The following is a 52,355-nucleotide window of genomic DNA, read 5'->3' as shown; positions in this document are numbered from 1 at the left end:
ACCCGTGGCCCCTGAACCGGTTCGTGAACCGAACCGTTTGGAAAGAACCGGTTTGAACCATTATAATTGCCTTCTGGAGCTGAACCGGAACCGAACCCTAATTGCCGAACCTAAACCCGAACCGGACCGTTAAACGTTTCGGTTCGACTCTCTGGCCAGTACAACCCAATCCGTTTGTCACTCGTACAATGTTAGGCTTAGCTCGCGTCCACGTGTGTCTTCACGAAGCCTGTTAAGAAACAGCCATATAAAGCGCTTTCGCTTGCATCAATCTTGCTGATAAATCGGGGACATGATTGCGAGAGCAAATCAAAAGTAGAAACTGAAATCTGATATGCCAAAGTCAACGTTGTCGTCATAGCAGGCCGCACACTGAATGAGGATGTGAACCATATCACATGATATGGACAGGTAATATGGGTATAAGAGGATGCACAGTTTTTTCAAGCCTCTGGCATACATACATATTTTGTCAATACAAAATCGTAATATGCGAAGAGAACAGCCATTAACACATTTTTTTTCCTAGCTACCTACAGTAGTGGAAATTTATCATCTTAAAATAAAGTTGCGTTCCGTGAAATCTGTGTACTTTGCTTATGTCGAAAAGGGAAAAGAAAAAGACACACTGTCAAGGTATCCGCGAAGGGGGAATCACACACGTAACATGAAAAACGGTTAGGAGCAACTAAGATTTATAAATAACTAAGATAACTAAGTGCTCCTAACCATTTTTCATGTTACTTTGCCTAAATGAAACTTCCGATAAATGGAACAAGATTTCCTTTCCCTCGGAATTTCATTGAAGAGGAATCCGCTGTATTCCCCACTCAAAGATAGGCATATTGAAATATAACTTCTTGCAAGACATCTGAAGCGGTGGGAGGCATTCTGACTTGGTCGCGTGCAAGTAAACTCCAACTTTACACACGCACTCATCTACGTGTGCGTCATGTCGGGAATGGTGAAGTCCATTTGTGCCGTAAAAGCAGTACGAAACACCGGTCACATCGGGGGTACATTTTCCTGCCGCATTTCTGGCACTCAGGACATGATAAATCCCAATAACCGTGCAAGTCTCAAGTGAGACCAGTACGAGTACATAATCGAGCAAGTCTACCAAGTAGCGGTCCGAACTATTCACCACGGGAATAGACGTTGGTTCTGTGGGGCGTTTGACAGTGCCAGCAGTTTTGTCCGTAGAGTAGGAAAGAGTCTGAATTATTACTAGGCTGCAGTTCCAAATCCACAAAATAACACTGTAGGTAGAGCCTGAAGTTTTCGGGAAATATTTTTTTTCAAATTCGAGGGGTAAAAATCGGGTAAATAAACACGCGCTCGAAATTCAAGCAAATTGGGGCGGAAAAACAAAAACTTCCTGAGTAGTGTATAGATTAACTCTCCAGCCAGGAAATGACCTCAAACAGGAAATGACGTCATCAAGGACGTATGACGTCACTCCAGGCCGCAGCCGCTCCGCCCTCATATCAGTGAGGTCAGTGGATAAGATAGTTAATCAGTGACGTCACATAGTTAATCTTAGTGACATGATATCAATAAGATTAAGTAACAATAATGACGTCATGGTGAAACACACTAGGAATCGAACTTCGGTCCTTTAGGTTGTCAGACGAGCAGCTTAAGCCACTGGGCCACGGGCTCTACATGTGTATTTGCGTCGCTAATCAGAATAGAATCGTGTGGGGTGGAGAGGTCGTTTGATTTCTTTTACGCCAGGTGGCGTCATGGGGGAGTAGAGTTCGTTCATCTAGAGATGGCAGCACTTCCAGCAAATTTACCGCCGTTCAACAGATGGCGCTACCTGCGCCCCCCCCCCTTCGCGCCTGCAGATTTTTGTGTCATGTTCAACAGCTTACAGCATATTTTAAATTTGCCCGCCTTTTCTGACATTTTAAACAGATGGCGAATTCACTTTTGCCTCAACAGATGAAGCTATGACGAATTTAAAAAATTCCCGCCATTAGTCCATTAGACTCCTCACGATGATTTCGTTCAAAAAAAAAATTACGAAGCACTTCTACGTCAGTTTACTGTCAAACGGCTCGAGTGATGTATTTCTTAGTAACACAAGGAGCAAGTTTAGAATGAAACTCGCTCACTCAGTGCAATTAGATGCAAAGTGGCAGGTTGCTCTGACTGAGATGAATATTCCATTTGCAATTAACAATAACACGAGGAGAGCCCCTCCTCGATACTGTAAGCATGAGAGAGCAAGCAAAATGTGGGAGAAAACATTATTGTAAATTTTTCTCCATCCTTAACGAAACAGTAAAAAATAACGAGTATAAAAAAAAGAACAAATTTTCATGACTTATTTTTATTATAACAGTTAGATCCACAGTTATCTTTCAAGTCTATAGTCATTTCAAAGAATGAGCAAAGCATAGTGCTACTCTAGTTTACAAAACAGTTGAGCTTCGTTGACATTTGGATTTTCATACTCTAATTCACTGTGTTATGCAAAGTAAGTAACGGACATATTGTAAGACAATTACACACATGTCTCGCTGTAGGGATAAATATTCCTTCTATTGACGTTACATGACACAGTCAACCTAACACAGCATCGAATCGACATTTAAATTAAGTCGATCCACATACCGTGTGAGGACGACGATGAGGCAGTGTTGATTTTGTGTTGGTGATATCCAAAGCGAACAGAAAGTCCAACAGATCACTGGTCTCTTTGCGGAGATTTTCCGACAAAAGGAGGTCATCACACTCAAGTCTTGACTGATGAAGTTGTAGGACAACTTTCCCGTTGCATGAGAGAGTCTTAGAAAGGCTGTCTCGCTCCGATGAGGAGCAAAGTCGCTCTACACATGATGCCGACGAGCCGCTGAAGTTTCTACAGTGAGCCAGACGGTATGGGGAAGTGACGGAGACAATCATGAACCGTTTGTACTGCATTTCCGTGAATGCTACAATGAACTCGGATGCTATAAACATTGAGCAAAGCTCAGTCTCACCAGAGAGGGGCTCGCAGTGACGGCGAAAACATAAGGATTTGACAGGCAGGCCACATGACTGCCCCCCTCTCTGGATTCGACGCTGTGCTAGGAGTTCTGTTGAATGTTTCAGCCATCTTTATGTCAAGGTTTTCTTTCCCATACTTTTATTGACAACTTCCACGTGACAACAGCGTGCCTTGTAGACGTCATAGACACTAATCACCTCTTTCCGCAAACTCATCGCTAGCCTAATCTCACTTCGTTCCGCTTGACAACTTTTGCGCATTCGACATCGTGTTACATCTTTTCCTTCCACGTGATCGCTCCATGCATATGGCTTCGTGTTACATCGTTGCAGTCAACATCCTCGTTACTCACGGTCCGCAAACTCTTCGTTAACCTTTTTTTCTTTTTTCCTTTGCAAAGTAGAGCGTGGGTAGCACTTTCGAAATCTGCTTTCGCAAAGGAAGAGATCCAGCGTCGTCTGTTTTTCATCACTTTTCCGAAGAGAGGCGAGCATGGAATGATAGCGACACATGTTAAGAACTAAAACAAAAAAAAAACAAGTTGAAACGAAATAGTAATGTCTTCAAAGAGTGCTTGATTATTACGTACATATTTCTACTCACTTAAAAACAAAATAAAATAAACTAGTGATTCTCCGATTAAATCTTTTTATTGAGATACTTTAACAACAATATAACAGCCCTCTTCGACAGCGTAATTCCATATCCAGAATGATGTTGGCCATGTGTTCGACCGAGTGTGTATACATTTTGTGGGCAGCGGTGAACTTTTAGCTCCCGATCCTCACACAAACAACATACTTCTACACATTCCTGATCGTAAAAGCTATGACTGACATTCACCAATCTCAAGCACATCTGTAGCTGTTGTGTTTCATTGTGTGTGAGAGTAACTCCATAGCGTGTTGGAAGACCAGTCTTGTCCCAAAGTCTTAACGCCAGCAGTGATGCATTAGGAGGACACGTATGGGCATAAACGTATTCTTCCAGCTCAACTTCTTTGCTACAGTTACCTTGTCGAAGTGAAGATGATGACTTCGTTAACTCAAAAGTTACTATGACGAGAAAGAATATGTGACACAGAAGACAAAATAGAAAACACACCCTGTCCATTTCGCTCTTTTATGATGAAGTGAGAAAGTCTTAGTATTGAGGATGAATTTATTTCTTATTGACGATACATTTTTCTTATTCACAAACAAGTCGATTTTCCAAAAGGTCCAGAGTAAATAAAGTTATGTACTTGGCAGTTGAATGGAATCCATGCTTTATGGCAGTGTCGATAAAACACAGACTCTTTGTAGCAAGTTGCATGGCATCGAAACGAGTCGAATAGTCAAATAGCTCACTCATTTGCCGTGACCATTCGGTTAGTAAAACGAAGGATGAACTTGTTAAAAACGAATCGTCTGTATGAAGCATGGAATACATTTCCTTTGCAGTTTCCCAAATGACTTGATTTGGAGGATTATTCGGTAGAGCTCGAAACAGCACAATGTTCGTCACAATTTGAAAAGCTTCCGCTAATGGCGTCCTCTTGACCGTTATTAACCCACAATTTGATAGCTGCTTCCAAGAGGTATGTTTCTCATTACATGGCAGATGGAGTTGAAATATGTGGGACCTCCTATTCCATTTACCGCATTCATCTTCTCCTTTTTCCGATTGCTCTGTTTCGTCGTCTGTGGACCATGAATCGCCAGGCTGGGTTTCAACGTCGGACCATGCTGTACTGGTCATTTTTTTTTTCAACCGAGGTAATTTTCTGCTATCCACTTCTTGTCCGCAGTTCCACTGAATCTAACTAAATACTGGAGCTTTCCATTTCTAACTCGTCTTTTTATAATCTTTTCTACTTTCGGTACTTCTCTCACTCTTACCATTTCACTCTCGTAGAAACTACCAATGATATCTTCATTGTTAAGGTCACGCAGTAGGTATGTATTAGGATAACCTATTTTGATTGCTCTCACCGAAAAAATCTCTTTCGTAAATGACTGTAAATATCTCTTTGTTAACTGGTGTCTATATTTGGCAATTCTAACGAGATTACCAAGATTGTAACGTGGTTTCTTTGGGGCTTCAGTTGGGGTGGGGTAAAGTCTTTCTCGGAAAATGTGCTCGTTTTCTTTGGTTACATCCACAGGTCTCGCAGAGAGAGTCCTGTGCACTCGATTGTTGTACGCTTTGATTACTTGAGGTAGAATCTTCACATAACGTTTATGACCCTGATAGGTAAAGATACGGTAAAGTGTAGACACAATACTTCGCTGACATCTCTCAACGATCGCACATTTACAAATAGACATAGAATGATATAACGTTATGCCGTTTCTTTTCAAAAACTCTCGCACTACCTTGTTCGTAAACTCTGTTCCTCGATCACTATGTATCAGCCGTGGAGTACCGATCCTCTTAAATGCAACTTTAAATGCTCGAAGAATCTCAGGAGATTTTTTATTGCGAATGGGTACAACAGCGAGGAGCCGGGAAAAAGCATCTATACAGAAGAACAAATAGCGAAAACCATCATTTTGCCCTTTTAGAGACTGCATGTCCTTTAGGTCGATTTGGAACATTTCCTGCTTTCCGAGTGCAATTATTTTCCGAAAGGTCTTGGGTCGCTTGTACTCCTTATGTAAGCTGTAAACATCACTTGTCTCCAGATATTTAGCAACTCTGCCCTTCTTTTCACCGATGGCTTGAGCGAGTCTCTGCACTCCACCAAAACTGCCGGCATGTTCTGGGTCGTAATAGGTGGCCATTAGTGCTTTCTTCTGCTGCGAACTCGAAGACCGTCAAGGGATAGATAGGCATTTATTGTAGCTGACACGTCTCCTCTCATCCAGGAAGGTTGTCTGTTGTGAAGTTCATACCTCAGCAATTCGACAATGGACGAGTGTGGCACTACCTTCCCGTGACATATAACTCTTCCGTACTCGTCGTAAGCTAGAACAGTTGTTATCAGTTTGAGTATTGCTAATACCTTTTTATGATGCCTTGGAGGGAAGTGCGACAATATGGTTTCCAGTGATGGCCAGTAGTTAACTACATGTAGTTAAACTACTAGTTAAACTACCTGATTGTAGTTAAAAAGTAGTTATCAACTACTTGCAGAAATGTTGTGGCAACTACTAGTTAAACTACTATTTTAAGTAGTTAACTACAGTAGTTAGGTTACTGAAGGCGCCAACTACTTCCGATTTCGCCGCAACCTTTACGGTACGATTGTGCTTCCGACTTTTACCTTGAGCTACTTGTTTGATGAGAACGGAGGTGCAGAGCAATTGTGTCGTGCATGTGTACTAAATCTTCACTTTTAATGCTTTAAAACAGGTTGCTTTAAAACAATGTTTAAAACAGGTTGTTGAACGTACACCATAGCTGATCTGTTGTGTTTCCCACCACTGTACTACCGCACATGCTTTATCTGTTGTTTTTTGTAACGTCCGCAGTTTGATTCTAAAGCGTAATGATTTGTGTAGTTTGTTGCAATCCTGTGAATGTGACCCTGTTGCACTTACCGAAACGTGGTTATCGCCAGATATAAGAGACAGTGAGCTGTTACCAGAGTATCCTGGCTTTACCTTCTATCGCTGTGATCGCTAAATAGACGAGGAGGTGGTGTTTTACTCGCCGTTAAAAGCTGTTTTAAATCATATGCTGTTCATTTTACACTTCCTATCGAAGTAACGTGGGTATTGATTGACTGCGTCACGTGTAGATTAGTAGTTGGTGCATGCTATCGACCTCCCTCAAGCAATGCATTCATCCCAGAATTACACAAATCACTACATCATATATTTCCCAAATTCCCAAATTCAAAGGTTATTCTTCTTGGTGATTTCAACTACCCCTCAATTAATTTGAGATCCACCTCAGCCTCTGGCAGTGAAGAACGTCCTTTCATTGATTTGTGTCATGTGTTTGACCTTCATCAGGTGGTTCATGAACCCACCCGTGTAACTCCCAACTCATCAAACATCCTAGACCTAACCCTCACTAACGACCCAGATATAGTAGGTCCTGTATTTTTCTCCATGCGCCTTGAGTGACCACAAAGTACTACACTTTACCATACCTGTCCCCAGCGTGCCCCGTCGTTCCTCGTGCAAACGCATAAGATTATACGATAATGGTAACTACGACCAAATAAATTCTGGATTATCCAATTACTTGGCGAACTTTCTCACTAATTTTGAAGTACGGACAGTCGAGGAAAACTGGTATTTATACAAATCCAAGATTAATGCACTTATTGAAGCCTATATACCCTCCATTCTCATCAAGACACATTGTCATGCCCCATGGTACAGTCATGAAATCAAACTGCTCGCCTGTAAAAAGAAACGTCTGTACAGGCTTGCTAAGTGCTCTAAGTCTGCATCATCACTGCTAAAATATCAAGAGTGCGCCCGGAAATACAAATCATGGTGACTTCTTCAAAACGCATGTTCTATAGCGACGGCCTCGTTAACCTCTTGAAGCATCCCAAAGCATTCTACAAAGTTATAAACCCAAAATCTCCATCGGTAAACATCCAACTGAAAGATAGTGATGGTAATTTTGTTAGAGATAACCAATGTTCTCTTATCTTCAATAACGCATTTGCAAGCGTGTTCACCAACGAAGACACAACTCCCCCTGCCGCCACTCCCACATCCATCCTCAATAGCATGTCACCGATAGGGATATCTCCTGCTGGCATGGAAAAGATTATCTCTTCCATCAAGGTTTCCTCCTCTGCTGGTTTCGATGGAATAAACAGCAAAATTCTTAAAAACACAAAGGCTCACTCGAGTAGATTTCTTGCTGCAATATTTCAACAATCACTTAATAGTTCATAGATGGGTAGAAATCCAGCGAACCGGTAGTGGGTCAACAGCCCGGAGGGAAGAAAGGGTCTACGGACCCTTTCTTCCCTCCGGGCTGTTGACCCACAATTCGCATGAACCTTTAAACACGTCACACCTAACCCTTTAAATACCATGCCAATGATGAGGACGGTGCCCAGAAGAAGAACAGTCTCTGTTCGAAATATCGGCAGCTTCTGTCCTGAGGCAACCCCCTTCCTACTTAATAGTTCAGCTCTGCCAGAAGACTGGCGTCGGGGAATGATAATACCAGTGCATAAAAGTAGTGACACTCATTCACCGTTGAACTCTAGAGTATAGACCACTCTCCATTACCAGCGTCCCCTGCAAAATCATGGAACACATTATATATTCGCAGGTAATCAGCTTCCTAAAGTAAAACGTGAATGTTCCCGATAACACCATGGACACTTCGGCACCGCCAGCTCCTCAGCAGACAGATGCGATGAACGATAGCAACCTTGCTACTTCACTTCATGACCCGTTCACCACTGTCACCTACAAGAAGAACCGAGCCGGCGGTATTCCCATACTGTTTCGACCAGCAACTACTGACTACTCCTTCTGGAAGGTGAATCCTAATGCGGTCGCTAGTGAGATACGCCTGCTAACCCAACAACAGGTTATGCACCACCGTTTCCACCGAGATGGTTCTCTCTTCGTCTCCGTACGGTCCGAAGCAGCCGCCCGCAACCTTTTGTCTGCTAAATGCTTAGCTGGCATTCCGGTGATACCATCCATACCCCAATCGTACGCCAGAAATATGGGCAAGATATATGATGTTCCAAGAGAGTATTCGAACGACGACCTCGTGCTCTATCTTAAAGACGCAGGGGTTTTATCAGCACGGCGACAGGTTCGGCATTCCCTAGCAGAAGATGGCAGTGATGTGTTCACCCCGTTACGGAGCGTTATCCTGACTTTTGAACCTACAATCCGTCTTCCTCCCCGAATTGCCCTTGGGTTTCAGACCTTCACAGTCCAAGAGTATATAGAAGGCCCCATACAGTGTTATAACTGCCAACGATTTGGCCATATTGCACGAAATTGCCGAGGTTCTACACGGTGTGGCATCTGCGCCGGACCTCACCGGAGATCAGACTGCAACAATAAAAGAGAGCCAAAGTGTGCTAACTGCCAATCCAGCCATTCCGCATCATTTTCTTTATGTCCTGTCAAGACCGCCGCCACCAAGAGGCACCAAGACCGAACCCTACGACTTCCGTCTGATGCTCCTAGGGATGCTAGTGCCACACTCCCGTCTCGTACAAATGCACAAGAATTTCCTGCACTACCCCCTCGATCTGCACCAGGTAAACGAGGGTCGCTGAACACAGTCGCGGCTACGCCTCTCACAAGCGCACCGCCTCCTCGTCCATCAAGACAGATTACAAACACTTACGCCAGTGTGACGGAACCAGCACCCTCATCAGCCCCCCAATATATGCCTCCTCTGGGACTCTTCTCAGCGGTACTCGCTGCCCTTAAGGCCATTGTCTCTGCTTTTCCTGGTGCGTCGCAACTGCCCGAGGTTCAAGCGCTTCTGGCACTGGAGGCATTATCTTCGCATCAGCATGACGGAATTGTATAAAAAAGCCCTGGCCATGCAGTGGAATCCTCGAAGCCTGCGTAACAAGCTCCCAGATTTTAAATTACATCTCCAACAGTACAAGTTCCCTTTCATAGCTATATGCGAACACGGCATGGATTGTACACATCGTGTTAGTGGATACACAATCTATCGCTCTCATCATTCCCCTGAGAGTAGAGCAGCGCTATACGTTCGCAATGATCTCGTTGCTGCACCCATCGGCTCAGTTTGTCATCGCTCTTATGATTACGTCACATGCAGGATCCGCCTTGGCCCCATGCTGTTAACGGTCGTCAGTATCTATATCCGTCCCGCGGTACAGGTCCCGTGGAGTGACCTTGAACGCTTACTTGGTTCTCTGGAAGCCCCGGCGCTTGTGCTAGGGGACTTCAATGCACATCACTCGGCCTGGGGAAGCCGAAGGACGGACAGTAGGGGAAGGAGGTTGTTAGAGGCAATGGAGAATAATAACATGTGCCTGCTGAACAACCGCGAGCCCACTTACATGCGATCCCCACTGTCACTTGATGTATTGGACCTCTCGTGGTCCTCAACCGACATGATTCGCCACTTGTCGTGCGCTACGGACGTCGACACTAGAGGTAGCGATCATTTTCCTCTATATATTTCGCACGACAGACTGCCCCTCTCAGCCACTGCTGGACTGATTTCTTTCACAAACTGGAGACGTTTTCGTGAGGGCCTCAGAACGTCAGGATGCTGCTCAGGATGCTTCAGCGCCGCAGAAGCAGCACTCTCGTCTCGGAACCGGACCCGTATTGTTCTGCTCAGAGGAGACCGCCGTTCAATTCTGCGACGTCTAGTGACACCCCTGGCTTCCCGCCAACGGACAACCGACATTCTTCCCCCCTCTATGTTGAACAGAGTTGATCCCATGCTCGCTTTCCGCATGCCACGAAACACATCTCGTCAGGATGCTGCATTAATCCACCGCATGCGCCTCGATGTGGCCTTTACAGCTCAGTGGCGTTACCGCTTGAGACAAATTGATTCTCCCACCTGTTGCCACTGTGGTGCTCTTGAGGATCTGGAGCACATTCTTCTTCATTGCCCTCACTACGAACCTTCCCGAATCACACTCTCCGAGTCTCTTCGTCAGCTGGACTCTCGCCCTTTCTCCCTACCGAAATTGCTTGGTCCCTGGCCCAATCCAGCCCAGCAACGCTCTGCGCTCAAAGCTCTTCTGACATTTCTGGACACCATCGGACTTCGATCGTTATTGTAAAGGGGCTCGTTATTTTATTCCCCCCATTCCACCAAGCACTGGGGTAGAGTATCGCCTGTTGCGATGAAACTCCCCACTCTCCAAGGTCGAAAATAAAGTTGTTGTTGTTGCTTACTTTTCCCCCTGCCAGCATGGCTTCCGTAAAAATTTCTAGTGTGAAACACAACTAGCTGTTTTTTTTCCACGACCTCCACTCAAATATGGACAGTTGTACAAACAGATGCCGTGTTCCTGGACTTTGCTAAAGCCTTTGATTCTGTACCGCACGCTAGATTAATGGTAAAACTCTCACAACTAGGCCTTGACGCACATGTTCTCTCCTGGAATCATATGTTCTTAACTGACCGCCTCCAGTCCACTTTCGTCAACAACCATTCCTCGTCCTTTTGTCACATATCATCTGGTGTCCCCCAGGGTACGGCCTTTGGGGTATGTGAATAAATAAATAAATAATGCTTGTCTAGTGAAGCCTCATTTGCTGTGAAATAATTCTGCAATTTAGTTTATCGCGTAGGCACAGAAAGAATTTTGCCGCAAGCTTTGTATTTGACGATCGTAGCAATGACTTGAGCCAAAGTTTATCATTGCTTGTGATTCATATTTAGGTGTCCAAGAACACTACAAGGGATTGGTGTTGATGGACAACGTTAAGTAGTTATAGATGTAGTTAAACTACATTGCAGTAGTTAAAGAAGTAGTTTTAACTACTCCCCTGAAAAGTAGTTGAACTACTAGTTAAACTACTCAATCGCAAAGTAGTTAGTAGTTATAGTTAAACTACTGTAGAAGTAGTTAGTGGCCATCACTGATGGTTTCATCTTGAAAATAGTCTTTCTGTTCCTCCTGCACAGGCTTCAATATGGGCTCCATGTTAGGTTTCGGCGGGCACGCTTTGCAGCACGTGTGATTGCTGGCGAGGCACCTTCAGGTGTGCTTGCTTCACTTGTAACAGGCGATGCTCGACTGCTCGATGCTCCCGTTACTCTGTTTTTTTAAACGATTTGGATGCACAATAAGTGTTGGTAGATTCAGTTTGACCAATAGCGGCAAGATGCGATTGAAGTAAGGAGGAGTTGGAACATTTCTCGCTCTCGAGACAAGATAATAAACGAGATCGATTATATTACTATTCTCCAACGTTTGACCGTCAACGATTACTTCGAAGGTTTGCGCATTCCAGGAGATTGTTGGTTGTAGAAGTTGCAGAAGTTGGTTTGCTCTGACCTTATAACCACTACTCATAAAACCAACAATTGTGTCACTTTTCTCCCCCTCCTCGGTCTGTGTTCCTTCTTCTCGCGATCCAGGAAGTGCTTCGCTTGTATGTTGTTTTGCAGCTCTACTTGAATGTAGCAAAGAGTGAAGATACTGAATTATCTCTTTTGCCTTGATGTCATCCGGTTCATCTTTCTTCAATATATTTGGGATGTGATCTTCTCGGTAAGGTACAAGTTCGTATTTCTGCATCGATTATACTCCGATTGCTTTTGCAATCGCTCTTCCACCCAATGAGGAGATGAGACCCAACAAAGGTGGTAATAGAAACTGCAGAAAACCACCTGATTGTTGCAAGACCTTTTTAGCTTTCTTGACCCCCGTTGTGTCTCGTTTTGCCAAAATGCGAATTGATGCTGTGTAAGGTTTTAATTGCTTTCTTACTCTCGGAGTTACTGTGACGTTTCCTTCACAAAGGTTCATACAAATTTCTCTGACCGTATTCAACTGATCCTTTGTAGCATGCTCCAAAAGATAATAACGTTGCTCGGGTGATGTAGTTTCTGCGAGCAAGTGAAGAAAATGAATATTCTTCTTTACACGTTTCATGTTTTATATACTATTTGGCGATGATCGTCGGGAAATATGTTCGTCCACACTCGATAGTGGTCTTAACAATTTTGAGACAAGTCAATTACGATGTATGAATACGGTTTCTTACAAGCACCCTTATATATGCTTGTCAATAAGTCGCTTTTGTTCCGTCCAAACAATTGTCGCGAAAGTATTTGTAATTGATCCACAGTTCGAGCAGAACGACATAGAATTAGAGCACTGCTATTGAACTGGATACATCTATACAGAGGATCATTAACAAATAAATATTGAGTAATGAAGATGGCCGAACAGTTGAGATGGTGGCATCCAGCTACATAGAAGTTACAGATTTCTTTTAGCCTTTTCTTGTCAGCCAAGCAATCGTCAAATATGATTAAAGAATTTCTAACATCCTCCAGGTTAGTGGGAATATCTTGACTGAAAGTTACCTCGGGAAAATCGTCAAAAATAGGTTGCTTGTACAAGTATATGTATAGTATACGATCGAAAGGTTTATCGAAGAGGGTGGCTCTATGCTTGATCAAACGTGTAACGAGTGTAGTCTTTCCACTTTGACTTTGTCCAGATATAGTCATTGAGATAGGAGTGATCAACCTCTAAGGTCTAACCTCAGTCATCTCTTCCAAGTAAAGGAAGTCTGGTATAAATAGCACATTACATAAGACTTTTACTCTTTTTTTCTTCAAGCATGTGTGTTTTTTTATGAAAACGATAAATGGCAAACAACACTTAACCTTTATGCACTCCTTTAGTTTGTCAATGTTGGATATGGGAGCTGAGAAACTCATATCTGTATATCTTGTGCAGCAAGTCAGTGTAGAATTCTCAAGTTCTAGCACTTTCAGTTTGTGCAAACACGCAATATGAGTCTGTGACTGTATCTTTTTTTTTTCGGAACAAGTCTGTTCTAGACGTTTTTTTTTCTTACTTTTTTCCTGTTCAAACTTGTCTAGACATGTGATGAGCACGTGATTGGTTACGTCAGAGAAGGTAACCAACAAAGTCAAACATGTCTATGCATGCACTGTTCGCAAAGCGCTATATAAGACTGCCCTCCATGACGATTCTTCGCACAGATCCTCACAGGAGGAAGGGTACGTTACACTTTTTTCCTTTCGCTCCGATATGTGGGAAGGTGTGCTTATATTTATTCTTATTTTCAGCTTCACTCTGTGTGTAGAAAAGAATAAGTGAGCCAGAGAGAGAAGTCACCACAAGAGAAGGTATGACATCTATTTTGGATAAGCTCGATAAACTCAAGAAACCTGGAGATGGAGATATTCAGAAAATGAGTACCCTACCGAAGAATGAAAAGCTGGAGGTCTTGGATTTGCGAAAGATTGACACGGTGTACGGCGAAGCGGTCTATGTAGAAGTGTTGATGGAGAACGACAAACGTGTAAAGTTCTACCTTCCTAGTCGCTTTAAGCGTTTGACAGAGGATGATCTAGAGGAGATGAGACAACTGCCAAATCTTAAAATTGAGAAAAAGGAGAGATTCAAATATGGCAAGAGAGTTGCCTCGCCCGACATTCTATTCACTCATGGGAAGAAAAAGTGATGATACATCGACATATCGGCAGCTCCCATCCTGAGACACTTCCCTCCACATCATGGTGACCTGTCACTTATGTCCTCAACACGAACGTCAGTACTATGCAACAATAGAGGGACTCCAAATTCATCTGGCAAACGTTCACGAACTCCAGACACCCTGCATACCATTTTGTGAGACTCTCTGCACACTACAGAACTACACGAAACGCTTCGAGTTGAATCTACATGACACAGACGAGGCGGGGCATGAAGTGACAACGTTTTTTCATGAGTATGAACACTATCTTGCTAATGTATTGCGACACTTTGGATTCCCACTGCGCTACTTCACATTTCTTAAAGTAGAACTTGGGCGACATACGCCCGATGAGGAGTTACGACTTGAGATTCATTTTGTACCTTCTAAAGTGAGAACTGTTTGGTCAGAGGGAGATGTACTGCCTTCGATTGCGCAGTCGAGTAGTGAGATAGCACAAACATTAGAAAACTTAGAAATTCAAGGCTCCGGTTTTTTTCTCTTTCGCATTCTTGCTTGTATTCTAAACATTGGACGTTTGGCTCCTCAACTAATTGGATGTTCCCAATTTGAGTTACCGAGTGAATTGAATCGAAAGTATCGTTCCCTGTTGAATGTGGATTACGGACTACATGAAGATGAAGAGAACATGTGTTTTGCCTTCTCCGTGATTGCTGGACTACATCCTGCCTCGCATCACAGGCGGAGGGCATCTTCCTACAGACCATACATAACACAGTATGTATTTCCTGATACATTTCTCGTAGCTTTCCCAAAAGATGTAGAGATATTTGAGAAACGTAATGAAATTAGCATTATTGTGTACGCGTACGAAAAGGAAGAAAACTACATTTACCCCATCAAAGTTGTTGATGAGGAGCGTCAGAAACATGTGGACTTGTTACTAGTTGACTCTCATTTTGTGCTCATCGCAAATTTTAATGGATTGTTTGTTCCACGTGGACAATTTCATTGTAAAAGATGTACAATGGGCTTCTGCTCAGAGGGAAGTCTGAAGTGTCATTTAAGTATGTGTAAGCAACAGAAAGTAGCCAAGACCATTTACCCAAAGAAGGGAGAGACATTAGCATTTGCAGGGGAACATCTCATGTCAGAAGTTCCCTTCTACTGTGTGTATGACTTTGAAAGTGTGCTGTCACCGTGTCTGGATTCAGGAAATGTGTATGAAGATCACATCCCCTCTTCATTTTGTCTGGTAGTGATACGCGCATCCGACTCATATGTCCTCCAAAAGCATCTGTATCGTGGACCTAATTGTGTCACTGTCTTTATGGAGCTACTGCACAGACTCCATGACGACATTTTGGAATGGATACGTACAATTGCCCCTCTAGAAATGACCGCAGAAAACGAGCAGCAGCATGCCACAGCAAGTCACTGCAACGTTTGCCAGGAATCTTTTGCAAAGAAGCAAAAAGTTCGTGACCATGACCATGTAAGTGGAAAATTTCGACAAACTTTGTGTAACACCTGTAACTTAAAACTGAGAGTGCCTCCTATGATTCCAATCATTGCACACAATGCCAACTATGACTTGAGTTTTCTTTTGTCTCACTTGCATTTGCTTAAGAAAGTAGACATAAAGGTGATTGCCAGTAGCTCCCAAAAATTCAAGGCTATAGACGTTGGCTCTTATCGATTCCTAGATAGTTTAAACTTCCTGAATGCAAGTCTCGAAACATTAGTGAAAAATCTACGTGAGAAAGGTGAAGACAACTTTTGTTGTCTTCGTCAATTTTTTCCAAACGAAGAAAACTTCCAACTAGTTGTTCGCAAAGGAGTGTTTTGTTACAATTTTGTCACCACTTTCGAAGCCTACAATGAGCTTTCTCTACCTCCTCGGGATCAATTCTTCAACACTTTGAATGGGACAGAAGTAAGTGAAGAAGATTATTGTCATGCACAGAGGGTCTTTGAAAAATTTCAACTCCGTAATCTGGGAGAGTATTCAGACCTATATTTACTCACAGACGCACTGCTTTTAGCAGACGTGTTTCAGGGCTTTCGTAGGTGGACACTTGACTTTCACAAGATTGAACCTTTTCACTTTGTGTCTCTGCCCGGATTAAGCATGTCTTGCGCCCTAAAAATGAGTAAGGTAGAGCTAGAGTTGATTCACGACCCTGACGCATACCTGCTGATTGAAAATGGCATACGAGGAGGTATTACACAGTGTTCGCTGAGGAAAGCGACTGCAAATGTACCAGGAACAGAGCAGTTTGACCCCAAAAGCCCAAGTAGCTTGATCCACTACATAGACGTTAATGGGCTTTACGGTTCAGTAATGAGAGAACCACTACCTTACGGAGGTTTCGAGTGGCTCACAGAGGATGAAATCACGAACTTGGATATAACACACCTCCCAGATGATGCACCTATGGGTTACTTCCTCAAGGTAGATCTAGCATATGACAAAGAAATCCACCAACGTCACAGAGATATGCCAGTTGCCCCCGAGAAAATGTCAGTTCCCTATGATCTGCTGTCAGAGTATCAAAAGGAATTGATGAAGAAGTTTCACCTTCCTGAGAAAGCTACCGATGCAAAATTACTGTTGACATTATTCGACAAAGAGAGATATTTTCTACACTATCGCAATCTGCAGTTGTATATGCATTTGGGCTTGCGTCTCACCAAAGTTCACAGGGTTCTAAAGTTCAATCAAAACCCTTTCTCCGATCCTATGTGGACTTCAATCACGATCTTCGAAAACGAGCTACGAATGCCTTCGAAAGCTCCCAAGCTAAGATTGCAATTAATAGCGTGTACGGACGTTCGTGTATGCAGGTTAGAAAGTTTGTAAACAGTCGTCTCACAGTAACCGACGAACAAGTGCTCAGACTCCTACGCAAACCAAACCTAAAGGAGTTCCGACCGCTGAGCTCTCATGTTATCCTCTTCCAATTCTCTCAATCTGTGCTCCGCATGAGACAGCCACTGTACCTAGGATTCGCGATACTGGAACTGTCCAAGCTGAAGATGTTTGATTTTTACCACAACCACCTTCTTCGTGTAGCTCCAGATACTAGACTGTTGTATATGGACACAGATTCCTTCATCATAAAGTTGAGTGAAGAGAAAGCGCTTCTCGAACTAGCTGACAAGCATCTGGATAACTCCCCAACAACACAGTGACCGCCTCAGTTCGTCCTGGGGATGCCATCAAGGGACAGAGATGACATCCTCAGGAGATCCTCACCAGATCCTCAAATTGTCCTCAATGTGTCAAAGTGGCACTCCCAAGCTCATCCTGGTGACGTCCTGCGGAAATCACCAGGGACAGTACCAGGACGGTCCCAGGAGGCCTGTAGGAGCCTCTTCCCTGTGCACTTTCTGCATGCATAGGCCTCATATACACTTTCCTTTATGCACCCTCACCACCCAGTTGTAAATGCTTTTACAGCCGGGCAGTGCTGGGCAGTGCGGCGCAGTGCGGGAGCATTACAATGAAAGTAAATGGACTAGAACTTTATTGCACAGAACATTACACTGGTTTATATGAAAGAGTTGAGAATGCTGCCAGTTATCACAAATGACAAAGATGGTATAAGGTACTAGTTAATGTCACTGAACTAACACCAACCAAATGTCTATAAAAGTAAAATGTGTGTGAAGTAGCACTAACAGCCGGTACAAAGCAGAGGTATTGCACAAATCAAGCACTCAACATAATTCAAATGCATGGAGACTTCTGAGCAAAAGGTCTAAAAGTGCAAAATGTGTGAAGTAGCACAAACAACAGGTGCAAAATGCAGGTAAAGCATATAAAGCACTCAACATCACTCAACTGAAATGACTCAGAATAAAGGCCTTTAAAAGTTCAAAGGGCAGAAAGCAGTGCAAATAGCAGGTACGAAGTGGAGATAAGGCGCGCACAACTCGGTATAAAAAATATATATAGCAGGTAAACATATAAAAGCAGTTGTAGTTGTGCCACTGATGTGACTAACAAGGTGGTACATTTCCATGTCACAGTGGTAATGACTTAAGATACGACGGCAGAAAAATAGTCGATGTCAAGTTGCCGTTGATGAGTAGATCAAAGAGTGATATAAAACGGTAGGAGCAACGTATTTATTTACACATGGTAACAAGACTTTCGTGCACGAGACTGCACTTCAGGTTACAAAAATATGAATACGGTACAGGAGCATCTGACGAAGGAGTTTTCGTATGAGAGGTGTCATCCGTCGCCATAACCCCCTCTTTTATCCGTAATGCCTGGAACGTCACCTACATGCGTTCCCATTTCCCGTGTAAGCCTTTGGACTCGCGTTATGTTGCGCTTCTGATACCCCTTCATTTGTATTTATGTTCTTTTCATTTTTACCTGTATTTACATTCTTTCCATCACCCTGCTACCCTCTCATACGAAAACTCCTTCGTCAATTGTATATGAGAGGGTAGCAGGGTGATGGAAAGAATGTAAATACAGGTAAAAATGAAAAGAACAAATACAAATGAAGGGGTATCAGAAGCGCAACATAACGCGAGTCCAAAGGCTTACACGGGAAATGGGAACGCATGTAGGTGACGTTCCAGGAATTAAGGATAAAAGAGGGGGTTATGGCGACGGACGACACCTCTCATACGGACCTCTCATACGAAAACTCCTTCGTCAGATGTTCCTGTACCGTATTCATATTTTTGTAACCTGAAGAAGTGCATTCTCGTGCACGAAAGTCTTGTTACCATGTGTAAATAAATAAGTTGCTCCTACCGTTTTATATCACTCTTTGGTAATGACTTAGCAAGAATGCAAAATGTAATGCACATTTAAAATAACCAGACTAGAGGCTTCATAGCTGGATAATGTATAAAAAATAAAATAAATAAAGCTGTGCCTTGGAAGATAAAAAAGTGCCTGGAACGTATCTGAGTACACGACATGCTCCTCCTCCAAGAGCTGTGACGCACACATGTAACTGCTTGAAACATGGCTTGCTCACAGATAACTAAAGGTTAGTATAAGTGCTGAAAGTCCTTAGCAGTTTTAAATTGACTGGTAAACAGCTGCGTGCTGCAGCATTGCACATCATGCTCCTCCTCCTGTGATTGCATGACCCTCATGTAGGAAGCGTATTGGAAAACAAGGCTATGGTCCTCACTTAGGAAAGCTCGAATTTGGATACGAGCAAAAGACGGATGAAACAATTCAAAGCTGGCAGGGCATTTACTTTCCAGGCCACTTGTTCGTTCCTTTCTTTCAGTCGCTGTGCACCCTCCCGTGTGTGACCTTGTAGCCGGAAATTAAATGTCCTGCCAGTTTTGAGTTATTTGGTCCATCTCTTCCCTGTGTCCAAATTCAGGCTTACCCAAGTGAGGACCAAGGTTTCATTCTTCAATACCTTTGCTATATGAGGGTCACACATTCACCAAAGGAACACCATGTTGTGCAGTTTTTCACAACTGCTTACAAGATAGGTGACGATGAGCAGTGTTATTTGCTCACATTCTCAGAACAACTTTCGCAGGCATTTAGCAGGTAGCAGAGGTGCCGCTGTGACTCTTCTTTTTCTGCAACCTTTCGTTCGCATGTCTTAGCCATGTTTGAGTGACTTTCTCGATGTCAGATGCTGTTGCAGCTGCCGGTGGGGTCGTGAGTGAACCTGCAAAATATGAAGAGGTCAGCTCTCCTGTGTGTAGGCTCCATGTGCAAGCTTCATATGGAGCAGAACCTTGTTAATTCAACAAACAAACCTAAATCAAGAAGCCACTGAAATTAATTACAATAGAAACCCTATGTCTAAACTCTCTGGGACCAGTACGAAAGTTTACTACATCAGGAATTTTATTATATCAGTTTTATTCTATAGGTACCGGAGTTCTCGTTTACTATAAGCAGAGTTTTACTACAAGCTGCGTTACTATAACGAGGTTCTACTGTAGTTGCCAGTCGCCACCACCGTCAGTAAATTGGTCACCAGAGTGAAGACTTGTGCGTGTGCATAAATGTCTGCTCTACAGATGCGCTGAAATGAAAACGCACAGATTAGTTCTTACAGATGGTTTTGTGATGCACACTGTGGCACGGACAGGAAAATGCTCAACCTTGTTCAGGTTTCATAGCATCGCAATACCTGAACGAATGAGTTGACGTGGGAGTGATTGAGCAGTTCTACCCAGCTACTGCATTGACTTCCTCTTTCATGCTGCCTTATAGCATTAACATTGCACAGAACCCCTGTACGTTGCATACCTGCCAACTTGGGAACATCCGAATTAGGGAGATTTGAAAGGCGGGGGGGGACGTTTTTTTGCAAATGAACTTGCTATGTGATATAGGAGAAAGCCGATGTTGAGAGTGGTAGGATTCGCACCAGCCGATACTAAAGTCAGCATCATCGCGTGCGTCACTTTTGTTTTGTCAATAAAAAAACAGCAGACTGTCACGGCGCACGAGACTGCCCACGGGCATTCGGTTTGCAGCAGCTGACAGGAACAGATGACTATTTCTTGGTCTTCTAACACTGCACTAACATTGGTTATGGGCCCAGCATGGAGGCTTTTATGTGCATATGTAACAGGCATGCTCGACTCCAGCAGACTTATCAGGCACAATCTTTGCAGCAGGAGACTTTACCCTCTCCAAGAAACTATCTGGGTCTCTGACTGTGACGAGGCCACACCACATTGCTAAAAGAACGTGAACTCACGAAACTATGTCTCTCTTCTCTTTGCGATGCTGAACTGCCCTCACATTCAACACTACCCGTTCAGCACTGCCTGAGTAACGTGGTTGAACTTCAAAAGCCCATCTTGACTTCCCACTAGAGCTACATAGTAGTTGTTGAACAATTAGTTAACGAGTCATTAAAAAGGTAGTTTGCACGATACATCCCAACCATCGGTTACAGTTGTACATCACAGTCGTCAGTTACGTGAACAGCAACTGCAAACACTTTCCGTTCAGCACGCTTATCATGAGCTCCTGTGCGCAGTTTCGAGCACACATGTACAGCTTTGCAACATCGGGAGTTGGGAACACGGAGGAGAAGGGCCCGCACGGATAATATCGTAGTCCGGTCCTTGTCTCGATATGGGAAAATCTGATGTAGCTAGTACATTTTGTCTTTGCGCTTAACGTGGTTCTTGTGCTCCCCCAACGTAACGTGGGTAACAACAGTGTCAGGCTACTCTGCACGAATGCTGATGTCGCAGTCATAAACTGTGCAGAACACATGGTGCCTTTTCCTGGGCCCGATCACGCGTCCCAATTCAGTTGTCTATTGCTTCAGATACTTGTTTTGCTTACACAGAGCCGTGATCTGCAATATGCGACGCAGAAACACTGCAAAGGCACCCTTGTCGTCCTAAAACACGGACGAAATGCGCGGAAATTAGAAGCTCAGGACTAGAATAGAAAGCGGCAGCGATACAGATGGCAATCGGGCTAGAATGGGATAGACGTTAATTCTGGGTGGCCAGACAAAACGCAAGCGTTCTAGATACTGAGGAGGAAACTGCATTTTCCGGGAGATTTGCTTCTCAATCGTACAATCGCACAAAACAGTCTGAATCCGGGAGTCTCCCGGATGAATCGGGAGACTTGGCAGGTATGATGTGAAAATTTGGCAAGAAAGGAAACAGCAATTTGCCAATCATGCGTACATCAGCAAAAACATGGAGCAGCGTATCACATCAATTTTACCAAACAGAAATTCCACACCGTAACCACACTGACTGCAACCAGCATGCAACTACAGTACAGAAACATACGACATACTTAGCATGATAGCTGTGAGCTGAAGTGATTGGAACTTTTCCTTTGACCCTGTCCCAGTCCAATTAAAGCACACAGCGACCTCGTCTGACAGGAGATGGTAGAGAATCCGCCGTACTCTGTCACCGGTGTTGTTGCCTCCCAGTGTTGTCATGAACTTGCGCTGAGAGGAAAATATGTGATTGCATCATTCCAGAAATATCTATCAGTAAACGCTGAAGCAGTCAAACAGAGGCCCAGTTATTGCACGGCGTGAGAGGAAGCAGGCCATAAGTAGGGTTCCTCATAATTGGCAAGCATGTTTGTTGAGAACTGGAGGAAATGTTAGTTGTTTGCACCTGTCCTATTTTTTTCTGCACAGTCACAAGGACAACAGCTTTTGGCAAACCCTTTCTGAACTGTAGTAAGAGTAGCAAAAAACAACAACAGGTCAGCACTGTTCAAAGATTTTCTCCAGAATAGCAGGTAATGTTCGTGATATGTCACCCACGCTTTAGGAGGGAAATTTAGCCCAACCTAAAAATGAGCGAGGGCATGAAACGTATTATCAAATTGGCAGTACTTAAGACAAGGCAAACGTTGCATGCAACAGTGGTGGCAGCATGAGTCTAAGATCAAACAATTATAGTGCTCTATTTGTGGGGTAATCAACAGTAAAAACAAGTTCAGGAGCTGAAGATCTGATCACATGCCAACAATGAAATAGGAGCAACAAGTACTGTTGTGCACCCCACAAATGGAACACTACAATTCCTTTATCTGAGACTCGTGCTCAGGCCGTCCCATGGCGTTGGTCTTACGGGATTTTTTTTTTTTATTGGGTGTGAGCGCCGCGAAGTAACTGTGGCTAGGAGCGGTGTACAGAAATGGACAGGCGGAGAGAGGACAGCAGCAAGGAGTGGGGGACAGGGGGGTTAGTATTAGTGATGTCACGAACTTTTTGCAAACCCGCGGTTCGACTGACAACCTGGTGGTTCGCAAGGTTCGGCGAACCTTCGAATTTCTTGTCAGTTTCGCAAAGGTTCGCAAAAGTTCACAGCTGAATTTAGCTGATTTTTTAGCTGCTTTTTAACTTTGAGCGAAACGGACAAAAAGTAAAAAATCGAGCGATAATGAAAGGTCACGTGCACCCACCCGTGCGAGGTACATATTTCTGCCCACATGAGCAAGGCTACAGTCGACTAATGGTATAGTTGCATTTATTTATGCTGTGAGCTACAACACAGAAAGCAGAAAACGGTTTCCTTTGCCAATCAAAGAGATATTTCTCATATTGCTGTTATTCAAGAAGACTCAGAAGAGGATGGTATAATTACCAGCTGGCTATAAACTTCGTGGTGCCCTGGATGACAGGTAAGCGACGAAAGTCCGCCCCAAACCAGAGCCCACTAGTGTTCTTGTTTCGTGGTAAACGTAGTTTGTACATTTAAGATTTAACTGCTAACAGTTTTGCGCCGTTGTCCTTGCGTGCTTTGTTTTCTTACCGACTGTCTGTTTACTCTGCAAAGGTGTATGTAGGAATGCTAGGTGGTACCGTGGTAGGCGCAGGTATAAGTTTCTGTTGCTAGAAAAGTACAAATCGAAGGAAAGCTAACTGATTTATCGTACATACTGTACAGGAGGACATATTTTCTGATGTGATTAAGCCTAATTAAGTCTTGAGCGGCGTACGTTGGACTGTTTACGTTTCCGGGCAGGTCATGCCAGCGCATGCGCAGTGAAGTCGAACTTTCGCGAATTTTTCTGAGAAAAGTTCAAAAGTTTCGAACTTTTGCGAACTCGAACTTTGCCAGGATCGTGACATCACTAGTTAGTATGCGTCCTGGGCCGACTTCAGGAGGAACTGTGCCGACATTAGTCTGGAAAGTCTTCAGAAAACCCAGGGAAAACCTCAGACAGCACATCCAGCGGTAGGATTCGAACCCACCACCTCCCAGTCTTCAGGACGACCTTGGTTACCACCACAGAAAATTAGATCCAAAATCTGTTCTGCTGGCAAACAGTTGCCACTCCAAGAGTGTAAAGCTAGGCCTGGTCACACGTTTACTGTCAAATGCAGTGAAAAAATCTTGCATGCACTTCGTTAACGGTTGTGTCATCTGGCAGATTGCATGTTTCACAGAGGCTAGATCCAGCAGTTGTATGATTTCTTGCGGCCGAAGGAAACTTGAAATGCGCATTTTCGGGCAAGCAAATGTTCGAGAGGCAAACACTGAAATTTGCATTGTGATTCCATATTCCCACAGCACTTCCCATAATCAGCTGGGCGTTGCCACAAAGTTTGATATTAATTTGGTCTTCAAAAACAATTTTCGTCTTGATGCTTTACCGCCTTTTCAAAAGTAAGACTATGCCTGTTAAAAACCACAGGGATAAGTTTGTAAACTGCACTTCCAGAATTGTATATAAAATCCCTTTAGCCTGCGGTTTCTTCTATATTGGCTAGAGTAAGCGTCGTTTAAATGACAGGCTGCTGGTACACGCCCGTAAAGTAAAACAGGAAGGCTTCTCCGCGGAATTGGTTAAGCACCTCTGTGACTGCCACAGACACTATGCTATGGACAGAGACAGTGGTCAAAGCAAGAGACCTCAATAGGGGGCTGCTACGGGAGACACTGGCCATTCAGTCTCATGGGAATTGTGTCAGCAGCGCGTCGGTGACCTTCGGTCCTGCTTTGGGGAAACTGCTACGTCCCTCCTGTCCCACTTGAATGTTACTTAAACTGTGTGCGCGAATTAAACAGTTTAGCTGCGTTTGAGACGTTGTCTGTGTTTGTCCATTTTTCTTCACCTAGTCTCGGGTTTTTCATCATGGATATCTACCACGAGCTCGCTTGCTTTCTAATCCTACTAATACTTTGTCGAGCGTGCTTTTGTGTTTTCACACTAAGAAGTGGTGGGTGACGTGGAAAATTTCAGTGTGCGATGGACAACATTTAATTTTTCATATTCCCGGCTATCCTAGGTGATGGCAAATGCATTTCGGTAGTGCCAAAGAACAGGTGCTCTTGCTTTCATTAACCCCTGACAAGCACATTTTAGTTAGCCCTTTTTTCTTACCTTCCTTTACAATATGGACGTTTTTTTTATGCGGGCTACGACTCTGCTGATGTGCTGAGCACTTTCTGAATGCGTGAAAACTTACATGTCAGGCCGGACCCACTTATATCATGTTCGTTGGACTATGATATAACGAAGTTTGTGACCTACCAATGACTCGCGCTTCTCTGGTGACGTCTTCAGCTCATCGTCGAAGTGCAAAAATGATTCAACATCTGTCAACTGCTCAAAGGTCGTGGTTGTATCTGAAGAGCAAGGCTGCTGCAGGCATTCAGCAATTGCGTCAAGTTGCTCAGAGTGCTCAGCCAGACGTAGCTGGATGACGTTCAACGAGCGCAGCACTTTCTTCTCAAACTCTGCAAAAAGGAGCTATATGAATCAACAAAGGCCTCAATTCAACACAACATCATCCAACTAATAGTGAGGTTATGAGCTTCCCAGGTTTTATTCTTTTTTCCCAGACTTCCAGTGAATTTTTAAATTAAAGCCAAGTTCACTTTAGCTTGAAAGTATGTGGGGGGAAAGCTGGTTGAAGTCAGCATATATTTGAGTGCCACATCTACAGACCAATGAGAAACAGATAGACATAGAACAGTAATTCGCATTTGTATGAACCACATAACTTGACCAAATTTAGCCTGAATTATTGGTCTAAGGTCAAAATTAGAGGGTGCAAAAGTATCCAAAATTTCAAATATTAGAATATTCTTGATATTCAAATCATATTCATATTCACGGGTGATATTAGCCCCTGTGCACTATCAGTGCCCCCCCCCCAGGCTTCCGGCAAATATTTGTTGAACAGAGCCGGACTTCTTCGAGTCTGACTAAACTAAGGTTTCTGTTCAACAAGCATTGCCCAAAAGCCATGAGGTTGCCTGTGATCGCGCCTTGGGATGCAACTGTGCGATATGATTAAGTATGCAGGCAGCTGTGCCACAACCCTATTACCAGCATTTTCGTGGACACGCAATCTTGCACCGGTGTGATGGAAGCAAAAGTGGAAAATTTAAAGCTTTATTTTTGTTTTTTTGTCTTGGGTGCACAGTACAATTGTACAAATGCGGTAACCCCACAAAATAAGCAGCAAACAGGCACAGAGGAACCAGCTCTACCTCTTTGTAATCACTCACTCCAGGAGGAAAAGGCACCTCGAAATCAAGGTTTCAGACAAATGTGTCACAAGCAGTGCAAGGGGAGAGCACAATACCTGATGCCATTGCAGGCTCCTCAGTTCTTCGGGTACTTGAAATTGAAGGTAGGGGCGAGAAGCGTTCACCCGAGCTAGTTGATCCACAGCTTCCCCTGAATGGACCTGCTGGATGGTATGCAAAATTTTGCACGTTACGGCACACAAGCGAATTCAGTGCTACGCTTCAACAGACCCCTCTGCCATTCGGATCCACTATGCTCCAGCTCATCAACAGGGTAACGATGTTGATTCAGGTCACGGTGTTGATTTGCTGCACAGAAATCTGAAGAAAAACCTGTTATGAAAATTGTACACATGTCTGGCATCGGCTATGATGGACACTGACTATGGCTGTACTTCTGGATACTGTAGCACTACTGTTGTGAGCATATGGTGTTACCTGTGGCTGTGGTGGCCTTGCACTGATTTGCAGGTAGGGAGGCTAATGGCATCCTCAAATTCGTCCCCGAGCGCCGCATCAGTGGCACTGCTGTGCTCAAAATAATACAGAGACTATAAATATGATGCTAGATGCAAGAGATTTTGCTTTTATAATAAACGCACCCTTGTTGCAAGAGGCACCGGTGTGCCTGGATTTTCCGAAGCTTGACTCCTGAGCACGACTGTCAGCTGCATCTAGACAAATGGGCAGCGAACCAATAGTACTCACAAAAACAAATATCGATCACCATTTGCATGCAGGCAGAGGTGGGCGTTTCTCAGAAGCTTTGCTATCACCTCAGTTTTCCAGGAGAAAAATTTTCACCTCAACTCAAATGATTTTGGCCTCCCATCACCATCCTTAAAAAAAATTTTGAACTTCGGTTCACCTGACCTAAAGGGAACAAAAATGTCCCTCACTGCACATAAAAAAATTTTGGAAGTTTTCCTTACCTCGCGTCAAAAGAATTGCAAAAATTACCCTCACATCCCGTCAACAATTTTTCAAAACTTTCTCACTCAATGTTATAATTGCGGCATCAAAATAAGTCAGAAGTAGAGCTGTCACTTCACTTTTCATGCGGATATGAAGACACTGCAACGAAAAATTGCCTCGAAGAGCCAAATATCCTTTTAAGACCATTTTACTGCTGAACCACCCACGGTTAAAAGCACTTCATATTCAATGTTTTGTACAAGTTGTGCACACACTATACCTGAATTAGAACTGTAGTGTGGACAATGACAGGACATGCTTTAGCAATATTTGGCAATAAATTACAAAAGCACTTGTGGTGCGTGGCAAGATCACAGAGACATACCAGAGCATGAACGGCCGGTTACAACGGGCTGAGAAAGGGACCGCAAAGGTTGATGCACTGATGATGCGTCAAAGGTCAGGTCTGGAAATGATTAGTGAGCTCAGTCTGCAACACCAAATAATAAAACAAGAGGAGTACTGTGCAATGTACATTCACCATTGTACGTCTACAAATGTCTGAGGCAAGTGCATGAACACTAACAATTACACAGTGTTGTCTACTGGCATAAAATAGCAAAGTTTGCAGCTGCCACACCACAAAGGTGGCCTATTCTCTAGAAACACTAACTAAGTCAATTCAGTGTAGCTGCTCCAAATGGTAATAGCTGTCGAAACAAAATCCACACCTAAAAGACCTCATATCTGAAGACTCTTATTCTTCCATTCAGCTAGCCCTGAAACTCCATGTGATATAGGTTCCACCTCACTGCTGCCACCCTTCTAATGTCTGCTCAGGGGTGAATTCAGGATTTTTCTGGTGGGGTGGGAGTCCACTGCAGACAAATGTGAGGTGCATGCTTGGATTGGTCCACTGAACACACATGTTAAGTGGAGAATTTAGGGTGGCCATATCCATAGGTCGAGGGCTACATGGGGGCCTTGTTTTCTGTTATCCTCTCAGTTAATTGGCTTCCACAACTAGCGAGGCTTCCTATTTGGGTCTTTTGCAGACATTGCCACAACTATGCATTGTGTTACCCAGACCTATTGTTTGCACGGTGCTGCTGGTGAGAGAGTCTGCTGTTCATCTCTCATTACTGAATGTTGTCTCAGCTGTTTTACTACTGAGAGATGTTCCAGTCCCTTTCTTATTATTCAAACTGCTTCATCAACATCAATACTGTCCCACCATTAGGCTTTACCATACTTTCATCATCACCCAGCCCGACACACAAACACAAACAATGGGGGGGGCCCACTTACCATCATCTTCATCTTCAGCCATAAAGGTTGGAGAGCCCCTGTTCAAGGTTAACGGAGGCTGACTCAGGCTGCGGTTACGGCGAGTACCTAGTTTAAGAATCATCACTGGCTTTCTTAGGGAACAGTTTTGTGGCACACATACATGGAATGTTCATGGAGGCTTACAATGTTGCTTGTGCCTTTGAGAGGACAGAGGTGGAGAGTCTTCATCACTGCTACGTATGACTGAGAAGCGTTTTCTCATTCCCCGCCCATACTTGTCGTCAGGGTTCAAGTCAGATGTATTTTCTGCCACTGGGAGCATTTCTCGGGCCTCACTGTATGTGTCTGTAAAGTGACGCACATTGGAACTGAGAAAAACACAAAATTCGGAACAAAGGTGTTCATACCATACTCGGCGATCTTGATGCAAGAAATGATTCGCCAGCCATATGTAGAGGTTCGCCTTTTACGAACATACAGTCCAATCTTTCTTTCCTCTTTCTCTGGTGGCCAGTAGCACTGATTTTCAGACAACATCCAACTGTCTGGGATGACAGCCACCTCATTGTCCTCCTTTGGAAACTTTACAATGAGGAACTTGTCTGCTGGTACATAACATTCAGCTACAATCGAAAAAAAAAAAACATTTAAAATGCTTTGCCACCTTGTGTTGGAGCTGCGATGCATGAGTATACATAGCTGAAACCAGTATTTTCGTCACTCACAAATTCTGCTAGATAGGTTACAAAAGGGCATGATAGATGCATAAACACGTCTCATCATTTGTGATATGTATAATTACACACATTGCATAAAAGGAGTCTGAAGTGACAAATTAAACTCTTCTCCCAAAGAAAGTAACCCATCTCTGTGGTGGACAATTTCAGGCATTTGGAGAGTAAGCATAAACTCCTGAGTGAGTAAAATAAAGAGAAGTGGGAGAAGTCAAATTTGGCACTGTGGTAGCTTATTCCCCTTTCTAGAGTTTAATGCTGTGGGGGAGTTTCAAAGCAAGAGAGTAACAAAATACACAAAATACACCTGCACAGAAGATCTAATAGGAGGCAGTTGAGTTTTTACAGAAGGGCAGGTGCAACACTGGCTTAAACTCACGTCAAATTCCAACAACTTTGCAGAGTGTCAGAGGCTTTTCGTCATTAAAAGAGGAGAAAATATGTGTACAGGATACTTGAAAAAAGGCAGGAACACGATGCTACAATTTTTCAGTATGTGGCAACGGAAAAACCACATAGCTGTTGTCCTTGTACGGGAGTCGGCAGCACTTCATACGTATGCGCGAAAGTTCACAAACGTTCTGGCCTGGCCTCTGTGAAACAACATGCACACCCAGCAAGGACGACTCACATGGGTATGAGTACAGCTCTTCGACTCGCCTAAATTTTTTCCCTATAATACATATCTCCTGTGTGCTGGACCTCCTTGCCACACCGGTGACCTCCATGAATGTGCCATCATGCAAAAGACATGTACTATCTCTAGCATTAGCCTGAAGGAAAAAGCCCTCTCGCAGCACTACCTTCTTATACATCGGGGGCGTGCACCCTCTGGGTACAGGGGAGCTTACTGACACAAGAGACGGTGTTGCTTCATTAACTTGGCTAACTGGCCTCAGAGGTACACATCTCTCTTCCATGATGCGATTGTGAAGCTGCTCAAGGGTTTCCCTGGCTTACGCAAGTATTCTTTCAACGTGCACATGAAATTCTCAAAAGGAAACGCACTCCATAGGTCCAGTGCGCCATGGATGCGGACGTCGTCGGTCAGGTATTAAAGCATGAAAATTATGCGACACTGACTCTGCACCATAAATTACAGCTTGCTTAGCAACAAATTCATGCAGCAACTGTTCAGCAAAATCAGCATGCATCTCTGACAACCTGGGACTGACTAGGATGGAAGTAGCAACATGCAGTAGCAGAAAATGCTTAAACATTTCATCTGGAAGGGCAGAAGAAAGAACGACTGGTCCAGTATACAAAATAAATGTGCGGAACTCAGTTGCTTTCCATTTGTCGAGGTCACACAATGACCGTGACTTTCGTGAAAAGTCACTGGGTACAAACGGCTTTAACGAAACGTGTTTCACAGAAACTGCTTCACGTATTGACGGTCCCAGCCTGTGACCCTTTGCACCCCTGAACCATATACAAAGTAGCTTCTTCTGCACACCCAAACACACCAAGTGCATATAATCCAGTGGCACCTGCTTCACGAGGTCAATGGGAAGCCTTTCTAGCACAGATGTTCCTACGTGGTGGTCTTCCTGTTCCCGTTGTCGGAACCCTTCATCAGTTCGTAGGGCAGCATCTAGTTCAGGGAAGCACACCCTGTCTTTAAGATACACCCCCTCTGTTGTGCACTTCGTGCAGCTAGAGTACCCCGAATGGCCCTTCAGTGCGAGCACATACGACTTTGCGGGGGCATCGCAAACAATCGCTGAAATACTGACGTGAATGTGCTGTCCTTTAACCTCCATGCCGGTTTCTTGCAAGTCCAAGAACTCAGTGACAAAAGGTTCCAAGAAGGTGTTGGCACACAAGGCTTTGGAGGTCCCATAGTACACACCTACTGGAAAAGGCCGCATGGAACCGCAATTCGTGGCCCGACACAGTATTGGCCAGAACTGGCCGCTTGAGCTTTTTGAAAGTGGAAGGCCGTCGATATTTATTATCACGTTAACCACATCTGGGACACTGCTGCATGCACCGAGGACGTACTCTAGCCCCCTTTCGAGCCCAAAGTGGCAGTACTGCCCATCACACATCTTCATTATTGATTTAATCACCCTAGGTGTGTTAAGTAGTGTTCGAGCACAGCTGGGCAGATAACTGTGACATGAATGGGACTTCAGTAACTTCAGCATATCATTAATGTGCCTATGTTTCACTCCAGAAAGCGCCCAAATCCTCAAGCGCTCAAGGAATACCTGATCTGGATTGAGTTCAGGGTCGGCAACGCCACTCTGCACGTTTATGTTCTCGATGGTAGATTCGAGCTCCTCATGAGACTCAGCAACAGTGTCAGTTGTGTCATACGCTCTGGGCACAGAATGAGACGCTTCGCTTCTGCGTCTTTCTGCATCGGACACACTTCCCGACGCGTTGAAGAACTCCGTGCCGCTCGCATGTTCTTCAACCTCAGGTTGGGAAGTGACCCAGCCTGCACACTACATGCACTTGAGACCGTCTGACTTTCTACAGCGCTCGCGCCAGCACTGAAATCTTCAGATATCAAAAGTTCGTTGCGTTGGGCGCTACGAACGCGTCTGTAAAATGTAGTCTTTGGAACTTTCGGCATTTCCAAGCCACGAAGCGCCAGCGCAAGAAGGATAGAACAAAATATTATCTCTTACTTGTATCATCCATCACGGAACCCGCGATGTACAACCTCGGGTCTCCAAACCCGTTAAAACTGCCGCGCAACCTAGGACAGTGAACACAAGGAAGAACAAAGCAATAATGGCGGACGACAAGGCGCGAAACGGAAGTGAGCAAACGGAAGTGGTAGCCGCTACCTGTGAAGATGGTGTAAAAGGAATTGATGCTGAGTCAAACTGCACACATAGATAAATCACGAGTGTCCATAGGAAAAAGAATCACGACGTAGTCTCGTGGTAATAGCACACGCACGCATCAATATGTGCGTATGCAAACCTTTAAGCCAAAGCTCAGTCCAGCCCAATCCAAGCCAAAGCAAGAAAACTTCAACTAGAACAGAGATGGCCGCAGTTCCGGGTGTGATGTATGCGAGTGCATGTTGAACGATGTTGATGCTTGTGTGTCGTCGTACGTGTTGCAGTTGAAGTGCAGCAGGGAAAGTGTCACAGTTACCGATAGTCCTATAGTCAAGGTGGTGGCGATGAGCTTGTTTCGTTGTGCTGTCGTAACGGGACAACGCCGCTGAGCCTTTCGTGCCTTTGTTGGACCCGAGACCCGGTATTCGGACACTCAACTGACCAGAAGTATAGCTTACGACTCTGCTTACGCTGTGGGACCGCAGTCTTTCAAGCTCCCAGCACAGCGTGAAAAAAACCACAGTGTGTTTTCGTGTGTGACGGCCGTTGTGTTTCACGACACCGGATATGAGCGTGTATGATAGAACGGTTCGCCGACGTGATAGTTTGTTGCAATACAGCGTGTTCAAAGTTAAGCTTTCACGAGCGCTACGCAAACACAGCGATGACAGGAAACCGGATGATAACTTTACGCTACTTGAGTAAGAAACAGGTGCTGCTAATTATGTAGCACCTTTTTCTTACTCAAGGAACAGAAAAATAGCACCAGTTTTCTTTTGTTCGCCTATTTGTCAAGTGCTAGTGAAAGCTTAACTTTGAACACGCTGTATACAGGTTGTAGTACCTAAAAGAATCCTAGAATTTGCGTCAGGAACGTTAAAAATATGCACTCTCTGGCTTGTTGGTGGCCGCTGCATGGGTTATGATCTCTGGGTTATGACTTTTGCTCTTCTTGACCAGAGGTACCTGTAATGAGAGCGCTGCACGTGCCTGTGGATACACGAAAGCCCGGACTGCAGGCCGGGCCAGGTACAGACCTTCAGGCGGGCTCGTGCTTGAGAGTGTGGGCCTCTGAGGGGCCTGCACCATTGTGGCGAGCCAAAAAAATAAGAATTGCAGTATATGACTCAAATTTGGTATCGGAGGCTGTAAAAAAACATGGTTCGGGCAGAATAGTGGAAAATTTTCGGGTACATACCAGAAGAGACAGGCTCGGGCATGAAACCGGAGAAGCTATTCGGGCCCAGGCCGGGCCTAAAAATTCTGCCTGTGCAGTGCTCTAATCCGTATTCAACGGAAGTAATAACAAAGAAATCAGCTATTTTATCATTGACAACAAAGAAGTCTGCTATTTTATCACTGACAACATAGAAAATTTCCAACAGGTAGGACACAAACGTGTCTATAAAAAAAAAAATTCTCAGAGAATAATTTTATGTGATATAATTTTACGTTTCTAATTACAATACAAGCACATGGTTTTGTTAAAGCAGTCAACTGGACTTATGTGATTTGTGCTGCTAAACTTTGGGCAAAATTTGTGGGAAACTGTAGAAAATGTACTAAAAAACTTTCGTGAAATACCATAGCGAGTGTGCATTGACACTTTACAAGGGTACTACACAAGTGGAAGCTAGTTTTGTCAATGTTTCTTGACACGACTCTCAAGACAGTGCTCCACAGTGCACACATACAGTGTGCATGTTATTGGAAGCAGTGCACTTCACATGCTGAGCAATAAAAGAGAACATTTTAAAATGCAACAAGAGAAAGAAATCCTGGTAGTTGTGCTACTTTTGACACAGCACCTGTTTTTGTTGCAAATGCCTAAAAAATAGTGTCAGTGTTTCTTTTACAGGTCTGTTTGTGAACTGCTCTGTTTCTAATCAAAAATAGATGTGTATAAGCACACGGCGACCTTTTTGGGTTTAGCCAGGCTTCACATGGTTTTCCCCTCCCGAATTTGGATCAGACAAGTTTGGGTTAATCCCAATCTTTCCCCCAACTTCATCCCATATCAATATCAATCAATTGTGGACTCTTTCATATACAGTGAACCCTCGTTAATCTGACATACGCACTTTACGACCATACTGGGGACAACGCAGTGAAACCTGTGCAAATCCCCCCCCGTTAATATGACAAGTCCACATTATGACCAAATTTTTAGGGAACAACCATGATCATAATAACGAGGGTTCACTGTACTTCACAAAACTTGTGTGCATCTGTAGTCTAATATCAGCAAATGGTGAGGATTTTATGTGCCATATTCATCTGAACTTTATGTGCGCCTGCATGCTTCGGTAATTTTTGGAAAACACCAGTAATATTGTTATGCAACAATAAAGGTTAAAGTTGACAACCTTGTTGCTGGATACAAATAAACTAACAGAGGACATCCCACCGTGCGACACACAATGATGCCAATAACACTTTCTTTCCCCCAAGCTACAAACTTAAAAATGGCACCCGGCTTCATCAGAGTCCCAAAGTTAAAAATAGCACCAGATTTTTACCTCTAAAAACAATAATTCCCTGCACATAAGTGATGAGAAACACATTCGTGGAAGCATAATAGGAATTTGATTAACCGGATTGTGCCTGCGAGTGAACCATATCAGAATCAGCAGAGCAGAAATCAGAATGAGCAGGGGTTCAGCAGATCAGAATTAGTTTATTAGCTGGAACGGTTTCGAGAGAGGGGAGTTCCGCCCCCAAAGCCCTCCTCCGCCACGCCCCTGCTGCAAATGGCAAAGACAGTGGAAACGCATTTTCAGCAGAATTGTATGGCAGCTGCGTTCGCAGGAAATTTGTCATTCATGAAATTTTGCGTCTTTTTTGTGACCGAGACTAACAGAAGAATAAAAATTGTTTATTTTCCTCCCGTACCTGTCATTAGATGACATCCCGAGGACACACTTGAATGACAGGTGCAGGACGGTCCCGTGAGTTCATCCACAGGAGGTCCCAGGTACGGCACAATTCGGACGAGGACGCGATGACACTTTGAGGACGTCCTGAGGATGACTTGTGTTTTTGGGATGTACCAAACGCAATTAGTTTCAAACTAGGTGTCGCTGCCGTCAAAGAAAGATCTATTTGCCCCCTGGTGACATTCGCTTGAACGTCGAAGCTCAGGGGCCCTGGCTCGCCTGCGGACGCGGTTCAGACGCGGATCGCGCGCGGCGCGTGTCCAAGCCGCGAGAACGGACCCGCATGCGGCTCGCGTGGGGCGCGGTTCGGGCGCACTGTTTTGTTACCTAAACAGCAGCAGAGCTGACAGGAAGTAATGAACTCCTGGAAATGCCAGAATCAACACAAAAATTATAAAAAAGATACCCTGCCGTTGTTTGTGTCATTCCCTGCGTGAGTGAGGCTTTGTTGGCGTCCGTTATAAAAAATACGACTTGCAGCAGGTGGTTACCCTCGCAATAAATCCTTTATTCCAGCGCCAGCCGAATGTATTCAGAAATGCTTCGGGTGTAACGTGAACCCAAGGCGTATTGATGGGAGCGCACTGCTCAGTTGGGTACCCAAGCTCAGTGTCCAAAGTCAGTGATGTCCAAAGTCAGGCCAAAGTCAGTGATGCTGGAATGATTATTTGATTTTATCTTATTTTGAGTCGTTAGCGGCTCACCTATTTAGTGAAGGGTCGTATGCTTATGTACACATGTCAACCGGCTTGGTTTAAAAATGATGACGGCTACAGTGTGTAGCAAATGATGTTCACATTTACGCGTTCCACTCTATAGTATTCTTGGAAAACATATGGGTGCAAGGAAATCAAAGCAAAAAGAAATGAATTCCCTTCTGTATCATAATTGCTGCGCAAAAGCAGGGCACCGTTTTCTCTTGGATGCATAGCGAACATGCATTCTTTTCTCTTTTGGTTCGCGACGGTCGACTGGTGATATCCTATTACATCCGGAACGAAGACCTATTGTCTCGCGTTCGTATATATGTCTCTACCGCGTTTCGACGATAGTAGGATAATTATTGACATGAGGAATAATATGGATTTATGTGGTTGTGAATTGACTTTGGGTTTACACTCGATGTGGCTACAAAAAATGTGACAGTGCGCGTGATCGTCTCGGACCCCACTTGACAAGTAAGTTCTTTGTGTGTGCCTTTTCGGGTGACACGAGCGATAAAGCTATGAACTATTGCGTGAAAGAATGGTTTTAACAAAAATAAGCGTAATCGCGCTTGCATTGCAATCTGTAGGATAGGCCATGCGTTTTTAATGGAATTGCCTGGCGAACCTAGTGAAGTCCTTGTTTTGGGTAGGCTATTTTATGACCTCTCGACGCCGATCCTGTTGCGCTGCATTTGATATGCTTTCCCGAAGCGGTGTGCCTTGTCTTTATCGTATGGGCTCCAATCTATCAGTAGAACTGAATAGGAGTGTTTGATTGTTCGTTAGTATGCGTCTGTCACGTTCGTAGCGGTGTTCCAGCGTAGCTTTCTTGGTAAAAATTCAGGCTTTATCGTATTATGCTGTCCGAGTAGAAGTGACTTTCCCTGCTGGCTTAAGATAATTTGTGTCCTTTTTCTGTGCTCTCTTTAAGCAGCGACAATGCGATTGTGTATTTAGCATTATGCAATAATTACCCAATAGCAGAAATGAGTGTCTTCTGGTTTATTAGCGTGTGCTTCGGTTTTTTTGCAGTTACATCTATTCGAGCGCAAGTGTGTGTAATTTTTCGCTGCTCTTTCCTTCTTTCGCTGCTTTTAGGCAGAAGAAAGCTGATTGGTACAGCTGAATTGTGTTCTATCAGGAGAAGTGGGTTTGTATGTTTTTTTTTTTTTGATGTTGCTGCTTGATATGTGGTAAGCTCTTTGCAGGCAAGGGTCTTTGAGCAGAAATGTTGGTATCTGAGCACAGTGTAGAAATTCCTATAAAACACGTCTCCTTGTGCATTCCTGAGCTGCTGCTGTGTGTCTGTCTTTGTTCTTTCTTTCTTTGCTCTCTTGTGGCGTCATCTTGGTGTGTCTAGACTTGTTTAGCAGTGTCTTTAAATTTTCTCCATAAGAATTCGGCGTATCTCGTATTATGCTGCCTGAGTAGAAGTGATTTTCCGTCATCGCTTAAGGGAATTTGTGTACCCTTGTCCCGTGCTCTCCTTACGCAGTGACCATGCAGCTGTTTGTATCGCATTGTGCAATGATTTTCTGATAGCAGAAGTGAGAGTGTTTGTCTCAGTTTATTAACGTGTGCTAAGGTGTTTTGCGGTTATAGCTTTTAGAGCAAAAGTTCGTGTAATTTATTGCTGCTCTTTCCTTCTTTCACTGCTTTTATGCAGGAGAAAGCCACTTGGAACAGCTGAATAGTGTTATATCAGGAGAAGTGGGTTTGTTTGTTTGTTAGATGTTGTCGGGTGCTCGATATGCTCATGAAGTAAGCCGATTGCAGGTATGGGTATTTGAGCAGAAATGCTGGCATCCGAGCGCAGAGTAGAAATTCCTAGCAAGGTACCCTCAGTGTAAATTAATTATTTTGGATGTGAGTCTGCTTCACTGCATGACAAGGGTAAAATGGGAAAAGAGAAAAACTTTGAGCATTTCATCGACAGTACTCTAAGTAATAGCGCAAATATAGAACAGTTTCCATAATGAGTAGAATTTTAAGGCCCCTAAGATTATAGTTGAGCTTATTAAGAGTGGGGGGGATATATATTTATTGAATGGAAAGGTGGAAAGCTTATTAAGAGTGGTACTGGCTTTTTGTGATAGTTTTTCTAAACTGCAACGCAAGAGTGACAATTAATATAGTAGGAATGCAATCACGTCATATATCTGTTCCCGTAACGGCGTTCTGTCTAGTCCTCCGTCGGGCGCGAATGGAACTTTGCCGTCAGATTTTCGCGCCTTTTTGCTTGAAGGTGTAGCCTCAGACAATGAGCATATGAACATAGAAAAGCTTGTGCGTCATGCATTACGTAACGCTGGTGATGATGTTGAGTGTCCAGGGTCACAGTTATTATTTTAGAGAGCAGCGGTAGTTCACTGCTGTTGTGATTCTAATGACTGAAAGTACCAAGGGCGTTTTCTGAGAAGTCTTTGGGAAGAAAACGCTTAATCGCTACGATCAGATGTCATGCATGGTTCTTTTTGTATTTGAAGTTTAGGAGTGAATATCATTAAGAGTAGGATAGAGAAAATAACCTTGCGATTCAATAAATAATAGGAGGGGATGGATGTGATGACGTCATGCAGTGGCTCTGTGTTTCAGGTGTCTTAGCAATGCGTTGACCGTGACTGGCGAAAAAGTGTAGCAATAGAAAATGGAAGGTTGGTCGATTGTGTGCATTTACGATGAGCGTTGTTTTGAATAAAAGGAGTGTGTGTTGTGTGTGTGTTTAGAATAGTTGGATGTCGGAGAGTGTCTCTTCCACTTTGTTCAAGTGTTTCTCTGTGCTTGCTTTCTTTTGTTGTATGACAAACATGTGATTCTTCCCTGTGTGAGAGTGATGTACTGACATGCCCAGACCTGTTCTGTCATGCTTCCCCTCTGCATCTAGTTCAGTATTTTTTTTGTTTTTGACAAGGAACATTTTTGTTGAAGCAGTGTCTTGACGATGATGATAGTGCTGCCACGGCCTTGATCTTTACGGGAGTAGCGGTGACATGATTCTTATTAATTTTGCGATTCAGTTAGTTCGGAAGGAGGACAGGTGCGTGGCCTCATTAAGGAGGAAAAGGGCGTCATTATTCAGTTATCTGTCTGGCGCTTGGGTGGAGTGGACATTCCTCATTCGGATCCTCGTATTTAGCCATTGATGGTGTTTCTTGTTAGGATACTTTATGCTTTCCTGATTTTCGTAAGTCTCATTTAGTAAGTCTTTGGGATGAAAATGCCTAATTGCTACGATCACCTTTCATGCATGGTGCTTTTCTGCGATAGTTTTTCTGTTTCGTATGCAATCATTATAATAGAATAAAGGAAATAATCTTCGGATGGTCATTCAATGAATTAAAGGTCCCCTGTCTAGAGCGTACGCGTCCTTGAACCATGCAGCTGTATGCCTGGGTGATGACGTCATGCCGTGGCTCTACTGTTTAAGGTAGACCTCGTCCAGGGCAGTTGGGTTGGGCATTAGTGCAAACAAACAGACAATAGGATGACGTAACGACCAATGAGCAAGGTCCGCAGAGGACGCTAGGATTCACGTGTCTCTTGGACATTGGCGGGTGTGGACGGGTTAATTCTGTTCCTATCAATTGTGTTGGCCGTTATTGAAAAAGCGTAGCCTCGGTGGGATTCAGTTTACCTCTGACAGGGTATGGATATGTGGTTCGTCACTGGTAAATTGTGTGCGCTTCTGTGGACGGATGTACGATGAAGACTTTATGAATAAGTGGAGTGTGTGTGCGCGTTAGCCACTTTGTCTAAGTGCTTTCTCTGTGCTTGCTTTCCTTTGTTGTCTAGCACTCGTGCAACTTTACGTTGTGTGACAGTGCTGGTTGAGCAATGTCCTGACATGCCCAGACCTTCCTATGCTTCCTTTTTGTTGATGCTCTGTATTTTTGTTTTTTGACAAGAACGATTCTTGTTGATCATTCTTGTCTTGACGATGACGATAGTGCTTCCACGCCCTTGATCTGGACGTGAGTAGCAGTGCCATGATTCTTAATAACTTTGCGATTATATTAGTTCGGACACACACGTCTACCCACCGCAAGGTGGATAGAGGTAGAGTTGGGATTGTGTTTATATGCCATATATTGTCCATTACCATGCCCTCTGCTGTATCAATCTCACAAAGAACAGACGTTAGCGCATTCACACTCTGTTTATTATGTAGTACTAAATTGTTTAATTTTGCTTTGGACCATGCCTTCCGCTGTGTGAATCTTGGAAATAAGAGATGTCACCACATTCGCACTCAACTGGTCTCAGATTTCCTTCGGGATTTTTAACCTCCGTTTATTAATCTCCGGGTGACAGCGACCACCTTATTCATCAACTGAAGTCAGGAACACTTGGTCGCACCTTGTGCGACCCTGGAAAACCAGTTTGTTGTTCGGATTTCGAGGGGTTAAGAACCGAGGGTGCAATACCTGGAAAACGTTTTGTCCGTTCAGGCGTCATTCATAAGACAACAGAATTATTCCTTTGAAGGTTTCTGTTGACCTCGGAACGATCCCTTCATAAATTGAGGGCAAAAACGCTGGGCAACTCCTAGTTGGTTCCCAGGAATTCCGTTCATTATTCGAATATCGAGGTTCATAAAACGAGGGATAAATGAATGGGAAAAGTTTGGTTCCCTGTGCTCGTGTTCATAAAACGAGGGAATTCATAAATCGAAGGTTCATATATCGAGGGTTGACTGTAGTTGTAAAAAGGAAACTCTCTTGGGATGGTGATTCAATAAATAATGGGTCTGCTGTAAAGAGCGAAACCATACGCGACCTTGAATCATGTAGCAGCATGCCTGAGTGATGACGTCATGCCATGGCTTCATCGCAGGTGAACCTTGTCCCAAGGAGTTGCGTTGGCTGCTAGTGAAAAAAAACTGTAGGCTTGGGACAATGGGATGACGTCACGACCAAGGAGCAAGGCCTGCACAGAGCGGTTGACTTCTCTCTTAGCCTCTCGCAGGTACGGTCGTGTTACTTCTCACTGGTGATCGCTGCAGGTGGCGCTAGGAGCGCGCGCATGCGTAGCACCCATAGAGTGGCGCTTACATCAGTCCAGTTCTGGCTCTCGTGGGAAAGAAACGTGCGGTCGGTCGCTCCGCTGTGGCGCACAGCGTCAGTTGAGCACTGGCTGTCGACGGAAGCGGACGCTCCGTCGCTGCAGGGGTAAGGTGAGTGATTTGCCGTAGTGGTTAGGCCTTTTCCCCGATGTGTCTGGTCTTGAGGCACCTCTACCTAGCTCTTTGCACGTCATAAGCCTTTTCCTGTCATGACCAGTGTATACGCTGCCACATGTGTCTAGTTGATTAGCGGTGTCCTCTTGCATGTTTACCCGCGGTAAATACTTTTTCTGTGTTCCACGTAAACCGACAAGAGCACAAGCACTGCGGTTATGTATGAGCCAACTTTAAGCCTTTAAGCTTTAAGTCTTAAGCCTTCCTGATGAGCAGTGTTTTCTACGTGATGTCGCATTTAGACTAGTTTAGCAGTGTTGCCATTTTACCTGCCGCTAGTACTTTGTTCTTCTCTCTCTCTCTCTTGCATATGAACACTACGGTGACGCTACCTGGTCTGATGTCTTGCAACTAGCTTCCCACCTGCCTCTGCAACCATCGTGCCCAACGATGCCTGCACTGGAGTGATTTTTCAAGATGGCGTCAGTTATTTTCAAATAAATTATTTCTCTCTGTCTGCTCCCTTACTGTTTAGTTATTTTTTTCTGCAACCTGAGTTGTACATAGAAAATCCACGACAAGTGTTGCATTGGGTCAGATTTTGCACTATTGAAAAATAATAATAATAATAATTTAAAGTAATTTTAAATTAAGAAGTGCAGTACTTGCCATCGATTTTCTGTGTACAACTTGGGTTGAATGATTACTACTGTCTGCGACAATTTACAGTGAATAATGTCAGCTTGCTTTTGCAGGAAATCGACGAATACGTTGCCGCACGTGAAGGTGCCGAAGGCGAATGCTGCAGCGGGTCGACAAGTTTCATTTCTGTGACATATAGTCTTTGGTCCAGAAGTCCGGTAATCTATTAGATGTCCACTGTATGCACATACCGTCCTTCGCGCGGCTGTCACACCGCTCCTCAACAAATTGGGAAGCGTAGCTTTCCAGTTGTTTCTGTTTTGTATTTTTTTTCAGAGTGTACCCTACACCCACTTTTGTCGCGTCCGTGCCCACGAGATATATTGTAAGCTCTATATATATACTTGTATAGGCGAACTTCAGACCTTGTACCTGATGAAGCTTGGTCCCCCACGTGCAGACTTGGAGGTGTACGCAGAACAAAAAAAAACACAATATGAATTTCGGAAAAATTGCTTTTTACCACGCATTCAGCCATCAGTTGCACACAGAGGTGGTCATAATTAAAATGTGAGACAAATTGCATTTCGTAGTGCGACCCTTTTTCATTTATTTTACAAAATTTCATCGAAACACTCTTTGCTGTGGCAGCGAAAAAAATGGAGTTGACCACCTACGCACTGATTTGGCGTTACCCCTGAAGGCTGCTTCAGCAGAAGACGCATCGCCGTCGCAGCTGCCAAACACCCACGAGAGCGGCCCAAACCGGTTTGCGTTGCCTACAAAAACATGCTGTAGAAATTAAATTTCGAAGCTTCAGGTTTTAATGACAACGATCTTCTGCGGCGGCGCAGTACACAAGCGGCAGTGGAGCCAGGGATGCACTTTGGCGACGACGTGTCTCCACCGGCTACAACTGGCTCCCCTTGATCAGAGGCGACAATGGTTTTCTGAGCTCCTTTCAGTTAGACAGTTTTACTCTTCCCTTCTGTTGTTGCATTCTTTGGTGGTAGCCGAAAGGGCGAAGTTGTCTTCCTTTCGATGTTTGTTGCAGTCACATTACAGCCAGGCGCCGTACAGTCGGTGTTAGAAAGATCTGTGTCCATCATCGCTCGTACAGATTATGGTTATTCAATAGCCCCCCAGTGCCCGTTGTCACCAAAGTACATCCCTTTACTGAGAAGAGATTTGCTTGAGATTTCCGAAAATATATTCTGTTGAAACATTCCTAGACTGGTCATATGCCACATCGCAATCTTCAAGAGGCGAGCACGGCACAAAAAAAGTCTACGTCAAAAATTGCTGAGAGACCATCGGCTGCATGGGAGCCCTCGGCCACAATGGACCATTTTCACACTCACGTCGTATCCTAGTGGCTGTGTCCAGCGAAACACTAGGCCGGCAGGGCCGCCCTTCCGCACAGCTGTCCCGCGGATTTTCGTCATAAAGCGAACTGTTATATTAATGAACTCCATGGATCATGCTCAAGGTAAGCTTTCATAAAGAAAGTATATTTGACTCTGTCTCATTTATTCAAAACGCAGATTTTGCAGCTACAGTGTTTCAATTCAGTTTATTTTATTTTACCAACACCATTTATTATATGCAACCTTACACTTTTTCTGGCTAGTATACATATAACCCATGCATTAGGACCCATTCGCCGTCAGGTAGAGGTGCTACTAAAGCACGAAATCTAGTGGCAACTCTGCCAATCTTCCTGCTTTGATTCTGAACATCCACTGATGATTAAGCAAAAACACCCCAGCTTTGGAGGATATAACCCTCAGGAAGTGCATGGCAAATCAAGAGGTGAAAAGCAATAGCGAGTCTAGAATCTACAGGTCATCTGATGTGACCCATAGTGATGCACGAAAAAGAGAGCTATATAAGGCACTTCTTGAGGTATATCCTAATCTGTCGTGGATGCGGTATAACGAAGGTGTCGCCGAAGTTCCAAAAAACACAAGCCTGCTCAACTACCTGAAAATATATCCTGTGAAGGGAATAAGTTCATTGAGAACAAGTTCATAGATCTAGTGCAGCCATTGACCAACGAAGTAAGGGACGCTGCTTTTAGATCAACAATTGGTCAAGGAAACAACAAAGTGTGCTTCAGAGAGTGGGTGTAACAACTGACTGCCTCGAAATTCAAGCCCTTTGTGCATTGCATGGAGCCTGAGAGACTGGTGAACAAACTGGTGTATCCAACAAAGGGGCCAGTCAGCTGTGATCGCAGATGGGCCACTGCATGAGGCAACAGCTGAGGAGGCTTACGTGTTCCCAATGATGTTGTATGGAAAAGATGTTGTGCTGCCCAACGCCGGTAAGAGATGCAGAGAGCGATGCTTATGTTTCAAATGAGACAGCATCAAGCCGAGCCAGCAAGTGGAAGATATCCTTGAAGAAGTTTAAGCTTGAGCTCGGGCAACGAAGCTGTCGTACCTGCAGTGCCTCTTGAGAGTGTTGTCCAAACTCAGGCTTATACTTGTTAATGAATGAAAGATGTCAGAAACATCACTTCTTTCTTGTTAATGAATGCTTTGGGCCTGGTGTCTAAGAGTGAAACTTTATTTTTACCCCTTACAAATTAAAAATAAAAACAGAGAATCCGGAAACACAATGTCATATGAATGTTTATATTGCACTTTAGGACAACATAATACCATACAAGGTGTTTTTCTTAAATCAAATAATCTACAATATCGCTTTGAATTACAACATATATATGGCTATTTTCCCATTTCCATATAAAAATGCTGATATTTTGTTCAGTTTCTCGTCCACAAGTGGCTTATAGTTGGAGTGCATGTGTTCAGTTGCTGAGTCATTTTTCATTTCATGCAAAATGCTAGGAGGCCGTATGGCGTACTTTTGTTATCTCATAATGAAGATTTTGAATCATTCAAGAGTTACACCCATTCTCAACAGGACCAACTGTACAAAATTTGCAATCTTGGTTTGCTTTGTTTGAGTGTAAAATCACAAATTTGGGCAACTAGTCATCTGGCAGTTACGTACTACTTTGTACAGCATACCGCGTTGGCTATGTAACCAGCAGTTCTGAGAGTGCACCTGGAAGAAAAAGCCTTTTGTAGTCAATGAGGTGTTTGTAGATATTTTCACAACGGCATTAAATGAACCAAGCCAACATCTTATTTAAGTTGCAATCTGTCCATCTGATGTCTCATTTTTCTTGTTTTTATTGTCTAGACCTCCATATGCCACCTGAATTTTCATTTAAGCATTCACGTTGGAGCATCATCAGATTGTAAAGGTGGTAAAATGCCCGCTGGCAGCTGGGCACGACCCCACAGGAGGCCTGGGGCTGCTTGCGTAAAGCGGTTTGAGACAAATCTCAGGCCTGAGTAAGATCTCAAGCTCATAGTCAGCGTCTGAGCCGATTGCATAAAGCACATCTGAGCACGAAGCTTTGATCACAATTGCGTACTTTCTCATTTAACGTTCTCCAGTTTTGATACAGGTACCAACCACGCTCAAACACGTTCTAATCTCAACGATGGCGTGCCGCTCAGTCGCCTGCGCGTGTATCGTTCGCGAGACAGCGAGTTTTCCCGATTGGGAAGATCCTCTGGAATATTATACAGAAACTATGGTGTACGATCGATTTCGTTTCTGTCGACACGCAATATTTGTCATTGCTTTTCTGGCAGCTGACATTTTCGAAAACTCAGCACGGCGCAGCCCCCATTACGAAAAACATATTTGTCCATGCTATAGAAATCCTATAGAAATAAGTCAAAAGAGTCAATAGAGATGATATCGGAATTCTATAGATTTTATATGGAGAATCCTTTGGAATTGCTTTGGACAACTAATGATTTTTTGGGACAGACCTCATTTTGACATTTGTTCAAAAGATTTCAAAAGACATTTCTGCTCTGGGCTTCCTTTAGACTTGCTTCTGAAAGTCAACACGCTTTGCTCTGAATATCTATCGAAAGTCATTGACTTTTCTTTTGATTACTTCTCCCTCTCTACACGTACTACGTTGTCTGGGGCTGCCTTGGCCTCAATTTTAGTTCAATTTTTTGTGAAGTATTAAAGAACAGGAACGCAAAATCACATCTGAACAGGTGTACTTTATTGAGTCACTTAATTTTGCAAGCACCGACGCGAGGCTTCCCTTGGTCTCCCATAGGCTGGTACTTGTCTACTCTCACCGTGTTCCTACAGGGAAAGCACAGTTTTCAGCATTTTATTGAAAACATGGAATAGCATCTCCTGAATATTTTCAAATCCGCGTCATCTGCATTTAATATGAGTATTATCACACATCCTCTGCGCCTACCCCATATGTGGACAAAAGGTGACCATTACTGCGTCGCATACCTGACATTTAAACACGCTTCCCAGTGTGATTAATTATACACCAGTTATGCTACTACGTCATCTCGAGAAATAGTGGAATAAACAAGTCCGCCAACTGTATTATGCGTCCTCTCTCAAAATACGGCCGATGTACCATTAAGTATGCAATTAAAATCCTCTGTAGGTGCTCGAAAAATAAAAAGTTGAGCAGAGCGCTAACTCAGAACCACGTGCACTGCAACTCACTACATAAAGCAGCTACAAATACTTTTTATCATCATTAAACTTATCCCTCCCTTAATAAGTTGAAATAAGTAAAACATTAGAAGACTCACCTGCAGCAACACTATAAGCCTCGGAAGCATCTCTGTCGGAAATCTATTTGAAGACGAATTTTTTCTCTCTCACAAATAATCAACGCTTTGCAGTATCCGTAAAGACGCATCAACGTACTTGATGTTTTCAATCGGATAGACATCCAGCATGCCCACATCGGGCCACTTCACAAAAACAAAATTCCACTTGGAACGCGGGAAACAACAAACTTGTCGGAGAACTGGTACATGGCGCAACGACGCTATCATGTAAACATGGCAAACGAACAAGCGAGGAAGGAATGGACTGGCTTGGAAACTAGACAATGTTGCCCGCCGTGATTCACTGTCACCAAAAGCGAGGAATGGAGCAGGAAGGGTGCACGCTAAAAATGATAATATTAAAGGAAAAAAAAAGGAAAATAATATACGTGTTACTACAATTAATGGAAGCAGAAAGGTGAGCTTTTCATTTTTTATAAAGTAATAATAAAATTAATAATGTGCGCAAATATTTAAGCACACAGTAAGTACCGGCCTTGCAGGAGTGCACGCCGATCTGGCTCTAGCAGTGTTGTATCCGCTACCAAAATAAAGTAACGAAATACCGCTACTCGCTACTCCACGAAAAAGTAGCGCAATACTAGGTCGCTACAAATTTGAAAAAGTAACGCGATACCGCTACCGCTACCAAATAAAAGTAACGTAAATACTATGCCTCTACTCTTCCACTACCAGACCCTCCCAAGGTAACATCTTACAGTAGGCATCTCGTTGCCGAATGTGTCTAAAGATGGTGCAGCATTTATGTTCTGTCACATAGCCAGCATGCAGCATAAATATACCACTACTTACAGCCAAGGTATATTATTTCAGATCGATCTTGATCTGGAGATGATGCGCAGTAAGACATAATTTCATGCCCATAGCGCATAACTGCATTCAATAATTTTCCTGTCAGAATGTTTCGCATACAAGACTGTTACTGATAATCACGAATCCAAACTTCAAACTTTGCCGTCTGCTTACTATTGACGGATTGTTCAGTTTTCCGTCTGGTAAAGCGACGCATATGTCATCGTAAGCGAACACTCATCGACTCATCAATGAGTCACTACAAGGTGGTGAAAAGATAAAATGAGTGACATAACGTTTGCTCTCACCAAGAAGAACAGACAGACTTCTGAGTGTTGTCGGCAAATTGCACCAAAGTTTGGGTCTAACGTTGTTGCCTACGCCATGCTTCCATTCTTGCAGCAACATGACGGCTTCTCTTACAAAGCGTTTGACTATACGAAAAGCGACGTTTAATACGCCTTTTCCGCGAGTTCGAGCTCCTCAGCAATAGTCTACCGGTGCTTGTTTGTTTGTAAAGGAAAAAAGGGGGAGAGGAGAAGAAGGAGAGCCTACCGGTATGAGATTACCTCCGCAATAATATTTAGAGAGAAGAAAAAGTATGTAACTTTTCCCTAAACATGTCAAACGCTGTAAACAATTAAAACCACAATTAGCTACCTTTAAAGTTAATCGCATGTGTATTGCCACAAAGCAAGTGTGCAAAGAGCATTAATAAGCATCTTTGCATGCACTAACTTTCGGCTAATGTTATTACTTCTTCACTTCGTGTGGCTCACACCGGCTCATATACCTACACTGCAACGTATTTAATGTGAGAAAATAACTATATCCCGTTCGGTAACCTATGAAAGCTAAGGTAATTTTTATGAATTCTTCTCCTGGCGCGGCACAAACATCTTAAAGGAAAGTCCGCAGTACGTTTCGAGTTTGCACAGTGACTATAGAGATATCACGCTGCGTTTCCGATGATATTTTCGTCTTCTTGTTCCAAAAGTCGTTTTGTTTATCTGCTCCGATCAATCAAGCTACAAGACACAGTTTTAAACACGTGCTATCAACATGAGCGATAGTTACGATAGGACACAGATCACATCCTCCTCAGGTATCGAAAATACGTTAACACACGAAGGGTTTTAGAGGCGAGGCTGTCTCGTGTGCACTCCCGAGTATTCGACACCCTGGAACTGTTATGTCCTCAGTCATTCGACAAGGCTCCTACAACTGGGCTTATGGACATTCTATTACTTGCTAAGTATGTGCTGTGTGTGCCCCCAGCGATTCATCTGCTTGTTTGACATCGTACACCCACTTTTGAACCACATCTTGCACTCCTTCACCGTAACCCGTTCATTCATTTGCATTCACCATGTATACGACCTAAATCGACATTGTGGGGACCACACATCCCTATTTCTTTTTGTTTACCACATCACCATCACCATCGCGATAGTTTTGCAACCGATTGCATGGCGGAAACTAGCTTCATAGCCGTTATTATGCAGTATATGTTACAGATACCTGTTTGTGTTTCGAAAATATGAATTTAAAAGCGCTTAGCATATGAAAGTTAGTGATATTGAGGAAGATCGTCGCATGAATCTGCCGGATAAACAAGTAACTAAAAGAAATAAAAAAAACAAAATTCTGATCCGCCGTGATCTCGCTTTTTTCTGTCTGTGTTCCATGTCCTCCATGTTATGGCAAATAGCGGTAGCGGAGAACGAGTTCGCCGCTACCCGTATTTGTAGCGGAAATAATTTTTTTTATACCAAAGTAAAATGTAGCGCGATCGCTATTCTGCTACTGAAAAAAGTAACGAGTACGGTAGCGGTGCTGCCAGTAGCGCCGCTATGTACAACTCTGGGATCGGGGGGGGGGGGGGGGATTTGTTTATCCACGTCTTCCTTGCGCCTCTGCTTATTTATTTTACTTTACCGCTGTGACATCATGCAGGGCACTATTGACGCCATCATATTCAGCCCATTCACTGGATTATATACGTTTGTGCTATCACGTGGAGCCCCCGTGCATTTTCCTCTTTCCTAGTGTACACTCTAAGAAAAAAAGGTTGAAAACGGGTAGAAGCGCAACAGTTCTTCCCGACCTATTTTCCCTCTACCGGCTGCAGGTTGAAGTTGTGCTGTTTCTGCCCTTTTGCTCAACTCTCTCCCCCTAACGGTAGAACCACTGTGGCAATCTTGTCACTATTAGGGTTCAAGTGACTCTTTTTTTCTTGTTGTGTGTTTCGTAGCAGGGTCACTAATGGAAGTGTAAATGGAGTCACTCAAGCGACGAGAATAGTTGAGGGTTACTAATCCTGCGCACAAAGGCGTTTGGTCGAACTTCGAGGTCACTGTTCAAGAGATTAGCCTGAGCGACCAAACACAGAGTGTCTGCGCTTGCGCGGAATCGCTGATTGTGTAAAAGGGGTCAGTATAGAGACGAACGCTGAAAGTGACAGACTGTCGGTTTGCACGGACATTGCTGCACCGAAGGCCATGCGTGCGGCCTAATGACTATGCTGAGTCGGGTATTCGCATCTGCATGGTGGAAGGTGTTATGGGTTCAGCTGCAACGGTATGAACATAAGCAAGGTGGAGTTAGGACAGAATCAGGTGAGTAATTTTGATATTCAAGATTTTTCTTCCCGAGCGTCTTATATGCAGTGATCAGATGTGTTTTGCGCATTGCGTGTTTGGGTTGACCGGCATGTCCCTGACACTTTTTCAGCATCCTATGAAGCTGCAATATGAGCAAATGCGTTTGTGTAATACACGCAGGTCACCATGACAACTTTAGCACGGCACCTTATCAGCGCCCGCCGGATGTGATTACGGGATCCACTTCGAAAATGAAGAAACGGAGCCATAACATACGGTGAGCCACTGTTTGATGGGAGAAGGCATTCATCGCTCGAGTCATGGTTTTTTAGATGTGCGCTGTGTTATTTTTTTTTTCTTGGCTTTTGTTCACTGCCGGGTTAGCCTTCTTCTTTTTGCATGCCTATTTCTGAGGGAATCACACATGTAAACATATTTCTGAGGAGTGAAACATGTACCGTCGTTATTATTTATCGCTTATCTTAAATGCTCTATTAATGCCATTTACATTTCAGTTGAAATCATCCGTCCTGCCACGTGTTCCTCCGGCCAGATATTACAGACCGGGCGAAGATTCGTGTGTATTTAGAGCGACACAGTAGTGGGAAACGTCGAGCCCTCAGAAGTTATCCCGATGCCCTTGTTATGGTGCATGCATGTGGAATTTATGTGCAAGACAGTCCATGCAAGTGCTGTGCAGTCTGATGGATGCAACAATGGCGTCGTTTGTGTTGTGTCGTGTTTTCTTTCGTGCCTGTGCTCAGGCTTCTTCAAAATGGATGTACCTTTCACATTGGTAAGCGCAAGTGTACGATTCCAATTGTGACGTGCTAATAAAATGATGTGACCAGTAACAGTTGTCTACGTACATGTTCTATCTTATCCACACAAATACTATACGTCAAGTTCTTCTCAGAAGGGCAGACGTCCATCATGAAAGGCGGAGTAAACATTTCCCTACAAGGTCTAAATGCCCCGTCATTACCGGTAGAGATGTGCCACCGGTAGGCACAGCACGAATAATAGCAGAGATTCTTACCATTTCGGGTAAAAAATTATCTCCAATAAGGGAGAACAGTTCTACTCACGGTAGAAATGTCTTCCGGGAATGGTTGAATATTTAGCGTCAAGATGGGCAGATATTTCTCTTCCTTGGGGTAGAGGTGTCTTCCATATGGAGAGAAAAGATAGACCCCCCAGAGGAATAACGGTCAACCATGTAGGGGCCGAATTTTGCCACTAACAGGGTAGAATTCTCTTCACACTCAGGGTAGAACTGTTCCACCAGTGCGGTAGAAATGAAGGGGTAGAAGTGTTTCTACCCCTCACTTTCTACCCCAAAAGGGTTGAGAATCTGTGACAACACACTTCTACCCCAAAAGGTAGAAAATTACACCTTTTTTTCTTAGAGTGTAGGAATGTGTAACCTCCTTATCGTGTAATCTATTACCCTGTACTATTTATCTACTACCGTGTATTACCGTGTACTATTACCGCAACACGAATCCACTTTACGCTTCCACCTAAAGTTTCGTGTTTCCGTTGGAACACCTTTTTTTGTCGTTCCTTGGACTACCCATTGAATTGTCTTTTGAAAATGAAGAAAATGGAAGTCCAAAGGCGGTCTATAGATTTCCTTTGGCGCGACCGCTTTAGGCTTTCAGGACAAAGAAAGGCCAAAGGCCGGCTAAAGCAGTTGTTTGGACAATTGTCTGTAGGAAATCGAGGTCAAAAGAAAAGTAAATGAAGCCCAAGAATGTCCAAAAGGTGTCAATAGAGAGGTAAATTTGCATTGCAAGTACTCCTTGTGTTGATCTTGGCGACAGGAAGTTTTGTAATAAGTGCAGGCGACGTTGTGTACGTTCATGTTTCCACGGCCAGCCGACAGTCATAAGATATACGTTTTAGATTGCAAAGCGTCGTGGTCATTTTATACCGTAAGACGTTACGTCTGAATTTATATTATGTTACTTTGAACCCAAGGTACGTACCATTCCTACACTCAGGTATTATACTTCAGGTCTTTATACTCAACAGATGGCCCGCGATGTGAATGAAAAAAATCCACTGTGTCGCCAGCTTTCTTAGCGTTGTGGTTCTCAAAGATGGCACACACGTACTGATTCAGTCTCCAAGTATAAACGAGGAAACCGTACGTCAACCGAAAATATTTCCATTCAGTTGTCGCACAGCTAGTTTGCGGCTCCGCCCACATATTCTAGGACGTCGTCGCGCGGTAGCCAGAGAGTGTGCACGACGCGAGGGTGCTGCGCCTCAGTAAGCTAGGCGATGAATTCGACAGAGGTGTGCGTGACAGAGGTGTGAGACAGATGGGTTTGACAGAAGGTGTGGCAGATCACACCCTTTCTCAGCACGAATTGATCAGCTGAAGACCCACACATGAACTGAACTATACCAGGAAGTAATAATTAAATAATAGTCAATACAACGTCAGAACTGTAAACTTCGTAAACAGTACTCTCACCTCACGTCTATGCCACCAGTAATAGCTTCAGAGTAGGTGAGTTTTCACCAAGGACGTCCTGTGTTGCTTCTCAGGTAACACATGGTGCGCTAGTACACGTCTAAAAATGGGCTAACTTGAGACTTTAGGATAACATAAACGCGACATTATTCGCTGCACTACAGCTCTTTCGGACGTTATTAATCCTTTTGTCGTACATTTTAATCCCTTTGTCGCCCAAAATAATCCGTATATTACAGTTTTTAATCCTTTTTTCACCCACTTCATTCAATCACCCTTCATTCTATCCGATTTCATCCTCGTTTTATGGAAGTTAATCCTTATGCTGCGCTTTTTAATCCCTTTTCCACCCAATTTAATCTTTCTGTTATGCAATTTAATCAATTTTTCATCCAATTTATTTCACCATCAGACTGAGAAGGGACACCTTTGCAGTAAGGGAGGGCATGACTATATGCGAGATTCATGACATTTTTTGACAATGAAGAACTG

General features: G+C 43.8%; 2 protein-coding genes across 4 annotated transcripts; both read right to left on the bottom strand.

The window, feature by feature from the left end:
- Positions 1-19,494: 19,494 nt before the first annotated feature.
- On the bottom strand, positions 19,495-27,017 carry LOC135369202 (uncharacterized). Of its 3 annotated transcripts, none has more exons than XM_064602834.1 (7): positions 26,676-27,017; positions 26,512-26,601; positions 26,305-26,406; positions 26,130-26,237; positions 25,070-25,275; positions 21,863-22,022; positions 19,495-19,745 (listed from the first exon to the last, which is right to left on the bottom strand). In XM_064602834.1, exons 2-7 carry the CDS (start codon positions 26,588-26,590, stop codon positions 19,615-19,617), a joined length of 786 nt encoding a protein of 261 aa, XP_064458904.1. In that variant the 5' UTR covers positions 26,591-26,601; positions 26,676-27,017; the 3' UTR covers positions 19,495-19,614. The 3 variants fall into 3 exon arrangements, with proteins under 3 accessions (XP_064458904.1, XP_064458905.1, XP_064458906.1); XM_064602835.1 differs by having other exon boundaries at positions 26,130-26,234; XM_064602836.1 differs by having other exon boundaries at positions 26,305-26,394.
- A 342-nt stretch (positions 27,018-27,359) lies between these two features.
- Positions 27,360-31,915, bottom strand: LOC135369132 (uncharacterized). Its single transcript, XM_064602794.1, has 5 exons — positions 31,652-31,915; positions 28,686-28,901; positions 28,462-28,623; positions 28,297-28,383; positions 27,360-27,454 (listed from the first exon to the last, which is right to left on the bottom strand). The coding sequence occupies exons 1-5, from the start codon at positions 31,662-31,664 to the stop codon at positions 27,360-27,362; spliced, it is 573 nt and encodes a 190-aa protein (XP_064458864.1). The 5' UTR covers positions 31,665-31,915.
- Positions 31,916-52,355: the final 20,440 nt, after the last annotated feature.

This window comes from Ornithodoros turicata, chromosome 9 (genome assembly GCF_037126465.1).
Source record: "Ornithodoros turicata isolate Travis chromosome 9, ASM3712646v1, whole genome shotgun sequence".
Classification (NCBI taxonomy): Eukaryota; Metazoa; Arthropoda; class Arachnida; order Ixodida; family Argasidae; genus Ornithodoros; species Ornithodoros turicata.
Note: the sequence above shows the minus strand (reverse complement) of the source record. Positions and strands in the feature narration are given on the sequence as shown.

Coding starts and splice junctions, on each gene's coding strand:
- LOC135369202 (XM_064602834.1), bottom strand. CDS start 26,590: ATGCGGCGCTCGGGGACGAATTTGAGGATGCCATTAGCCTCCCTACCT. Junction 22,023..25,069: donor CAGAGAAGCGCGAGTCATTG/GTAGGTCACAAA, acceptor TTTTCCTCTCAG/CGCAAGTTCATGACAACACT. Junction 19,746..21,862: donor GCTCACAGCTATCATGCTAA/GTATGTCGTATG, acceptor CATATTTTGCAG/GTTCACTCACGACCCCACCG.
- LOC135369132 (XM_064602794.1), bottom strand. Junction 28,384..28,461: donor TCAAAGGCACAAGCAACATT/GTAAGCCTCCAT, acceptor TTCTTAAACTAG/GTACTCGCCGTAACCGCAGC. Junction 27,455..28,296: donor GGCTGAAGATGAAGATGATG/GTAAGTGGGCCC, acceptor AATCATTTCCAG/ACCTGACCTTTGACGCATCA.